This window comes from Schistocerca americana, chromosome 5, assembly GCF_021461395.2.
Source record: "Schistocerca americana isolate TAMUIC-IGC-003095 chromosome 5, iqSchAmer2.1, whole genome shotgun sequence".
NCBI classification, from domain to species: domain Eukaryota; kingdom Metazoa; phylum Arthropoda; class Insecta; order Orthoptera; family Acrididae; genus Schistocerca; species Schistocerca americana.
Genome location: NC_060123.1, coordinates 348,002,323 through 348,074,411, shown reverse-complemented (window position 1 = coordinate 348,074,411; position 72,089 = coordinate 348,002,323).

The following is a 72,089-nucleotide window of genomic DNA, read 5'->3' as shown; positions in this document are numbered from 1 at the left end:
GAGACGCGAAAAAGTCTTACGCTAAAACTTGCAGCTAGTGTGGCACTTTTAGTGTTATCGTAAGATCTATACTGTTCTTCTGAAGGGCTCTATCTTTTAACATGGGCTGGGGGGTGGTCCTAGTGCTCGGCAGGCGATGTGGGTGTCTGTCCCTTATCGTAGGGCCTTCTAGATTAAATCGGTTCTGCTCTCGGAACTGCGTCTGTTTCGTGGTGGGAAGGTATGACATGGATTTAGGCGTTCTGGTGTTAGTCTGTGGTATTCGATTTGCTCACTCGTTGATCATATTACTTTGGTTAATTTAATGTCGGGATTTATTCGGAGCTATGTGACATACTGCCGGATTTGCTTATCATGTCAGGGTTTTCATGGAAGGTGTTGGATTTCCCTGACACCTTACACAGTCCCGAAACCTCAAAGAATATTCCCAATGCGTCATTGCTCTAAGGGCATTGTGCACAGTGTGGGACTTGTTGAAGTGTATAGGGAGACATGTAAGCAGTCATTCTTCCCCTGTGCCATAATGACTGAAACGAGAAGAAACTCAAGCAAATTGTACAGTGGGGATCGCTCTCTGCCATGTAATTAGCCTTGGTCTGCAAAGTATAGATGTAGATGTAGACACCTGACGATGCATAGGCTGTAATTAAGTAATGATTTTGACATTGTTATGTTGGTTCCCATATAAAGGATTGTATCTTGCCACAAGAAATGAATTGCCAAAATAACGAGACCATATATACGAGTGAACAACTGTGGAATCGTAGAGGGATCTCCCTTCTCCCAGGACTGTACGACAACCCATAAAGGAGCAAAATGGTTCAAATGGCTCTGAGCACTATGGGACTCAACTGCTGAGGTCATTAGTCCCCTAGAACTTAGAACTAGTTAAACCTAACTAACCTAAGGACATCACAAACATCCATGCCCGAGGCAGGATTCGAACCTGCGACCGTAGCGGTCTTGCGGTCCCAGACTGCAGCGCCTTTAACCGCACAGCCACTTCGGCCGGCCATAAAGGAGCAGAAAACTACTGGTGATACCAGGGGCCTTTAAAAGACCAGCCTATCCTGCGCCATGCAAATCGTTTAAGTTATAAAGAAAAATAGATTTAAAAAAAAATTACTGGCATCCGCCAAAATCAGAGACTGCAACTCAGAAGTCACTTCTGTTGAGTTTAGGAAGTGTCCGTGCCTTCAGTCCACGAAGTTCCGATGACAGAAGATCATTCATATTCACTCTGCAAACCGTAAATGATACTCGTTACAAAGCAAAATTTTGGGAGGTTTGATGATTTTGAAATGTCAAGGTAACGATCTATCGTCACCCCTTAATGACGCTAATACTGTCAGGTTGCCAATTCGACGGTACTCTGCTTCTTCTTGTTTATCTTACAGAATCGGGCGCTAGATGGTGTTGGCGTGCTGTTTACAGATGCTCTTTGACTCGAGCTACGTGTAGGTCGATAGCTATCGACAATTGAGCATCGTTTCGGTGAAATGTTAGCGATCGATTATTGCGCTTTTGCATCGTATGTTTAGTGACGTCGTGTTTCGCAGTACATGTTTACATTTTGTTATTTCATTCTAAGTTCTTATTTTTGCGGAGTACTGTTATTTATCATTGTTGCTGTGTGTTTTTGTTCACGTTAAGCGTTTACAGTTTGTTTATTTTCTCCGCTTTTTGTGAAAAATGTGACCTACACCAGGCCAGGCATACGGACGAAGAAATTTGTGAACTTTCAGATTGTACTAATGATACATAGTGTTTTAGCGAAAGTAGAAACGGTTCAGATAGTGACAGTGATGTACTTGACGATATTGTGAACGAAGGTGAAGACGAAATGGAAGATGTACAATACACTGAAGTAATTGCGCCTGAAACACTACAGCCATTACCACATCCATTTCAAGAGCTGCCAGGACCAAAATATATGCCACCAGCAGAATCTCCTGTGTTACAATATTTCAGTCAATTCTTTACTACAGCTGCTGCAGCTTATTGCAAATGAAACAAATGGCTCAGCCTAACAGTTTGTAACTAAACATGCTACATTTTCGAAACCATATAAGAAATGGAAGAATGTGACACGTACCTAGGTAAGAGGTTTTATTGCTTACTTACTAAATATGGGACTCAATAAAAGGCCCACAATGCTCTCATACTGGAGCAAAAAACCTTCACATGCATTTCCATGGTTTGGTAAAATGTTTTCTGCCCACCGATGTAGGCATCTTATGAAATTCTTTCATCTTGTGGATAGTGAGAAATGTCCAACACCAGGCCATCCTGATTTTCACCTATGTATCAGGTACCAGCCATTGGTAGAGCATGCTAATAATATATTTAGACATCATTACACACCTCATGAACAACTTAGTATTGATGAGAGTCTAGTTACCACTAAATGTCACACTTACCTATTACATTATTTGCAACTGATGGTCCTTGTGGTTCTCCGGGTTTGAGAAAACTTCCAGAGAAGAAAGAGTCAAGATGCTTTGTGTGACTACTGAGGGGAGGAAAAGAAGGTCAAGAACTGTTTGCAATAGATGTAATGACGTGTTGCATGGTGAATGTTTTCGTATGCTAAGTCATACTGTAGACACGGAAATTCTGTAATGTTCTCTTCAAATAAATAATTGTTATCTCTCTAAATAATAACACAAATTTGATATCCCTCATGTCGTTTTACTCACAAATGTGTGTAGATTCTATGGACTGTAGTTAGCCTTCTTAAACTGAAGCACAATGTTGGATATATGTAATCAAAGTCAAATATACAATATAAAAAAAAAATATATTTTATGTGGACTGTCTCAATCAAATTCATTTGAAACATTATGATAATCTGTGTAAGCCATAATGTTCTACATACGTTTATGGATAAGTGGTAATGTTTCCATATGTTTAAAGTGAATACTGAATGATATATGGCAATTTAAATAGAATGTAGCATAACAGTACAAATACGCATGACATTTTTAGCACACACCACCCCAAAGCGGGTGACTGCAAAAGGGTTAAAGCAGGTCTGACACAAGTTTAAATGCTTTTCCCATTCCTTTTCAAATGCCTTATTGAGGTAATCGTGAGAGAAAAGGAACGAGCCAGTTGAAATTACACAGGTTGTGTTAGTATTATTACACAAGTCAGGTAATGTGCATCGTGTCAAGTAAAGTAATATAACACATGTCATGTCGTATAACATAACGCATTCCATCATATCTGGATTTTGGGCACGGGATCGGGGACTGTTGCGTATAAATTACAAGAATCAGGTGTGCCAACACCTTGCAGCTAAAAGAGCTCAGTACAAGGGGAAGTCGGGTTTTCTCGGAAAGCACGAGTATGTCACGATTTTTTGATTCAGATTTCTTTGAAGCTGCCAGATAAGTCGGAAAGACAGTTTCCTTTTTTTAAATCACTAGCTCTGCCTAGGACATATTCCCTTTTTTGTGCTGTGATACGAGCATTTTTCATTCTGGTTCTCAACTTGTACTCTACCAGAATTTTGACATGAGACCACCTTGGCAACCGATGTAGATTCCTGTTGACTCGAGCAACGACTGATCACGTGTACAGATAGGTTTCCTTATTGTCTGTCGAAATATGTTGCTACATTGCAACAGATAAAGCTTTCCCGAAACAAAAGGACGATCATTAGTTACATGCATTTTTCTAGCTCTACGTGCTACGTTTCGCTCGACAACGGATAAAGATTATTGAATGAAAACTCGTCTTGACTTTATCCATTTATGTACCTTCATGCAATATTTGAATCAATTGGTACAAGTTTGAAGTATCGAAGGACACGCTTCATTATCTCTCACAAAAACGTGTTTTATACATATTTTTGCACGTAAAATGCGAACGGTGCACATGAAAGTGACGCCATTTGCTGATCATTAATTTCAGTCCAATTAAAATGATTTGCAAAAGGAATTAATTGATTCACAAAGTTGCTTTCTTGCTTAATGTACTGTAACGCAGCTCCAGTAAGAACGATGGTCGAATGGGTAAATGGCTGCTGGTCCGAGCTAAGGCCAAAAATTCTTTCCCGGTGTTCCTAGCTCAGCTAAGAACTGAGCACCAAGACCCCCCAAACCGCAATTTTATCTACTTATTACAGCGCGGGATAAAATAAACCTTCGGACGGACATGAGCTATATATTATTTTTTGAACAATAACGTACAGGTTGTCTCTTAAAACCTACTGCTACGAAGAAAGTGCTGTGAAAATGTGTGGTTCGATTTTTTGCTTGCAGTCAGTTTTAATTGCGATAGCTTCGTATTTAAACCGTTATATAAATTATTTTTTCTCTCATACACGGAGTAAATGTCAGTAAAACCCACAAACGGAAGGAACGTATTCCTGATTGGAAATTGAGGAAGAAAGGTCCTATGAACACGTGTCTGGAAATGCATTGCTGCCACGGTACATGAAGCTCAGGCGGTATGTTCTTTGTGTGTTGCAGGACGTGTGATTGACGCAGCGGTCCGAAAGCTGCAGAATGGTTCGGTATTCATGTAGGGAACAAGCCGAGATGGTGATTGTCTATCGCCAAGCAGCTGGGAAGAGCTACACCAAAACAAGTACTCTCATAAACACCAACCACAACATTTCGGGCCCTTTTTGGGTGTTTGTGAGCTCATCGCTTCTTTGAGACAGACGAACGTGCAGGCAGGCATCAGATTGCGCGTACACCAGATTTGGAAGACCAGGTTCATTAGGAATTAAGACGAACTGTAGTACAAGATGCAGGCAAGTGGCAAACGAAAATTATGTGTATCCTGCATGACAACCGCTACTGTCCGTACCGCCTGCAACGAGTGCAAAAATTATCAGCAGTGCATGTCCCTCTACGGGAAGGAGTTTCTCGGTTTTTGAGCCAGATCATCACAATTGTGGGATTTCTGTCACCAGTCTTCTTTACCGACGAAGCAACCTTTACCAGAGCTGAAATAATTAATCTACATAATCACCATCTGTGGGCTACAGACAATCCTCAGGGTATGGTTGAGGTGACTCATCAGCATCGGTTGAGTATCAGTATGTGGGCAGGGATTCTTGGCGACCACGTACTTGGACTGGTTATTATTCCGTAAAGTCTTGAGGGAGGAACATACATCGACTTTCTCCTGAATACTCTGCCTGGGCTGCTTGAGAATATGCCTTTGGAAAAAGCGACAGATTATGTGGTTTCTGCATGATGAAGCGTCATCTCACTTCCACATTACAGTTCACCGACACAGCATCTTCCCCTTACTTTAATTACGACGCGGAGGCGCTGCAACATGGCATATTAAATCACCGTACTTAAATCCCTCGGTTTTTTTACCTCTGGGGGCGTCTGAAAAGATTTTTGCGTGCTGAACCGGTTCATGATATACAGATCCTTCAACAGGCTGTTCACGACGCATGTGACAGTATTCGGAGAGAGGCCGGAACATGCGAAAGAGTGCGGCAATCCGTAATGCGCCGTGTGAACGCGTACATGGGATCCCATGGAGGCCAATTTGAATATCTGCCGTGACAAAGACGTGATTCAACACTGTACTATTTTCCGGGGTGGTTTGTTGTCATTGCACGCACGTCGTCCTTTTCCGGACACATGTTCATAGATCTTTTTTCTTTCATTCGTCGAGCAGGGTAGCGTGTGGTCAGAGGCGTCTTGCCACGGTACGCGTGGCTGACCCCATCTGAGGTTCGAGTCATCCCTCGGGCGAGAGTGTGTGTGTGTTGTCCTCAGCGTAAGTTAGTTTAAGTTAGATCAAGTAGTGTGTAAACTTAGGGACCAATGACCTCAGCAGTTGGTCCCATAGGACCACCTCTTTCATTATTAATTAGGAATCCGTCCGCGAGTTTTGTCGGTTTCATTAATGTTCACCCTGTATATTGTTTCATCACATATACAATTTTAATCAAAAATTGTACACAAAATAATATGCTGTTTTTTCTTCCTTGCAGTCGATTTTAAAATAAAACCTGTGCACTAGGAAATTTGTATTTATGGCTTATTGTCGTATGATTAGAATATTTCGATGCGATCTGAATCAACGAAACTTCGTAATGGTTCCCGTTCGCACACTAAAACTGTGTGAAACAGTGTCACTGAAGCACCCACCCTCACTGACGCAGCAGCTAGACGGCGGTATACAAATGATCTCTGCTGATTTACCCGTTCAGTTTAAGTGAGTCATGATTTCTTTTGCAGGAAAAATACGGAAGGCTCAAGGTCTGACATGCATTTACCACGAGCGGTGTGTTTTTACGGTGGTCAGTTGTACATGTATCTCTGAATCCAAGGCGGCTCCGAATGCGACTCCCCATTTTTCAAAAGGAATTACAGAAAAAATATGTATACACATATACTGAAAATTTAGAAATTGTTACCTTATCACAGGTAACTGAAGGAGACTATAATAATACCGGTAAACAGAAACCATCTAATGCACGTGTTACACAGCACTTCTCAAAGCCTTTCACAGTTGATGCACTGGATATGAGTGTCCAAAAAGGCTGAATCCATTCCGCAATTGGAATATCGAGGGCTTCATCAACTTCCCGGCAGGAATCAGTGCTTAATCACCTTGAAGTAGCTACTGCTGTACTGCTGCTTATTCACCACAACATCTAACATTTGCAGTTGCGCAGTCAATCCTCCTGGAACGACGACAAGATATTCTTTAATGTAAGATTTCTGCTTCCACTGCTAGTGCAAGGGGCCTCTTGAAAGCATAGAGAATCAACATTGCACGATAGTTTAGAAGAACACCTAGCCCCCTGCTTCAGATTGTATTGAGCCAGTCTACAACCAACTCATTGGTCATCCATCTTTTTCCGTTGCGACGAATTATGACACCAAACGGCACCTTTTCCTTCGGCTTTGCGGTTGAGGATGACGCAGAAAGTCATCTTTGTTCCATCGGCAAGTAAACACAATATGACGGCTATTCTCAATTTCTCGTTGGCCTTAGGATAAGTGGGGACAGATTATTGCTTCCCCTGTCTGCGAAACAGCTGCATAAAAATGTACTTACATTCATTGCATGAATGTAGCATTGCATGAAATTATCTGAATTCTTTAACATACGTTAATGTTCTACCCTAAGAAGCAGCTCATATGGAATGTTTGTAGTCGCAGTCTGTCACCGATTCTTCTCTTTGTTAATTTTAACGTTATATAGTGATACTATGACGAAGTCAATCATCGTGATAGATCACGTACAACACTTGTTGCAAGTAACACTGCTGAATAGACACGTTCACATGTAGCTAAAACCTGCGATGAAACGTGTGAACTTAGTGGAAAATATCTGGTTAACATAGTTTGTACGGATTAATTGAAGATATGTATACTATCTAGCCATCCTACAACAAACTTCGACATTTCAGTCTAATGTGGACCTCAGGCTACCTTAGAGATTAGTATGTCACCATATTTAAGGTTTCGTATTTATAGTTGTACACTTTGACAACCGACAACACCACCACCCTTCAACCGAATCTATACCTCGATCTACAGCAGGTAAATCTGTCAATACAACCACATTTCTAAAAATAATACAGACATAGATAAATACTGTCAGTATTCTCTTTTTCTTGTGCACACATATCATCATACGCTACACCTTCATTATCATCATTATGACATAAGGCATCGGTACGTTTAGTGTCGTTCTGATAAGGAGGGACTGCGTTTTTGATCTGAAGAAGTGCAACCTGTTCAGTGTTCTCACAGAATTAGGTTGTAATCCATAAAGTATGATTCTCTAAGTTCTGGAAAAACCCATCTATGGTCACCATACTCCTACATTGTAAATTTTTGTGACGACAAATATTTTTTACTGTGGGTGTAAGCGGAATTCAGAGGGTGTCAAACCGCGAGAAGGAAATAGATAATCCATCAAATCGCTCTTACAGTCATTTAGTTTTTCCACCGCCAAATTATGCTAGAAAGTGCAATGTCTTTATTAAATATGAAATTTTACTCTAGTAATCTTCTTACGAATGTTGTTGCCAACCAGAAACGTTAAGATGACTTTCATTGTAACGCAATATATTGTTTCAACATTTGCATAATAATAAATGAAGTGACCAGTTTCTAACACAAACGTCTGAGGCATATGAAATCGACATCTCATTTTTTTTGGTGAGGGGATGTTGTCTTAGATGCAGTTGATTGGCTAAAGTTGAGTTTCTGAACTAGTTTATCCACAAGACAACGCATAACAAATCGATGCAGAAAATCAGTTAAATCTACGGTGAACCGAAATTTCGCAGAAAATTCTTTCTCAGAAATACTCAAAATTAATATTCCACATTGTTCTTACATTTTTCGTTTGCGATTATAGTTTCGGGATGTCCTTCGCATGACTCATCTTTGAGAAAAGTGGAGCCACATATTACTTGTTCCATTCAATTCTAACAATCGGAAGTAAAGAACCAGAGTCATCGGTAACTTTGGGCATTAAAATGCATAGTAATGAATATTCTGACAGCACAATATTTCAGTTTAATCCTTTGAATGAAGTACATATCATAAATAACTATGTAAAAACACACGAAAGCTGTTTACGTTGTTGCGCAGCAAGTACATTTCATAAATAACTATGTAAAAACACACGAAAGCTGGTTACGTTGTTGCGCAGCAAGTACTAACGAAACAGGAGCAAAGTGCAATTTTTGCCCGTCTGCACCAGATTAGGAACTTTTCAATACACTGCTTTAAGAATAAGATGATGCGCAGTGAAACAGCGTTTTCTGCAGCTGATTGAAACAGTCACTAATCCCACGTGGTGTGACACTCAAACGTGTTGCCTACCATTTTCAGAATATGTTTCTTTTGAATTTTTGAAAGTAAATGAAATGATCATGTGGCACTGATTGCCGGGATGTTCGCCCTCCGAGTTGCAAATACTTCCAGTGGACGCCGTATTATGCTGCTCGCGTCTCCACGATGATTAAATGACGATGGAAACACAACACCCACTCTCTGAGAGGAGAAAATCACGGACGCGGCTGAGGATCGAACCCGGTCCCGCTGCATGGCAGTCAGACGCGCTGACCCTTCAAGTAAGGGGTCGGACTTCGGAAAAGGGAGTGAGTGAGTGTGTCGATACGCCATCTAGTCAAGGACTGTCTGTAAGGGACCATGGCTCGTCTATCAGCTGGTGGCTGTGGGTAGCTATAATGCTCCGCTGACTTCCCATTAATTCCACAGTTTACTTTGTAAATGTTCGCACTGAACATAAATTGCAGTGCGCATCGATCTAAGAGACGGGAGCTGTCAAGATATTCTATTAAGTCTATATAAACTACAAGCATTGTTCTTTAGATTTGCTAAAGCTTCTTACAAGGACTTACCTACCAGTCCTGAATGTGAGTTGCTGTAGAGGAACAGATGTCACAGCCGAAGATGTAACAGCAACAGATTAATTTTGGGACCACTGATGAAACGTGTAATAGTGTGTCGAATGTTGAAGGTGAGCTACATCATTACTGCAACAAAAACGTAAAAATATTTAGAATTGTGCAGCAGTGCCAAGCTGTTGCCAAACACAAAGAACAGAGAAGCCTGTGAACGTACACCTGATTTTATGCTTCAAAGTCTCTCTAATATACGTCACATGATGTGAGAAGACCAGTCTGGCTTTGTACGTGCCGAAGGGCAGCCAACACGAACTGCTGCAACAACTACGCAACACACAGGACGCATGCTCGACGTTTGGGCACAAAGAAAGCCCTGCTACAATCTGAGACCTTTGTGCTCATTACACATGGTATTTAATGAAACATAACTTGTCCCTAATTAATCCACACTGAAGATTAACGTTTCATGCATAGATTACGTATTCCAGGAAATAGTTTCAAATATCCATAATTGTTAATAGTATGATATAAGCTGAATAGCATCCAGATTCTTTTCTTCCAGAGATTAATATTTGTTGCTTTCTCGAGCCTTGCAGTTGAATTGCTGCAATTATTTAATATGAATCAGCCATTAACCATTTTTTTCATTTACCAACAACTTAGGATTTGAACAATACATTTTTGACATCATTCTCTAACGTATCTCAAGAAATGAGAAATCCAAAAAACTATATACCTCAGCGGTGCTCAAGATTATCATATCAGACGTATAGTTACTCTCGCGTTTGCTTTTCCCTTCTCTCTTTTCGTAATATGTGTGATTAACAAGACAACTTTATTAAGTAGCAGTTAGAATATTTTACTATTCTTTTCTTGGAACGCGTGGCGCAGGGTACGTGAGGCCCTTCGGCGGTTAAGGTCCTCCCACCTTTCGCCTATGCTGCGCTCTGAGGGGTGGCTACACCAACAAATGTTGCTGATTATTTTTGTTTTTGTTTCATTCTTTTTGCGTCTTTCCTAAGTTATTCTATCAATTATGTATTATATTTGTAGCTCCACACGCTTCTTCTGGTGTCTGTTAGTATTTTTATCTAAAATGGCCACAGGGACTGCTCATAATCACACATTATAACTAAAACATTTCCTTTTAATAATTTTAAGTTTAACTTTATTACTTTTTGTAATTATTACATTTTTTCACTGGAATAACTTACATAAATGGCAAAACCACTATTAACTTTACCTACTGTGCTCTTCATTTATTACGTTAGTGTGATTTGTAATTGACGAATATGTGTAGACTTACAGCAACGACATCGAACGACGTTACGACACAAGCATATGTTGAGGCTACTATACCGCAGTTTGTTATGAATGCTTGCGCTATTGACACTATGACTCCGTCGGAACTGTGGCCTAGTTTACACTATATTTTAAATATGCACGACGATGCTAGCTAATTTTGTGCATATTTTGTTACGATGCCACTACAGCTTTATTATATTAGGACCTTTCGTAAAGCAGGTGTGCCTCATCATATTTTGAAGTATATTTTTTCTCATCCATTAAAGTATTAAAATTTTCGTTATGGCATATTTTACTGTTTCAAGATGTTATCTACGCAGTAGTGATATTTCATTTCAAATGTTTTGCTGCAGATCTGAAGGCGGCCATTGCTGACCGAAACAAGTTGTCTAACGACCAAGCGTTTTGTAATCATTGACGGAAATAAAAGACATCTACTTGTATTCTACGCTCCTGGATCACTGTGTTAATCCGCGACCATGTCGCAGCTTGTAGTAAAGTTATATACTACCATATCGCAGCTTGTAATGAAGTAAAACATTTCAGTATTCTACACATAACTTTAGAGGAGGTATAAAACGGATCCGTTACTGTTCAAAATTGCAGAACAATCAATTTTGAGAAGCTGATGGCCACTAGAAGCATAGCCTTTGGCTCCGCACTTTCTTTTACTGTTGGTTTTGCTTCAGTGGCTGCTAAATTTCAATGTGTGGGGCACATAAGACCCTTTTGCTAGGAATTTGTGGGAAAGTAGCCCACTGTGAACTTCGCATGTTTGATGTTGTTAGATACCAGTTGAGATAAACTAGGAATCTCACGTAGCAATTTTAATAATCTCATTAATTCATAAAATGAACATTGTTTTAAACATCTCGTTGTTCCACTTACTGTGTTTGTGATACAGGAAATCAAACTCGTTACCAAATATAAGGAAGACATAAAAGAATTGAAGACATTAACTGCTGGTGGACATTGATTTAAATCAATGGGAAATGTTGAAAATTTGTGACAACTTGGGATTCAAACCTGTGTCTCCTGGTTAGTAGGCAGATGCGCTGACCACTGCGCCATACGGACACAGTGGTCATCAAACTGCATGGACTACCCTAGCATGCCTCCCGTCAGACCCAAATTCTGAGTTTACACCACGCACTACTGATGTAGTGCCTCTTGTCCATTTACCTCATTACTCACGGCATTTCGCCCAGTCTCGTAATGGTTGGAGTTTGGTGTGCATCTACACTAAAGGGATTATTGGTCGTCCTCGCTTTAATTATAGTTATGGTATCTGTTCCTTCGGACTTGATTAAATCAGTGCTCCCTGGCAAATCATTTGTTTAATTCTTTTCTGCCCTGATCCATAGTGGGTGAAGAATTAAATAAGGTGTGTGTTCTTTGGGAAAATTTGAAATTACTCTCGACACGCTGCGAGAAGACCACGCCACCACTCGGCTGATTTCCCGAGAAGATTCCATCAATGGAATACACCGAAAAAGCCTGCATCTCATATAAGTCTTACTGATGTTTTCCGCTTTGGCCGCAGCGCACATACAAGGTATCTCAGTCGATATTCATATATATAACAAGAACCACCATTCGAAGCAGAAAACTCTAGTGAACACGGACTCTAAAATGCACACGTTAAGAGTGCCATGAGCACTTCTTCGCCTGTGGTATCGTCAAATAAATATCTTCTATCTGAAGCTCTTTGTTTTCCAAGTTTTAGAAGGAGGTAGTGTGTACAAGAAAATATTGTCTTGTAAACATGGGCTCTAAATGGCATACCTTAACAGATATGAGATGTGTTTAACAGAAGCAAAGATGAACGAGTGTTCATAGTTCTTAAGGTAAGCATTTTGGCGCCAAAGTTTGTTTTGCTTGAGATTATTCGTTCCTGTCATATCGAATAATACTGACCATTCCTCCTGAGACGCCCTGTGCATGCACAAGACACACATTATTCGTGGCTCTCCTGGAACTCATGTTAGGTTGTGGTGGACTGAAGTATTGCAGCCTCAGTTAAGCGATACGAAAGGAAAAACAGTTTACAAGGTGAAAACAAATCTAAAATAAAATGAAAAACGCCAGATGATAACATATGGTAGAGCAAAAAACAAACCTATAATAGTTATTTACACCCACCATGCACATAAATGTACAGAATTTACTTTTCAATAAAGCATTACTAGAGAATTAACAGCAGCTGTTCCGCATAAATTACGATTAATTCAGCTTAACTTCGAGGTTCTGCCGAAGCACTGTTATAGGTGATTTCAGAAAACAATAATTTTTCATATCAAACGAGTCCATAAGTGAGAGGACCTCTGAACTCATCGGCAAGAAGGCACTGTGTCACAACAACAATAGGCGAAGTAAGTCTGACGCGATAACACAGAAACATGTCAACTATAAATACAAGACAGTAATTACATCGTCGTTGCCAGGTTTTCAAAAATTCAAATGGTAATGACAACGTCTTCCCTTCTCTTTCACCACGTAGAGAAAACATCAAGTGTAAAAGTGATGATTGTATCTTAAGGATGATGTACCCAGGAAAAGACGATGTTTACTTGTCGGTGTTTCAATACAGTGATTTAGGAATCGTATGAAGGAATGCGCATTAGAAACCGCCATAATCAGTTTTCCGCCGATTTCTAGTGTTTTTGTTGTTGTGAGTCTTGAGGTTGCGTCTTGTTCAGAGTTTATAAATATTACAAGTTCTAAATATTTGAATGCTGAAGAATATATTAAAGTTTTTTGGTGGATACTGTTAATTCCATATTAACAGAGTTTTATGGTCAGTAAAATCCTAAATTTCTGAATGCCAGTTACCTCCTAGCGTGTGGATGGTTAAACCGTACTTCGTCGATCGTGCCCCATTTTGTACTTTGAAGTGAAAGGAGGCCTTCTCCCATGGGTCACAAGATATTCGAAAATTAACTGAGTTTCTTTAATTTCATAACGAGTTTCTTGAAAATGGACATTTGTGTTAGTCGCCCGTATTCTGATTTTACTTTATTATTGGAGTGCAAAGAGCAATAAAGTAACACAGAGGCTATTAAATACTGTACTGATAAGATTTTCTCTAGTGAAACGCTTCTGAATCCGAAGGGAATATTTGTTCCTAGGTACATGAGCATGCTGTACGCTGGAACACGTTTTCTCATTGGGAAAACCTTACTTTCCCAGAATAATTTTTGTAATTTCAGAAAAAGACTGGAGCGCACTTAAACTGAATGTTATCATAACAGAATGGAAAAAAATGAGAAATGCTTCAAGGTACAACACTCTCCCTGAGCTACAGTAGTATATATATATATATATATATATATATATATATATATATATATATATATATATCTAAAAGAACACCACCTCATATAGCAGGTGTATGAGAAAAGTAATACCGATCTTTAGCTACCAAAACAATTATTTTTTCAAGCACAATATTGCCCCCTTCAGAGTGGTTCCCTTCGGCATTTATACACTAGCGGAATCATTGTTTCCAGTGCTGGTAGCAAATCTGAAGGTCTCCCTGGGCAAGGTTTATCTTCAACGTGGTCTCAGCCTTGCAAAATTGATTTGCGACAGCGAAAATCTTGTGCTCTTGACAAGGAATATTCCCCATAGGCCTGTTTCAATTTTTCAAGGCCCACACTCGCAAACATCCTTAGATTATCACAAAACTTGATGGCTTAACTTTGCCCTAAATTCCGTTGTTCCATTTTAGTAACACACAACAAAACATAAATTCACTGACGGTGCTCTCAAAAATCACGTGACGGCTATACGGATTTAAACTCGGACTGATCATCTGGAAGGCATGAACTCACCGGCATACACAAGTAGAACACAGCGTTACCAAATTGCTGGCAGTGTTGTCAGTCACATTAATTTTCTCACACTCCTCATATATCTTGGAAGTATTTCGTCAATAATGTTTTATTAGCTGTGGCAGTTGCTGGAATTGCAATATGACGTTACTGAAGAAGCAATTAGTATTGACCTTGTTGTTTTTATTGTGTATTGAGACGGAGTTCGTATTAAAAGCTTTGGATGAGCAGCTTAGATCGTAATGTTTACTTTCAAATGATTAACTAAGATCAACACGTATAAATTTACAGTCAAAATGTAAAATAAAAACATGTCAGTCCTTATGAAGTAATTTGACAGAACACTGATGAATAGTTGCCGTTCTTACACCTGTACATATTATAAAGTGCCATGGCGCTATTTTCTGTCTGTCTGCGAAGGATAATCTCAGGAACTACTGTAGGGTTTATGATACGGGTTTCAATAGCAGATAGACTGACTCGTGAGGAAGGTTTGTCTGTATGATTTCACACAAATTATCCGGCAGTAGATACTTAGTGACACCTAAGAGAAGCTGAGGCGGGTCGCTAGTTTCATGTATATAGCTTCAGAAGCTGCAATGCACTCTGCCACCTCATAACAAAATGTGTGCATTGAGGTGCATAGGATTTATACCGATTTTTATTTTATACTGTGACTCCCATGATGTACTTCCCGAATACAAGTAATGATCTGAAAATGAATTTGACTGAATTTTCTCATGTTGCGAAATCAGAAGAAGCCATCTGTTTTACCTGGTAATAACATTCTAAAGCCAAGATCGCATAAATATTCCTTTATTTAAAACAACTGATTTTGAGACACTTCACTCTTATCTTCAAGTCTTAAAAAAAATATTATAAAACGTGTTTGCTTTGAGCTGGAACCTCACGGCAAGTTCTCGTGTCAGTGGACTACAAGCAGCACATTATACAAGGGTTTTTTCCTAAATTATGACGAATCTTTTCATAATGGGCTATATGTTATCCACTAACATGAAAACTTGGCTTGAGGCTCCAACTCAAAATGGAAACGTTTTATAACAAAACTTTTGTAAACCTGAATATCGTATTCAAAATTAGTGAGCACACGATTTGAGGGAGAAAACAACTCCGACTGAAAATAAAAACTATAAAATTGCGGCAATGTTCAAACTGTCTGCGTATGACACTTCAGTTGCTAATATTAATGAAAAATGGATTTCAGATGACGACAGTTCATCACCAGTCATTACCACAAAATGCTTACGTAGGGAATCGCGCAGCTGGGAGTTCATTTGCTGTAAAAATGTGCTGTTTTCTTCGTTCACGTGTGTAACAAATGCAGAAGCTGCGAAATTATTAACTTAGATCTCCAATTAATTATATCTACATCATCATGATTACTCTGCAATTCACAATTAAATGCATTTGTAACTTTCTTGAGCAAATTTTAGTTCTTAAACGTCTGTGAGGGACCCTTTAGGAGACCATGATCTTGTCCCGTCGAGCAAACGTGGAGAACATGGTATTTTTATACCCGTAGAGCATTCTCGTAACCAGCGAGAATAGTTCATAATTTCATGAAATATAAGACTCAGCAGGACACAATTATCTTACCGGTCACAGTTGCGTCTGCTTCTTCAGAAAACTATTAATTTATTTGGAGATGTGTCTCTCTAAGAGTAAACAAAGATACTTTAAAGTATGAATCAAACTAGTAATTGTCTCTATCCGAAACGGATTTCTTCAATTATAAATGAGACACAAGAATTTTGATGCTGAAAATCTAAGTTAAAAGAATGAATGAGGTCTGGATAACAGTGAAACTTATAATTTTTTTCCTTGCAGTGACATCATTAATGAAACAAGTTCCGCAGAAAAGATGCACCCCTAAAAAGAATAATGTTTGTTGTAACAAGTGTACAGACCGTAGCTAGGAAGAAACAGCAGTTGCTACAGGAGCTGATGACTTTACACGGAACAAAACTCTCGCAGATGAAGGTGGCAGAGCACAGTGCATAAGTAACATGGGCTAAACAGCACTAATAATAATTGCGCTACCAATATCCACGAATACAGAAAGTAATTAGACAGTTGCCTCATCACATCCTAGTACACAGAGGCAGACTTTTCGTATTTCTTCTGCAAAGAGAACAAACGCCGTCGTAGACAATGCTCATAAAAATAATATTAGGTGTTATTACGAAAAGGAAGGAAGATTAGAGTTCTAAGTTCGGTCAAATACCTTGTCATTAGGATGTACCTTACGGCAAAAAAGGAAAGAATTCGGCTCTATCCTTTTTAAAGAAATTATCGAGGCCTTCGTCTTTATCTGTTTGGGGAAGAGGTTTGTTCATCTGTTGTGAGCTTATACCTGGGTGTGTGGAGAGGGTTTCAGAGTCGCTCTTTCCCAATGCGAGTCCTTGGGTAAACCACTGACCGCCTCCCTGGTTGCTACTTATGAGAATTAACTGCTCAAATGCGGCTAAACTTCGGTCACCGTCTAGAAACAATGAGACATATGAAGAAAATCAACACGAAATGTTAGATACACCAAAGATGTTCATCGATAAAATTGTTTGCACAACAAAACTAACGGTTGTATGGTTTTCTCTGAGCACTAACTTAAAATATTGTAATAGTAAAATCAGGTACCTGTAACATCAGATATGAAAAAAAATCCAGGAAACTGTAGAATACAAACCTACCTTACAATATGAGCATTATACTTACTAATCTTGTGTTATATTAAGAGAAAATCACGAAGAAGTTGCGTAGAGCATATTCAAACCAAATAGCGTATTCAGCCCAAAGTCGGATAACCTTGGAAGAGTTTTATACCTATCCCATTTTCTCATCTGTATCGTCTTTGCCAATTTACAGTATCCGACTAACCGAAATCAAGAGCACTAATTCCTGCAATAAAGCTGCGATGTAACAAATTCACGGAAGAGCCTCACGCGATAGTGGTACAATCCCGCACGGAAACAAATCGGCAGTGTATCGCTCACTTTCAGTCTGTGCAAATAAAACGAGCGTATTCGATAAGCGCACGCATCAGCAAATTCAACATCGATTAGCTTAGTGCGGAGGTACTGATGCATGTTTGTCCGGCCCTATTACGTTTCCGGCTGATAGCGTGCTAATTCAGGCTTTCCTCCTGTTTGCTGACAATTACTGGCGAATATCGGAACCCAGCTTTGGAGGCGCAGCGTAAATCAGGCCGATCGCAGCAACAGCCGCCGCCGCCGCCGCCGGCGACACACCCGCAACTCTGCCCACCGCAGCCAGCACGGCTGCTGGTAAACAATGCCTAGCCGGCTTGTTTTCGCTACTTTGCAGTTTTGATAACTTCATCAAGCTCACAAATTCCACAACTGTATCCGGATTAACTATTTTACAATTCTTTCTGAGCTTATGGCTGTAGCAAAAACCAAGTTTTACGGACCAATTGAAAATATGATATTGCTCTCTAGCTATCGTCTTCCTTGTGTTGAAGTATATGAGGTTATCCATGTGTAGTGGCACCGTCGATTGGAAAATTTCTCAGACTTGTTATTACGGAAAGGGTAGCTGGAAGAAGGTCTAGGTATACATGATGTTGTGCTCAGGAACCGGGAATTTCATCTGCAGGATGCAACGTAATTACTATCGAAAACTGACACTTGTCAAAGTCTACAACAGCAAAAGTTAAAATGTTCCAGTAGACATGGCTTCACAAGTTTCCGACGTGTAGCTATAGTTAATGCAAATACCAAAAACACAACACATTACCATGCCTAATACGGCGTAGGAAATTCATTGCCATTGAAAACTGTTTCTAGTCATCTCTGAATGGATAAATACAGGTCCTGTTTGTTGTGCAAGGGAATCCTGTACTATTACTCTCGTAAAACAAATTCAAGTTCAGGAAAGGATATTGGAAGTGCATAGCGATCAAGCACCCTTATTTCCAAGGTAGACCGCAAAGGTTGAGTAAGGGTGAGCTCTGGTAAATGTGGTAGCCAGGCGAGGAGCGACAATTAGTCCTAGTGCTGGATGATGCGAACTGTGTGAACAGGAGCCCTGCCATATTAGGAAACGTCGTCACCACTGGGGGAAAAAAACATTATGCCATGGAATGGACGCGATCAGCCCAAATGGTCACACAGTCGTTGACAGCAAAGCAATGTTGCAGACAAAAGGTGGGGCCCATGGAACACCACGCTATGGCAGCCAAAATTATCACCAAACCCCCGCCCTGTTTCACCCTTCAGACGTAACTCCTTCACAAATAGTAAACAGTGTGAGCCAAGATTCATCCTACTAAATGACATTCTTCCATTAATACAGAGTGCAGCTTTTATGGTTTCGGCACCGCTGCTGGTAGTTTTGCAGATCCATCTCGACTACAATTCCCTGCTTATGAAGCTTCCTTCGTGTCAGTTTGGCGACATTCAGTTCTGCAATGCTTTCTGCAGGCGTCGCCGTCTTACATTCCGTCACAGTGCGCTGAAGTTACTGTCTGCCATGATCACTCGACACACACTTTCGTCCGCGGATGACGGTTCTCCGCTTTCCGTGCATGCGATGTAGATCTTGAATATGGTGCCTCTTGAAACTCCAAACACTTCGACTCCCGTGGTTACGGAAGCACCCACCATACGAGCAGCAACAATTTGCCCTCGTTCAAGCTCAGTTAGCTCCGATATAACGCACTCACAAGTACACAGAACATTGATCTGACCACGAGTGACACTTGCAACCTATTGAGGAGACTGCACACGTGCCGTTCGTGGTCCAAGACTACAGCGCATCCTGCAGGTTTTACTTCCATTTGCATTTGCGTTCAAACATCTATTTCCTCTCGGTGTTTAGATATTGCTCTCCAAACCATGTAGCTGCAAATGTATCGTAACGAGCCGCTACTGACTTCTGTATGTAATTTTATGCCAGTTGCTACAAACGTATTTGATATGCATACTTTTCAAACGAATCGCCACTTAACTGGGCTCAAATTTGTCGCTCAGCCTATCTTAACAAGCAAGAAAAACTACTTCAGCACGTTTCAAATTACTGTGCACTTACTCCGTTTAAGAAGCAGCTCCTGGCACTGGCGTGCGTTACTGCTGTCGTCTCTGCAGTGGGATACGAATTCCTTCAAACGTCCGCGTATCAGCTTGTAAATATTGAGCACACAGTACCGTTCGCTGGCTTCAGTTCCAGAACTGTATCAGTGCGACTATTGTACAGTGTGAGGTCCGTGCACTTCACTTGTGAGATCACTTGCCGCGCGGAGTGGCCGCGAAGTTTGATGCGCCATGTCACGGACTGCGTGGCCCCTCCCGCCGGAAGTTCGAACCCTCCGTCGGACACGGGTGTGTTGTTGTTTTTAGCATTAGTTGGTTTAAGTTTTAAGTAATGTGTAAGTCTTGGGACCGATGACCTCAGCAGTTTGGTCTCTCAGGAATGAACACACATTTGAACTTTTTTGAGATGGCTCCAGACAGAAAAATTCTTGAAGCCTGAGATCAGGTGAGTTTTGAGGCGAAGTTATAGAGTCTGCGCGACGTATCCTCCTCGAAATGTATTGACGTGTTAGGTGTCATCGTAGAGTAACAATATACACTCCTGGAAATTGAAATAAGAACACCGTGAATTCATTGTCCCAGGAAGGGGAATCTTTATTGACACATTCCTGGGGTCAGATACGTCACATGATCACACTAACAGAAACACAGGCACATAAACACAGGCAACAGAGCATGCACAATGTCGGCACTAGTACAGTGTATATCCACCTTTCGCAGCAATGCAGGCTGCTATTCTCCCATGGAGACGATCGTAGAGATGCTGGATGTAGTCCTGTGGAACGGCTTGCCATGCCATTTCCACCTGGTGCCTCAGTTGGACCAGCGTTCGTGCTGGACGTGCAGACCGCGTGAGTCCCAAACATGCTCAATGGGGGACAGATCCGGAGATCTTGCTGGCCAGGGTAGTTGACTTACACCTTCTAGAGCACGTTGGGTGGCACGGGATACATGCGGACGTGCATTGTCCTGTTGGAACAACAAGTTCCCTTGCCGGTCTAGGAATGGTAGAACGATGGGTTCGATGACGGTTTGGATGTACCGTGCAGCACTATTCAGTGTCCCCTCGACGATCACCAGTGGTGTACGGCCAGTGTAGGAGATCGCTCCCCACACCATGATGCCGGGTGTTGGCCCTGTGTGCCTCGGTCGTATGCAGTCCTGATTGTGGCGCTCACCTGCACGGCGCCAAACACGCATACGACCATCATTGGCACCAAGGCAGAAGCGACTCTCATCGCTGAAGACGACACGTCTCCATTCGTCCCTCCATTCACGCCTGTCGCGACACCACTGGAGGCGGGCTGCACGATGTTGGGGCGTGAGCGGAAGACGGCCTAACGGTGTGCGGGACCGTAGCCCAGCTTCATGGAGACGGTTGCGAATGGTCCTCGCCGATACCCCAGGAGCAACAGTGTCCCTAATTTGCTGGGAAGTGGCGGTGCGGTCCCCTACGGCACTGCGTAGGATTCTACGGTCTTGGCGTACATCCGTGCGTCGCTGCGGTCCGGTCCCAGGTCGACGGGCACGTGCACCTTCCGCCGACCACTGGCGACAACATCGATGTACTGTGGAGACCTCACGCCCCACGTGTTGAGCAATTCGGCGGTACGTCCACCCGGCCTCCCGCATGCCCACTATACGCCCTCGCTCAAAGTCCGTCAACTGCACATACGGTTCACGTCCACGCTGTCGCGGCATGCTACCAGTGTTAAAGACTGCGATGGAGCTCCGTATGCCACGGCAAACTGGCTGACACTGACGGCGGCGGTGCACAAATGCTGCGCAGCTAGCGCCATTCGACGGCCAACACCGCGGTTCCTGGTGTGTCCGCTGTGCCGTGCGTGTGACCATTGCTTGTACAGCCCTCTCGCAGTGTCCGGAGCAAGTATGGTGGGTCTGACACACCGGTGTCAATGTGTTCTTTTTTCCATTTCCAGGAGTGTATGTGACGGTGCGTCATCGTGCTTCTGCACATTCCCGAACACTGAGGCATGGGTGAAACATGAGCCGAATGAGATGGGTACTTACTAAAAATCTTTTAATGTCGAATACGTTTGAACCAAATACAATAAATATCTCGTACTTAATGCAGTGGTGACTGTCAGCTCCACATTCACACTTATCTCAACCGTCTTCTTTACATACCCAGGTTTTAATGGAAGGATTTTGCTTTTACTATTTATAGTTTCATCCGTGTAACTTTTTCCAATAATTATGATACACTATGTATGAGAATGACAGTCTGAATCAGGAAACGGCATTATACCTTCATATTCCGTTATGACATTTGGATTTTCTTTCTTCAAACTTCATTGGAACAGAGCATTAAATATTGGTTTTAACGATATTATTTCAGAAAATTATTTTTGGCGTTTTCAGTGATCTGCAAAGAAGCAAATGAAAAATTTGGAAGATCCTATGCCAGAGTGACCCGAAAAAAAATTGCATGTTGTGAAATATTCAGCTCTAAAGTGTAATCATAGAAAAAATAACTGTTGACATACTGAGAGCAGAAAATGGCATTCAACAGACTCCTAACCTACTCTCTTTGTCAGAGAATTTCCAGGAAATGTTTCTTTTTTATTTCCTAGTTTGCAATAGTAAAAGGAACAAATTTTGTTTTTATGTTACCTGGTATGTACTCGTATGTTTCGGTCCGTGAAACGAAATTGGCCGTGTTTCTGCTATGCCTGGCAACAAACTCTTTGTGATCTTGGTGTATTAGTTATGTTTGAGACAATGAATACTGGTTCTGAGCAGTGAACATCAAGTTCTGCGTTAAGCTCTGGAAAATCCCTAGTGAAACTTGGACAGTTATTAAGCATGCATATGCAGGCGAGGCACTTTCAACAAGTTGTGTTTTTCGAGTGGCACCAAAGGTTTCGTGAAGGCAGAGATTCATTGCAAGACGATCCCAGAACTGGTCGCCCGTCTACGGCACATAGCGATGCAAACGTGGAGCATGCAGGAGGACTGTCATGTAACTGTGCGTGCTATATCAGAAAAACTTAATTTCAATCCTGATCTGTGTCATAAGATATTACCCGAAGATTTAGGTTCAATATGGCTCTGGCACTTAACTGCTGCGGTCATCAGTCCCCTAGAACTTAGTACTACTTAAACCTAACTAACCTAAGGACATCACAACATCCATGCCCGAGGCAGGATTCGAACCTGCGGTCGTAGCGGTCGCGCGGTTCCAGACTGTAGCGTCTAGAGCCGCTCGGCCACTCCGGCCGGCGAAGATTCTGGAATCGGAAACTTAATGCAGAACTGGTCCCTGATGCACTAACAGAAGAACAGAAAGAGGAAAGGCGAAGATATTTTGTTGAACTAGTGGATAGAACCAGGCGTGATCACACATTTCGGTCGAAGATTATTGCTGGGGATGAATGTTGGTGCTATCAGCACGACGCTCACACGAAGCGTCGAAGTGATGAGTGGCAGAGTCCTGGATCGTCAGCCTCGAAAAAGATAAGTGACAACCTACGAGAACAAAGACAACGTTGACCACGTTATCTGATAGTAAAGGATTTGTGCACCATGAGTATATTCTTGTATGTCGAACAGTGAACCAAACTGTTTAAATTTAAGTCTTAAACGTTTGCGATAAGCAATTCGACGTCGCCGCCCTGATTTATGGATTTTTCAGGACTGGTTCATATTGCATGATAATACAAGACCACATATTGCTTATCTGTTACCGACTATCAGGCCAGACATTGTGTTAATAACATCCCACTTCTGCCATATTCGGCCGACCTCTAGCCTAGCGATTTTTTCTTGTTTCTGCGACAGAAAAGGCGACTGAAACGAAAACTTCATCAAGATATCGCAGACTTCCAACGGGCTGTGAGAAATGAGCTTACAGGAATCACAGTGGAAAATTTCCCTGCTTGCTTCCAAGGTCTCCTGGAAACCTTGGCAACTGTGTATAGATAGCCAAGGCGAGTACGTCGATAAGAGTTAGGATCATTACTCGTTAAGTGCAATTTTCTATTTTTTAAAAATATCTGTCCTGGAACTTTCCCGCACAGGGAGTATATTCGATGCTGTTTGTTGGCTTCTCAGACAAGACACACACACACACACACACACACACACACACACACACACACACACACTACAAGGCTGAAAAAATATGATAATTAGAAGAAAGTGCAATGAAACTAAAAACCTTTACTCTCTCATCAGAAATGTTTCCTGGAAAACAGTCTTACGTCTTTGATTTAAGCAAAAAGGTATATGCTATTAACAGACAATTCCTTGTACAATTTAAGTAGAATGTTGGGGAATCCGCCACCTTCTGTCAACACATCTTCATTGCAATGTCGAGTTTAAAATTTTGGTAAGTTCTTGTAAAAATCATGATGAATAGAGGGAATCTAGCCCAGCCTTGACTCAAGGTCTTTCTTCTTTGCACCCGTAAGTCGTCTCTCTCAGGGATACTTGAAATTCAATGCGATCTTGAGGAGTTCAGCCGGCCGATCTCTACCTCCTTCAGAGAGATCCACTGTATAGTATTCCACATCGTCATTGTGAGTGAGAGGAAACTGTGCTTCTCATGCCTGTTCTGATGTAGCTGATGTTCATTCAATTTACAGTTAGTCGTTAGACTTTGAAACTATTTGTTAAAACTGATGTTAAACTCTCAGAGGTAAAGAAAGTGTCACTCTTCATTCCCGCCATATAAAATTTTTGTTTCTTGGCGCTACATGTTTTGTGTTCCTTGTACTTCACCTTCACTGAGTCACTGACTTCTAAAAAAGATAAAATTTTTCTATATGAAAACCATTTTCCTTGCGTCATCAGTCTTCTCACTGGTTTGATCTGACCGCCACAAATTCCTCTCCTGTGCTTACCTCTTCGTCTCAGAGGAGTACGTGCTTCGTTCCTCCTCAATTATTTGCTGGACGTATTCCAGTCTCTTCCTCTACAGATTTTACCCTTTACAGGTCCGTCTAGTACCATGAAATTTATTCTCTGATGTCATCACGGGTGTCCTATTATCCTGTTCCTTCTTCTTGACAGTGTTTTCCACTGTTCTTTTCCTCTCAGACTCTGTGCAAAATCTCCTCATTCCTTACCTTATCAGTCCACCTAATTTCCAACATCCGTCTGTACCATCACATCTCAAATGCTTGGATTCCCTTCAGTTCCGGTTTTCCCACAGTCCATGTTTGACCTATAAACCTACAGCATACATTTTGTCCATTTGTACGTTCATTTATCAACATAGCATGCAAAGAAAAATAGAACTTGACAACAAAATTAGGTTCAAAACGACGATCTTTCATACATTTCATACGTTAAAGTGAACCAACTACGATGCTTAGGTCACATTGTTCAACGGTTATAGCTGTCGATCAAAAACTTGTCTACCGATGTCTGTTCGTATTCCACAACACAGCTGATACATTCCTCCCTATATGGCAGCACCGCACACCCTCATGTAGTTAGTTCCTTTTCACATATGACCGTAGACTTACATAATTTTACACAACAAGAGACCATTTTACACCTTTTTTAACTATTTTTTTTGTAGTTTTAAGTGTAAAACGTACCTTCGGTACTTGACAGACCTGAGAATGGCACATATCCTTTACTGGAACCACACTAAACATCATAGTCATTTGTCTCATGTGAACATTTATTGACAAGGTGGTCACTATTGGCAATTACAATTCATACACCACGAAGATGACGTGCTACAGACGCGAAATTTAACCGACAGGAAGAAGATGTTGTGATATGCAAATGATTAGCTTTTCAAAGCATTCACACAAGGTTGGCGCCGGTGGCGACACCTACAACGTGCTGACATGAGGAATGTTTCTAACCGATTTCTCATACACAAACAGCAGTTGACCGGCGTTGCATGGTGAAACGTTGTTGTGATGCCTCGTGTAAGGGGGAGAAATGGGTACCATCACGTTTCCGACTCTGACAAAGGTCGGATTGCAGCCTATCGCGATTGCTGTTTACCGTATCGCGACACTGCTGCTCGCGTTGGTCGAGATCCAATAACTGTTAGCAGAATATGGAATCGGTGGGTTCAGGAGGGTAATACGGAACGCCGTGCTGGATCCCAACGGCCTCGTATCACTATCAGTCGAGATGACAGGCATCTTATCCGCATGGCTGTAACGGATCGTGCAGCCACGTCTCAATCCCTGAGTCAAAAAAATGGTTGGCTCTGAGCACTATGGGACTCAACTGCTGAGGTCATTAGTCCCCTAGAACTTAGAACTAGTTAAACCTAACTAACCTAAGGACATCACAAACATCCATGCCCGAGGCAGGATTCGAACCTGCGACCGTAGCGGTCTTGCGGTTCCAGACTGCAGCGCCTTTAACCGCACGGCCACGGCCTCGAGTCAACAGATGGGGACGTTTGCAAGACAAGAACCATCTGCCGGAACAGTTCGACGACGTTTGCAGCAGCATGGACTATCAGCTCGGAGACCATGGCTGCGGTTACCGTTGACGCTGCATCACAGACAGGAGCGACTGCGATTGTGTACTCAACGACGAACCTGGGTGCACGAATGGCAAAACGTCCTTTTTTCGGAAGAATCCAGGTTCTGTTTACACCATCATGATGGTCGCATCCGTGTTTGGCGACATCCCGGTGAACGCACATTGGAAGCGTGTATTCGTCATCGCCATACTGGCGTATCACCCGGCGTGATGGTATGGGGTGCCATTGGTTACACGTCTCGGTCACCTCTTGTTCGCATTGACGGCACTTTGAACAGTGAACGTTACATTTCAGATGTGTTAAGACCCGTGGCTGTACCCTTCATTCGATCCCTGCGAGACCCTACATTTCAGCAGGATAATGCACAACCGCATGTTCCAGGTCCTGTACCGGCCTTTCTGGATAGGGAAAATGTTCGACTTCTGCCCTGGCCACCATATTCTCCAGATCTCTCACCAATTGAAAACGTCTAGTCAATGGTGGCCGAACAACTGGCTCATCACAATGTGCCAGTCTTTGCTCTTGATGAACTGTGGTATCGTGTTGAAGCTGCATGGGCTGCTGTACCTGTACACGCCACCTGTTTGACTCAATGCCCAGGTGTATCAAGGCAGTTATTACCGCCAGAGGTGGTTGTTCTGGGTACTGATTTCTCAGGATCTATGCACCCAAATTGCGTGGAAATGTAATCACGTGTCAGTTCTAATGTAATGTATTTGTCCAATGAATACTCGTTTATCAGCTGCATTTCTTCTTTGTGTTGCAATTTTAATGGCCAGTAGTGAATAAAAATCTAAATCCCTAAGCAGTATGTTGGTGTACCCTTTATACATACCTGTGTTACCCATAGAACCACAGAAATGCCCAGGGTCCCACGTAGTACCCAGCCAATAACCCAGGACATTTAGAAACGAAAGTTAGTTATCCTCTACCAAGTGAACTAACGCAATGTCAAAACTCGGAAATATTGCGATTGGGACTGGGACTGATGATCTTGCTGTTTAGACCCTCAGCCCCCAATCAACCAACGAATCAACCACTATGTACTATACTGCAGTTTACTAGTCGTTCTGTCGTTATTTGAACCTCTACATCTATATCTACAGGACTGAAATTCACAACTTGTTTGCCAGAGAGTTCAGGGAACCATTTTCACACCCTTTCTCTATATTTTTTTTAGGAAAAAAGAGCTCATAAGTCTTTCCATGTAAGCTCGGAGTTCTCTTATTTTATAACGGTGATTATTTCTCCATATGAGCATGGAAGTAAACAAAATATTTCTATGTTCGGACAAGAATGCCGATGATTATAATTTCGTGAGAAGGTTTTTCAGGAACGAAAAACGTCTTTGTTTAATTTTTGACACCCCAGCTCGCTTGCCGTATCCTTGACACTTTCTCTCTTATTTCGTAATAATAGACAACAAGCTCCCTTTCTTCGAACTTTTTCGATGTCCTCCGACAGTTCCTTCTCGTAAGGATCGCCTACAGCACAACAATACCCTAACAAAGAGCGTAGTTTAGGCAGTTTCATTAGTAGAGTTATTGCATCTACTAAATGTTCTGCTAGTAAAACATTTATTAATTGAATGTTCCACCTTAAGTTATTCGTAACTGTAATCCACAGACATTTTGTTCAGTCGACAAGCTTTAAATTTGTGTGACTTATCATGTAACCAGAACTTAACAGAAATTTTTGTGCACTCACGTGAAGGACATTATATTTATTTTTGTTCAGGACTAATTAGGTCAACTGCCACTTGTCACTCCAAGTAGATATCTTCTCTCTCTCAATTTGTAAATAGTTTTGATCTTCAGAGGGGTAGTTGAGGATATACTGCAGCGTCATGTAAGAACAGTATAGGAGAGCTGCTCATATTTACTCCTAAATCGTTGATGTATAAATCAAGAACAACAGAGGACCTGTAGCACTTCTTTGGGAAACCCAAGGTATTAATTCGGTTTCAATTGATGTCTTCCTGTCAATTACTATCTGATCTCTATCCGAATTCTAAGACCTTTACTGCATATTCACCGATACAGGAAATCTTAATCCAGTACAATGACTCAAACGAAACACGATAAATACGCATTTTAATTAGAAACTACTTGTCAGGAACTATGTTAAAATACTTCTAGAAATCTAAAAATACGGAGTCAATTTGTGATACCCTGCCTGCAGGACCGATGACTTAGTGTGAATAAAAAGCCTGTTGTGTTTCACAGGAACGATATTCTCTTTATCCGGTCTGGTTGTGCGAAAATACATAATTTCCTTGGAGATATTTTAGAATATTTGTACACAAAATACGTACCAAAATCATACTAGAAATCTATGTCAGTGATATGCGTCTATAGTTCAGCGAATTACTTCTGTTTCTTTTCTTGTGTGTTGGCCTTTTTGTGGAAATTTCCAGCCTTTTGGTATCGATTTTTCATCGAACGAGCGTTTGCAGAAAATGGAGGTATGATATCAGCATATGACAGTGAAAGGAACCTTACTATAATGCAATCTGGACCATAAGTTGTTTTTACATTAAGTGAATTAAGGTGTGTCGCCACATAGAGGGTATCTACTTCCAAACTACATTAGGCGGCTGATCTAGATCTGAATCCTAAAATATTTACAGAATCTTCTTTGATGAAAGAATTCTGGAAAACCGTGTTTATAATCGGTAGTTTTACCATTGGTATTACGCAGTGATAGTACCGATAGCGTCTTGCTATTACTATACGTTACAGACGACTTGATTTTGAGACAGATTTTATTGAGAAAACTATTTAAAGTATCGCACACTGAAGTGCACACAAAGATTAGAACACAAGTTTCTGCGGACATTTGTAAAGTCCTATTCTAACTAGTATGTCTTAAATATGAATTTTAGCCTGTATTTAATTTTTAAGGGTTTTGTGCCCACGGATTTCAAACTTTTCCTGTCTCGTTGTAATGCTTTCAGTACTTGATGTAGAGAATATTCCCTACCATGTACAGTTCTTCTACCATTACCAGATTTCGTTTTTTAAGCATAAATTTTTCTCAAAGAAAATTCCGCACTGGCTGTATGAATAATTTTTATTACATCTACGACTTGTTTCGCACCACTATCTGTGCGTCAGCAGGCAATATACGCTATTTATAACATAGTAACGTTGAAAATTGCCCTGTAGCCACTCCCCACCATTCTCGTCCAATATACCGTCCGTCATCTGGTGAAAGCGGAGGTTAAAATTTAAACTCTTCTTTAAAAATTTTTTAAATGATGGTAGCGGCAATGATCGTGCAAGTTGAGAGGAGCCGCGCGGAAGCGGACACGGGTAAAAACTGGGAAAAGTGTCGAACAAAACTGTCAAGATAAGGCAGCTCCCTGACTCTCACAGCGATAGCAACATACATTTAATCAATTTCAGAGCGCTTTACCGATTCACGCAAACTCGTGATACTATTCCGTGTTTTAACTTGTTTTGTATAAAGTCGTTGAGTATCACAACTTAATGCACTAAATTTACTCATACACCTACACCCGTTGAATATCGTATGCAGAATTAATGAACAGAATAAACAGAGCTTTTATTTTAAACCATTACCATATCAGTCCTTATCAAAAAGAGTTTTTATAACTGCATCGCGTCGGTTAGGTAACGTGACGTTTGCACGATAATGCACATACGTCCTAGGAGAATGAAATATTGGACTTGTTTGTCAGGAAAGTCAGCGATTTGTCTGAATATTACGTCAGAACGTACTTAATCGATTTACGTCGCTCGTTTTTTCAATCGACGGTACAAAAAGTGGAGAAACGCACTGCCTCAGGGAGCAGGGCCTGCCGTCCAAAGAAACTGAAACGGTTTTGCCCTGCTACTTGCATTATTCATTGACGAGAGATGGAGTCCTGCAGCCGTATTTTCAGCCGTCGTATCGCTCTCTGAAATTTTAATGCGATATGTTCGTACTGTACATCTGGTATTTATTCCAACCGAGTCACTTAAGAATATATCAATTCTTTTTAAAATGCATGAAGGGGCAGTAAGCGTATAAAATTCGTAGATATATTTAGAAATAATGACCATACGTAACATGAACTAGTATCTCCATTTGGGATTACGCTTTAGAAGTTTCTAAAATTAGAAGGCATGGTCCTCAAACGAGTGAACACTGTTTCTGATGTTACTTATGGCCAGGACTTGGAACTGAAACGGCCCTTTTCAAATTTTGGTAGCAGAAAAAGAAATGTTATCTTCAGATTTTGATTCGCAAAAACATCTGATTATCTACCAATGTTCTGAGCTAAGTTACAGGTATTTCGAAATGATATTTACAGCTCTGATCCCGTATATTTCAGAACTGGGGTAGGTAGGAAGGGGTGGTTTGCGGTATAGTGTTCACACACACCTAAAGGTTTGTTTGTTTTTATTTTTTGATTTTTCACTTAATTTAATGACGATAATGACCAGCCCCCAGCAGATGGCACAGTGTGTGGTCTGGTTGATAGAGGCCAATCTGGCACCCAAGTCCAGCGGAATTTCGGGACACGTTACAGAAGTACATCACCATCACGTCTGACCATCATACTACGGTACGTGGGGTTCAAGGAAGCCGCGAGTGTCAACAAGACGAGGAGTTATGCAAATGTGGAGCAGGTCCAGCGGGCATTTATCTGGAGCCCAACAAAATCAATCAGGGGTCTCGACAGTTGCAGATACGATCAATTACGGTAATTACGGTGCTAGACAAGAGGCTGAAGCTTCGTGTCTACAAGCTGCGTGCGCTTCAACCTGATGAGATGCCAAAGCATAAAACATTTGCAACTGGGATTCACTCTGCTTCCACGCTGACCCAGTCACGGACGAAGGTTGCTCTCATGTGTCCGGGAAGGTAAAACGGTACACTGTGAAGGTCAGGGGCTCTAAGATCCCAAACTTTAGCGTTGGAAATTGTGCCCGGCAGTCCAAAACGTGTATGTTGTATTGTCTGCTTCATGGCGGTATGGTGGGACCGTTTATCTCGACATGGCGCATGGTGAAACGGTTTGCACGTCAGAGAACAGCAACCTGCCATCAAGCTGCAGCAGAACGGTGTCGATCGTCACTGGGCCTCTATCATTAGGATGGTTACCAGGTAGCTGAACTGTCAGAGGAGGACCCATTTCCTGTCCCTCAAGGTCTCCAGACATAACCCCATTACATTTTCTTCACGAACTTGGAGCTCACATAGGGAGCAGCAGTTACACACATCAGTGAGGACATGTTAGAGTGGACATGGGTGGAACTGGAACATTGCATTGATATCCAGTGTGCTACAGATGGCACACGTATTGGACTGTTTTTAACGGCTACCAAAACTTACGCCGGACACTGTGGCTGAGCGGTTCTACGCGCTTCAGTCCGGAACTTCGCGACTGATACGGTCGCAGGTTCGAATCCTGCCTCGGGCGTGGATGTATGTTGTGTCCTTAGGTTAGTTAGGTTTAAATAGTTCTAAGTTCTAGGGGACTGATGACGTCAGATGTTAAGCCCCATAGTCCTCAGAGCCAACGAAAACTTAACATGTGTGTCAACTTCATGACCCAAACTGCAGCTTTCTATTCCTGTTTCTGAAATACCCGTGATAAAATTTATAAAGATCATTTGGAACATCCTGTATTTACAGTGTCTCAATAAGTCAAATAAATCACTTAAATAAACGATGTCTTCTCTTGAGTGAAAAACACCTACTTCTACACACCGCAGACAATCTTATGGTGTGAAGTTGAGGGTACTTGTTGCACCACTTTCGCACGCCCCATCTTTCTTGTTCCAGTTTCAAATGATTCATTGGAAGAGTGATCGTTAGTAAGACTTCAATAAGAGTTCGCAGGCTAATGAAAAGTGAGGTATTTCTCATCAAGGAAGATCTTTGTAGCCACAGCTATGATTTCTCGTCCTAGTGATGATTACAAAGCGAGCTGGTTAATCAGACAGAGTGGAATCAAGCTTGTTTCTGTAACCAGAAAAAATGATTTCAACTCCGTTTTTATACATTAGTGTAGACTTGCGTAGGAATCAAATACATCAGTGTGGTATGAAACATCCTACAGATAGGCGTATGTGGAAGTAACGAAATAATGAGTGCATCTTCGCTTAAGAAACGTGAGACTGAACAACTTTGCAAACTATTGTGTATGGAGTAACTGAGAGTAGAACCGGACATAAAGAGTGATGACTGTTGTTAAGGAAAGGCATTCTGGTAGTAATATTTCTGCTGAATGCCCTGTAAGTGACCATCCCCACGCCGCTTTGTAAGAGGATAAGGCTGTGTTTCTACTAGTTTTATTTTTTCATCAATAAATAAAAACCTACAATATCATATTAAAGCTGTAAACTATCAGTAAAAGGAAGAAGTCGAATAAGTACCTAGCCTGGCTCGGCAGGATTTTATACCGACGCTCTCCTAAGGTACTGGCTTCACAATCAGATGTACTATATTACAAATACAATAAATTTATTGACTTACATTTATTTCAGTGGTAACTATGTGTTAATGGCACAAAGTTAGATAATGCGACACAAAAGAAGACTTTAAAAGGAAACGAAATTGAATAGTTAAATGTTAAACTATGGAATTCGAAACTTACTGCAATACTAACGAGAACAACAACAATAATAATGAGATTTTCACTCTGCAGCGGAGTGTGCGCTGATATGAAACTTCCTGGCAGATTAAAACTGTGTGCCCGACCGAGACTCGAACTCGGGACCTTTGCCTTTCGCGGGCAGGTGCTCTGCCAACTGAGCTACCGAAGCACGACTCACGTCCGGTACCCACAGCTTTACTTCTGCCAGTACCTCGTCTCCTACCTTCCAAACTTTACAGAAGCTCTCCTGCGAACCATGCAGAACTAGCACTCCTGAAAGAAAGGATATTGCGGAGACATGGCTTAGCCACAGCCTGGGGGATGTTTCCAGAATGAGATTTTCACTCTGCAGCGGAGTGTGCGCTGATATGAAACTTCCTGGCAGATTAAAACTTTGTGCCCGACCGAGACTCGAACTCGGGACCTTTGCCTTTCGCAGGCAGGTGCTCTACCAACTGAGCTACCGAAGCACGACTCAGGCCCGGTACCCACAGCTTTACTTCTGCCAGTACCTCGTCTCCTACCTTCCAAACTTTACAGAAGCTGCATGGTTCGCAGGAGAGCTTCTGTAAAGTTTGGAAGGTAGGAGACGAGGTACTGGCAGGAGTAAAGCTGTGGGTACCGGGCGTGAGTCGTGCTTCGGTAGCTCAGTTGGTAGAGCACCTGCCCGCGAAAGGCAAAGGTCCCGAGTTCGAGTCTCGGTCGGGCACACAGTTTTAATCTGCCAGGAAGTTTCAACAATAATAATAATAATAATAATAATAATCGCTCAATATAAGAATTTACTTCTGATCTTTTAATGAGCGAGGATCGGGAAAAATACCCATGAAGGACCTTTAATGGAAATCAAGGCAATATTTGCCTGCATTAATTTGCGAAAAACCTTGAAATCCGATATTAAAATAGCTTATGCGACTCTTCCGTTGTCTGTGGAATTGCACAGTTATTCGAATCTACGTTATCCTTGCTAATAACAACATGACATTTCTGGGAGGAAAGTGTTCGGCTTGGGTAGGAGAACCTTTTGTATCTCAACAACAGCCTTCGACTGTTGTAGAAGGCTAATGAAAATCTGTGTTGGATACCACTTTCAAGAGGAGTTAAGGATGTCTTGTAGCATCCGCGCAATGCGCTCGCTGGATGAATAAAGCTCTTTTTTTTGAACAGCTTTACGTCGTCAACTACGAATCATATAAGCGTGAAGATAGGCTGAGATGTGGATGTAAAAATTACTTGAACTTAATAAATCAGCGCAATGCATGTGGCTTCCGCCCGAACTTAGTTGCCCAAACTTCGTATTGAGGAGTGACTATATAAGAAGTATGCGTGGTTCGTGATATGTCTAGGATTGACTGCGCACGATATTTTAATTGTACGGGTAGCTCCATTCAGTTTCTGCACGAGGCGTGAACATGTGTGACAGATGTAGCCCACTAGACAACACACTGAAGATGTTCGGCTTTAAGTGTTCTTCAACGAAGTATTCAACTTCTGACGAAGTATTATAGCTAAGGACAACGAAGGATATCTCGAATAATTTATTTATTTATGTATACAGCCAATTCCTTACTACTAATGGTCATGCAAACAGGCTTTTCCGATCCATGAAATCTATGCTTGTTATCAGGGAAATATGAAAGAATTAGGCGAACTTCTTCAACATAACTGCACATTTTTCGTAATACTTTCACATGCGCAAATAGAAAAATACCACATAGCGCCCAAACTATATAAAATACGAGCTTAAACACCTTTGATTGCATAATAAAGCAATGAAACCGGAGAAATATGAAAGAAAGAGTTACAGAAGGAAATAGTATCCAAGCTTGCACAGACTCATGTTAAATTATTGTTTGGCGACTTAACACAATTTGATAAAGAAAGAAATACTGGTAAACTAGAAATTAACACTTGAGAATACGTCCCGGGCAATATGGCGAAGATTATTCGAATGCTGCTGATTGCAAAGCTCCTAAATCACATTAAGGCATCGTAACATGGACGAATGGAAATAATTGGTTGTTTGACGTCCTTCGTTTTAGATTGGTGAGGTTCATAGCTGAAACTCATTTTATGCATGAAGTTATCATAACATCAAAATCTAACATAAGAAAAATAACTGTGGGTTGCTTAGGAAGTAGACATAAAAACGGAGAATTGGCAACATTTATAATACATCTCACAGAAACACTGCAGGAATATTGCCGCTGGTATTGTGAGCAAAGGAAGTAGCAAATATAATCTGGAACAAAACTAAACGTGGAACATTTACATAAATCAAGAGAGACAGAACAACTTAAATAAAAGAAATTTACCTTAACAAATGAAAACACCTTAACCGCCGGAAATATTTTTTACGCTTAACAATGTTAAGCCCAAATGTCCTAGTGCTACACAAAGATGAAAATATTTGCTAAATCAAGAGACTCAACAACTAAAAAGGAAGAGTTAGAGGTATTAACTGAAAAAATCCTAGTGTCACTACAACTAAACAAGAACTATGTCACTGGAACTACGCTGCAGGTTTGTCAGAAAGGTTAAATACAAGATGAGCAGAAATATCTCATTAGGGATGGTCTTACATTACAAAAAGGAAGCTACACTCATATGAGTAATCACATGGGAATATAAGTAACATGAGTTCCGTATCAAACTACTGAAAACTGACTAGAGTTGATGACACCATGTCCAAAGAATGTTTTTGATGTGCTCCTAACAGTTAAACAGCAGAAAAAATATTGGAACACCCACAGTCCGTAAATCATTAATAATTACTCTAAGGATTGAAAACTGGAGCCAATAACGAATATGAAATCATATTAATCATCAGGGTAGTCGAAGTGACATTAAAATCCTTCTCAGTACAGGAAAAGTCATTTGATTATAGCACAACCATGTCGTTCAAAAGTAACGTAAGTCAGTGGAAAAAAACTGTAAAAATTAAAGAACAGATCAAATTACGCAGAAGCAGATCGACTAAACAGATTGCTCACCTTGTTTTCATTGGCGATATGGCATTTGCAATCAACAATATCACAGCATTTTTAATAGACACAGAAGTTAATTAAGTAAAGAGTTGATGGACACCAAAGAAGTCTACCACGTAAACAAGCAACTACAAACACAGAGAGGCAGCCAGGACATGACCGTCATTATTTTGGTAGCTTTTTGTGTTTCTCAAGCGATAATTATTACTAAAATAGTGTGTTCGAAATCCTTAGGATAAGTGTGGTCTAATGATTCACAGTAACGCAGCTCAATAAATCATAATTTAATTTGTGAAGACTAATGTTTAATAGTGAAGACCGTAAATTAATTAAACTAATAAAAAGATGTCTACAATAGAAGGTGTACCACAGAATACATCCGAAATAGACTTTGTATGCAAATACGCCAATTGTAAGTTGACCAGGAGGAAAGAGAAACTAAGAAGTAGCATGGATTAGTCTCTAATTCAGAGCATTTGGTTTGTGTGGAACTCAATTTCTGTCAGTGATACACAGTTAAATCACGTGAAGCGCGATACCCACAACAACAGTTAAGAATAGTCCATTCTTGTAGCATTCGAAATGAAAAGGTTAAAACAGAGGTAAGAGGCTAACAACGATGGTTGTGACAAACACGTTATATACAATCATATATGTGACACAATACGAAGAATTCGGATCTCTAATTGGGTTTCTGATAGGTCCAAGACCAACTGAGAGACTTCATAATGTCCTCAGCTGGGCTGAATATGTAGTTATTCTGTTCTTGTACCCACCCACAAATTTTCTGAGTAAATCTGTACTGTGAGCAGACGAGTTTACGTTTTGTTGTAGCACCGACTGCCAAACATTGTATTCTTAAGCGACTTCCCCACATTAACTGCTCTCTTCAGTAACGGTGCGCAAGCCTCCGTCATGTGCATCTTACGAAACGTAATATTGCCAGTCGGTAATAGGAGGTCACTTTTAGCGCTTTCGGCAGTTACCCCCGTCAGACAGCGGTTTCTTCGAGCAGTTGCGCGAATGATGGGGAGCAGCGTTCATTACCGCTCCTTGCAAACTGTACACGTACAGTCAGTCAACAGCGCTTTGCCTTTCAATGTCAAGACTTTTTCACTATTTCGACGTTTGTAATTGCACATTTCTGCGATATGGTGGACTATTGTCTGTGGAAAGCCGCTGTCACATTTGTGACTTACCGAGGCACTTTATAATCGGATCTGGTGCAACTATACGCCACACGTCAACACATTCCTCATTCAGTACTTTGTACATTGGTGCGAATTTATTCTCCAAATGTTTGCAGATTTGTACAGCTTGTTACGTTTCTGTCTTTTGTCCATCGTGATACTGATGCTGGATTATGAAGAAGATGAAGTTTTTAAATTGTTGCTGGTGTACAGCAGCCAGCCCCAAATAGGTTTTCGGTTGCTTTATTCAAAAATACAGTCCGCGGCTCGTCGTCTTGTGGTAGCGTTCTCGTGCACGGGGTGCCGTGTTCGATTCCCGGCGGGGTCAGGGATTTTCCCTGCCTCGAGGTGACTGAGTGTTGTGTGTCTTTCATCATCATTTCATCCTCATTCACTCGCAAGTCGCCGTAGTGACGTTAAAGAACTTGTGGAGCGGCGGCCGAACCCGCGAGGTGTCTCCCGGCCACCAATGCCATACGGTCATTATTATTATTATTCAAAAATACAGACAGCCAAAGTTGCAATATTAAGTTCTTTGTATTTAACTGATATCCAGGTTTTCAGTGATCATTGGCAGGACAAACATACTTGTTGAGTGGTACGTTTGTCCTGCCAATGGCCACTGAAATCCTTGATTTGGACAGAAGTATGCTATATTTCTATCGTGGTTTGCGTGTTGTTGTGAAATACACAATTTTCTTCTTTGTTTGGATGATTCAAGAACGTGTTCTGATACCAGAAGCCAGTCATCAGTTAAATAAATTAAAAGAATTGATTTTCGCAACTTCGTCTGTTTTCTGTTTTTCTTCATCAAACTGGCTACACAACTTGCTGTTCTGTTATTGGCTCAGCTAGCAGGAAATCCAAACGCAATTTATTTCACATAACTGTCAAAGTCTCCAACCATGTCTTTATATGACAAAATGGCAGATCAAATATTAATTTATCGTCCATGACGAGACATTTAAGCGTGGTACACAATATCAGATAGGAAACGGGCGTGGAAGTAAGTGCGCTTGAAGCTTCACCGAAGGCGGAGCACGGAGTATTATGCAGTCATAATAGCTAAATCTACATCTATAGTATGCAAACCACTTTGAAGTGCAGGGCAGAACGCACGTCCCATTGTGAAAATTATTAACGTTTCCTCCCGCTCCGTGCACGTACGGACTGCGGGATGAGTGCTTGTTTAAATGCCTCTTTGCGCGCAGTAATTAATCTAAGCTTTTCCTCACGATTGCTGCAAGAACACTACGTAGAGGGTTGTAAAATATTCTTAGTGTTATCATTTAAAACCGGTTCTTGAAATTTTGTAAGTTGTCTCTCGAGGTAGTTTCCGTCTATGTTCAAGAGTCTGCCTGTTCATTTGCTTTATCTCTGTAGCACTCTCGCACGGATTATACAAACCAGTCACCATCCGTGCTACCCTTCTCTTATACCATCAATATCCCCTCTTAGTTCCGTTTGGCAAAGGTCCAACACACTGGAGCAATATTCAAGGATAGGGCGTACGAGTAATTTCTAAGCAATCTCCTTTGTAGACTGATTGCATTTGCCCAGTATTCTACCAATAAACTGAAGTCTGCCACCAATTTTACCCACTATTGAGTCTGTGTGATCATTCCATTTCATACCCTTACAAAGTGTTAGACCCAGCTATTTGTATGAGTTGGACGATTCCACCTGTCACTCACTGATGTTGTAGTCGCAGTATACTACTTTTTTTTCTTTTTGTGAAGTGCACAATTTTATATTTTTGAACGTTTAAAGCAAGTTGCCACTCATGACACCTCTCTGAAACCTTAAATCTGGTTGAACATTTGCACCGCTTCTTTCGGAATGTATTTCGTTGTAGACAACTGCATCATCTGCGAAAAGTCTGAGGTTTCTACAAATATTGTTTGTAAGGTCATTCATTAACATGCAGCATAAGTAGCAAGGGTCACAACGCACTTCCCTTGGGCACACAAAGTAACTTCTACACCTATCGGCGACTCTCCGTCCAAGAAAACTTGCTGCGCCCTCTCTGCCTAAAAATGCTCAGTCTAGCCAAGATTTCCCTTGATACTCCAAATGATCATACTTCTGATAATAAGCGTACAAGTGTTACTGTGTCAAATGCTTTTGGGAAACCAAGAAATGCTAACTCTAACTGCCTGTCTTCATACTATGCTCCCTGTATGTCTTAAGAGAGAAGTCCGAGTTGGAATTCACAAGATCCATGAATAGCACGGTGCTGTCCTCTGTCGAAGGAGAACAACCCTCAAAGTTAACCACATGCCAGGCATACGATATTTCCAGAGTAACCTCCCAACCCCCAACCCCCAACCCCAATTCATATTAATGTAATCATATAACAGAACATGTGAGCAGCCAGTCACACACACACACACACACACTCCCCCCCCACACACACACACATACGCGCGCGCGCGCATTCTTTTTCATCTGTATCTTCGACGTCACAGGATAAAGGATGCTGCGTTTTACACATATCTAGCAAATTATCGGTTTTGCGCTGTTGCACTCACTACTAAGTACACAAAGATACACTCAGCTTTCATATACTTGTCCGGAGCATGTTACCCCGAAAGGAAAAGTAAATCTTCCTTCAAACGATGCTTCCAACCAAGGTTATCGACAGGTTTTCCTGGCTTACTAGTCAAAAGACGCAACTGCTAATTCCTCTCTCATACTTTCCTAATTGGCAACCTTTCTACACCATAAGAAGATCGATGACAATGGACTGAAAACAAACAAGTTCTAAAATGAGTCGTATCTCAAACTGCCCACAATACCTTAGGCACACGAAACAAGCTCGAAAACATATATATATATATATATATATATATATATATATATATATATACAAATATTACTAACAGTTTACATTTTTATGGTGTTTTCATTTTGAGGTAAACCTCATATTGGAACAGCTATTACTGAACTATTTTTTCTTTAATGGTAGATCATCGCACACATCCGGCGGTGAGCTTCATGCTGCTGCTACATGTACAAACACACGATGAATATAAGTACAATAGTTTAAAACCAACTGTAGTTGTTATTTCGACACAATGAACGGAATGAAAAACACTGTAAAATCTACAGCAAGCTAGAAGAAGTTGTGGCTAGAAGTATTTGCTGTGATTGCTGTCCTGTTCCACATGAGTAATGTACTCGTACGGTTTCAGTAACTGAATCTCAGTTTTTAGTTTTCTCTTTATAAGGTATACCTGTTCTTGGTTTTTCCTATGACCTCGGTCTCTCCCATACCTTCCGCCCATAGCTTCATCATTCAATATTCATTATACATCGGCATAGATTCATGAGCATCTAGCTGTTTTTAGTTGCCTTATTTTAATCTCTTTTATTGCCATTACTGTTTATCGTCTGTTTGTCATCTATAGGCTATGTATCACATGTCTACTTGGGCAACTTCAAAAAATAAACGATTATATGAGGTGACTTTCGGGTGAACGCTCCAAATTAAGGAAATAAACAAAAATCTAACATGTGCCTCCCGTAAGAAACGGTACCATCTCTGCTTTGGTATCTTTTCCATTAAGCTACTGGTGTCACAAGAAGTGCGACTACACAATAAATTCACGTACGTATGACATTTCACTATTTGTTGTAGGTAATGGCTAGGTGTTGAAAGTGTATCTTTGATTGGTTGCGGCTATGAATACTGCTAACAGACGAGCTCTACGGGATCATTTATCAATAGATGTCACAACCACCGACCATAATTGATGCTATACGGCAATGACATGGGTATATTGTGAAATAAGGCCGATCTAGCTTTCAAAAGACTTCAATTCATGAGAAAGAAACGACCGGTTCTTTATGATTTGCCACCTGCATAAGTCTTTTGACGCAGGAACTCTATCTTGATATATAGACTGTTTAACTGAAATTGTGCTATCAGGCAAGACTTTCTGGGATCCCATTAGGATATGCTGTTCAGGGGAACGAAATATTAGAAAACAGAATGGAGAATGAAGTTTAGAATGATGGGTATTGTTGCCGATGGATTACTCCTATAGAAGGAGAACAGAAAAGGAAATCAGCTCCATAATAGGTCATTCAGGAGTTTATATCGAATCCTATTGGAAATGTTAACAGAGTGGTCCTGATTTTATGTCTTCGGATGATAGCCAAGTATTTTAACCACCTCGATGTCTGAAGCTAGATATCTGCTCTTAAATATCGATAAGTCCCCATGGGCTCGTTCTGCGAGGGCAAAAATAACATAAAAAACAGAGCCATGTCTTTCAGCGTTGGGCTGGAGATCTTCAACATCAAACTAAATTGAGAGGTTTGGATTGCTCCCTTGCAGATTTAGCTTCATCTTTACTCTAAGTAAATGACTCCCTAGAGGATCATTTAAACATATTAAGTATGTTTGTCGCTGTTGTTTACTAAAAGCATCGTCATTACAAAAATAAGACATTGAAATCGAAGTTCTGTTCTCTTTTATCAGTGTAGAAACAGATACTGCTAACACAAATATTTCCTCAAACGTACAAAATTTATCGCATGCAAGTGATAAACGTGTGAACAAATACCCGTAAAGAAGTATAGCTGAATGTAAATTGAGTTGTAAAACTTGAGTAACTGGTACTGGAATTAAGTAATTTGGGTGCAAATTTTAATATTTCTGTATTTATTTATTTTATAATCCACTCCATCGGGAATCATTCTTGCATCTGTTTGCACCGTTTTACGAAAGAGGTGATTAACAAGTAAAAAACGTCACGATCTGTACATTGTTCTCAAAAATACAACGTCTGCTTGTTGTAACCAGCACCGTGGGGAAGTAGGTGTGAAAATGAGTGAAGTGCCGGCTGCGGTGGTCTAGCGGTCCAGGCGCTCAGTCCGGAACCGCGCGACTGCTACGGTCGCAGGTTCGAATCCTGCCTCGGGCATGGGTGTATGTGATGTCCTTAGGTTGGTTAGGTTTAAGTAGTTCTCAGTTCTAGGGGACTGATGACCAGAGATGTTAAGTCCCATAGTGCTCAGAGCCATTTGAACCTTTTTTTTTGTGTGAAGTGTGACACAGGAAAATTAGAAACATCACATGGTCACGCGGCATACTGGGAAAGGATCTATAGCAAAGTTGGACAAAGTAGAGCACGGTGTGAGCGATTCTATTCGAAGGAGTAGTCTCTGAAGACATCTGCAGTCAACATGAACGGTCTGACCAGATGTGGAGCCTCACTCTTATCTCATAAGTCCAGAGCCTTCCAGTCCAAAACTCTATGTACATGCAGTACTGCAGTATATGCAACATAAATTCTGACCTATCGGGTAGGTAAATGTTTACGTCATTTAACAGAACCTCTGTTAACAGTAATGTTAATGGTCGTACGCCAAACGTGGTGTAGTATTCATTATTCTTATTATTTCTCTTTTGGTGTTTCGGTCGAATAATTTTTTTTTTCAACCCATGTTAAACCAATACTGTGCGTGAAATAAACATCCAAAAAGACGTATGTAATACATGACGAAACGAAATTAGTGAATTTATCGGTATTAATATTTTACAAACTAAGAACATTCTGCTTCTTCCAGTGCCTATTCGTTCGGGACTTTGGTGGCCGTCATAGCTACAAGGGCGTACTGAAAAGTAATGCCCCGAAAATTTTTATTGTGAAACCTCAAAAGCTTCTTAAACAAAACAACATTATTAACATTCTACATATTTGTTTTTCATGTCCATGTATTTATTTCTCAGCGAAGTCACCCTGGCGATGAACACATTCGTCCACCGAGAGACCAGTTTCTTGATAAGGTCACCGTAGAGTGCTTGACATTTTTCACGGAGAAACGACCTCACGTCTGCTTGCATCGCTTCTTTACTATGGAATTGAAGTCCCCGAAGGTGTTCTTTATGTTTTGGAAGACGATGTAAATCGGATGGGGCCAAGTCGGGTCTATATGGTGAATGACCGATGTCTTTGAAACCAAGGCGTTGGACTGTTACAGATGCCGGAGTGCTGGTGTGTGGACTGCCTTTGTCATGCTGCAGAAGGGAGTGCTCCATGTCTGAACGGACTCCTAATTGGAAATCCGATTACAGTACGCTGATTATGACGTACCAACATAGTTACGTGATGCACCGCTATAATTCGGAGTCTTCTAGCGGCAGAGGCTGCAAGTGTGTAGACATGAAGAACAAAGATTAGGAGGTTAATAACGTATGTTTTATTTAAAAACACAGAAGAGTTCCATATAAAAAATTCGGAGACATTATTTTTCCGTACGCTCTCATGTTCGCAAAAGTTCCTCCGTCTTGTGTGAAGTCCGTAGCCTTCTTCTTCTTCTACCACGTCCTGTTTTACCTGATGGATATCCTTCATGGATGTTCTGCTGCAGTTTATACCTGTTTCCATTTATTATTACATGACGGTTTTGCAGGTATCGGCATTTTACTGTTCAGAAATTCTTCATTATGTGGAGAACGATGTTGTTAGTAATCATATCCGTCAGTAACACTCTCAGCATTAATCTGTACATATCAGTACCGATGCAGCCATAAAGAACAATTTCTTTTGAGCCATATAAGCTAAAGGTGGATTACCAATGTTTCAATGCTGACATGCACAGTAAGCTCGATTTTATTTTCCTCAGTTATTTTTCTTCTTTAATCCTACGCAAACGATTGATTAAATGCCGTGGAAGTTTTAGAGCGAAAAGCTTGAACGACATTAGCCGACGTAATCTAGATAAATTCATGCCAGACACAACCTAATATATGCTTCAATCAAAAATAATATAGTAGTAACGATTTCACCTTCTAGAAAGAAAGGGAAACTCGAACGTTGTAGCCTCTACGCCGCTGAAAATATTACCTATTACTTACTAGTGCGTACGTTCAATACACGAGTACAAAAATAGGATAGCAGCGTCCTGCACTTGGGAAATATTGTAGATAACGTTTTCTCTGATTATATGTAGGGTAATTAATTTAAGTTCTGATACGTGAGAGTAGCTGAATTACGCATTACTTCTTCGTTATATGAAGAATACTCGTCGGAACTGCAGGCTAGTATGTTGCAAATTACGAAAGACTTTAGTTATCACATACAATCAAAATGATCCTCGATCTGCCTATAAGAGAGATAGTTCGCTCGAAGGAGGAGGAGGAAATAGCTTAAACTAAGTTTGCCGCTGTTTGACTCCACTTTGTTATTTACTTCTTTTTGCAGTCTATATCAGATCGTTTCACATGTTTGCAAGATCTTTGTGGCCTTGTAGGACATGTCACAAGCATAATTTAGATTCTGAAATGTACTGAACACTAAGACGATAGAGATATCCAGGTATTTAAATGCGATTAAGAACATTTAAAAAGAAGTATAAGTAAAATTTTACAAAGTTTGGCGTTATATGCTGTTTATGGGTGTTTTGAGGTTCTTCACGATGATACGTACAGGAACACAATTAAGGATTACGAAATTGAAAATGTAAATCATAATAAAAGGCTTAAAAATAACGGTCGAACGTTTTAAAAAACTATAGACTTCTGCAACCATAATTCAGTCGGAGATGATATGATTTTTCTAATATAGCGTTTCGTAGTCCCCTTTCATGGCTCAACATGATTAGTGATTTGAATGAAATTACGTCACTTAAATATGTGTTATTACAATCGTATGACTTGTTGAGCATGATTTTCGTTATCCAGTAGCGCCTAGTAGCGTAACTTACTTACTACACAACAATAAGAAATGCGGCGCATTTTCCATCCAAGACTGTTCCCAGTAACAACGAACTTTCTTAACCTTATCAGTATTACATAAAGTTTCATAATGCAGCACTATGTATTACCTCGGCCGGTTCATACAACAGATAATCTGAATTTGGCATTCGCTGCAAACGACGAACTTCTGCCGTGAATCAAAATGTCGTGTAATATATGTGACCCAGTGACTGGATAACGAGAAACCACGAGCTTACAGCAGAATTACTCCTGCAAGAAAATTCCTTCTGAAATCATGTTTTAGCTAACAAGTGACATCCAGTCGACTTTTATAGTCCAGAAGCCACCTTCCGGTGTATGGTGGTTATTACTTCTTACAATACAACGGGGAACATATGAATCTGGAATTTTTTTCTCAGATGTCCACAAAATATTCGTCTTCCAACAAGGACCGATTTTGGACCACCCGAGTATACGAGAATACTCAGTTACATGAATGAAACACTAACTGGCAAATAAATACACAACCTTTTACATCTCTTTTAAACGTTTTTGTCTTCGAAAGGTACAAACTCTGAAAGAGTCTCATTCAAATTTCAGGTCACTCGCTGCAATAAATAACAACATTTATAACGATACATCTGGACATATTAATAAGTAGATTACTTAAGGTGATTAGACTCTTTGCTTACCATAAGCGACGCAGCCTACACTATTAGTATCAGTCTCTTGTAAGAAATGCTGGAGAAATCGGAAAACAGCATATAAAACTAGAATAAGGCAAATAGAAAAATCTACTCTCATTGAAAGTGGAATAGTTGTGTTAACTGTGTAACAGAAATGACATGTAAATAGGAAATAACAAACAAGATACAATGAAAGCTGAGGCTCTCAGTGGGTAGCTTCATCAAGACCTATAGGTATTACAAACTACGCACGATGAAAGGAAATTAAAAAGGACAAAAATCTAAAGGAATCACACCTTCGGCTGACAAGCTTGTGAAATGTGACTTTTATAAAGACATAGGTACAAAAAACGACAGATAACTGCTATTAAGTAGTCAAAGGGAAACATAAAAATCATATTTGTCAGATAAATTAATTACTACAGATAGTCTCTAAGAATATAGTCATTTAAAACAGAAATAGGTTTGATGATGAATAACTGGTAATAAATGTTATCTTTAAGAGAAGAGAAATTTAGAAACTTATAATAAGACGATTTCGAGGAATGATAACTACATCCAGCGTTTTGTAATCTCTTGCGTGCAATGAGAGAAAACTTTGTTCCTCGTTACCCAAAAATTCATTAGTAAGCTTTATTCGGTAGTTACTTAGGACATGAAACAATCTGCAAAATTAGTATTTATTCACCCCTATAAGAGGTTAAAACGTTCAGTATTTTGAGATTAATTTCCTTGTACAAATCAGTCTTACCATCATTCCACCAGTTGTGTGAAAACGGTAACATCAGCTAATGTCACTGTATTTTTAACGAGCCAGTCAGTGACATTTTTTGCGGTTGTGGCTAGTTGAACATGGGCTTACGATTCAAAATTTTAAATCAGTAATAGCTTTACAAGTGAGCTCTTTCAGTTATGTTTATAATTAGTAGCCAATTCGAAAGTCTACAACAAAATTTATGACAACCGAAAGTTAGCATCGGAATACTGTAAAAATCCACTCTAAACAGAGTTGAATGCCGTGCTGACTATTCACGTCTCACCACAGTTACTGAAAAATGACAGATTCGGAATTTGTCAGTTTAGTCAAAATTAAGGTGGAAGTCATAAGCGTGCTGCAGTTATGATTCAGTTACAGCAGAAGAGAGAGCATGCAAGTAAATAACCATTCTGAAACGAAGAGTGGAAAGAGGCGCCAGGTACGCGCACAGTACCTGCGGCGGAGCGGGTCAGCGGCGTGTCGGCGCGCGTGCTCGGCGGGCAGCGGACTGCTGGGGGCGTCGCCTGTGGTGGGCTGCGACGCGTCGCGCACACGTACAGCGGCACGACTGCGCCCACACCGCCGCCGCGGCGCGCCGCCGAGCAGCGGCCGCTCTGCGCATGCGCGACACACCGCGCCTCCCTGGCCTGGCTTCTCCTGTCGCCTCCCGCGCCCGCTTACTACTTTTACTACTACTTTACAACCGGCGCCCCGCTGGCGGTAGTGGCGCCTTCTGATTCATGGCGAAGGGGCCGGACGCGCCAGGTGCAGCTGCACCCAGGTCGCCTGTGCTCGCGCTACGTGTCCACCTCCCTTCTCTCAATCGCAAAGGCCTAGACGCCGTCCGAAACGACGTATCAAGTGACAGACACCTCGCGCAGTGAGATACACGTGTGACTTTAGTCTAGAGTATCAATTTTGATACTACACTGAAGCACCAAAGAAACTGGTATAGGCATGCGTATTCAAATTCAGAGATATGAAAACAGGCAGAACAAGGGGCTGCGGCCGGCGACGCCTATATAAGACAACAAGTGTGTGGCCCAGTTGTTAGATCGGCTACCACTGCTGCAATGGAAGGGTATCAAGTGAATTTGAACGTGGTGTTATAGTCGGTGCACGAGCGATGGGATTTTCCCGTCCGACCATTTCACGAGTGTACTATCAATATCAGGAATCAGACATCGCTGCGGCCGGAAAAGATCTTGCAAGAAAGGGACCAACGATGACTGTGCAACACTTCGGCAGATTGCTGCAGATTTCAATACTGAGCGATCAACAAGTGTCAGCGTGCGAACTATTCAACGAAACATCATCGATATGGTTAATTACTCAAAAACAGCCTTAATCGCATTTATTATTATTATTATACCGCCAACCGGTTTCAATCCGACGTAGGGGTCATCTTCTGGGTGTTTACACCATTGGTCGACTGCTGGTGGTGTCACTCCTGTCTACATAACAATAGTTTCCTGCCGTTATGTATACAGGAGTAACACCACCAGCAGTTGACCAATGGTGTAAACGCCCAGAAGATGACCCCTACGTCGGGTTGAAACCGGTTGGCGGTATAAGAATAATAATAAAAGTGATTAAGACTGTTTTTGAATGATTAATTAATCATACTAATCGCTGCTTCATCTCCTTCGGAGCCGAAGGCCACTCGCATGCCCTTGACGACTGCACAACACAAGACCTTTCGCCTCGCCTGGTCCCGGCAACACCGACATTGAACTATTGATGACTGGATGTTGTATGGTCGGACGTCTCTCGTTTCGAGCCGATGGTCGTGTAGGGATATGGAGATGACCTCATTAATCCCAGGGCCATGCATGTTAGCAGGGGATTCCTCAAGTTGTTGGAGGCTCTGTAATAGTTGTTGGAGTGTTATGGAACCCTTGATACGTGTAGATACGACTGTGACAGGCGACACGTAAGCATCCTGTCTGATCACATGCATCCATTCACGTCCATTGTGCATTCCGACGCACTTGGGCAATTCCAGCAGGACAATGCGACCCCCCCCCCCTCCCCACACACACACACACACAGAATTTCGACAGGGACACTCTTCTGAGTTTAAACACTTTCGCTGGCCACCAAACTCCCCAGACATGAACATTATTGGGCATATCTGGGATGCCTTGCAACGTGCTGTTCAGAAGAGATCTCCACCTCTTGGTACTCTTACGGATTTATGGACAGCCCTGCAGGATTCATGTTGTCAGTTCGCTCCAGCACTACTTCAGACATTAGTCGAGGACATCCACGTCGTGTTGAGGCAGTTCTGCGTGCTCGCTGGGGCCTTACACGATATTAGACAGGTGTACCGTTTTTTTTTTTTTTGGCTCTTCAGTGTACTTGTTACTATGCCTTCCTTGGGCAAAGAAGGTTTTAGCTTCAGTCAGGTATGAGACCATAAAAGTAAAAATTCGTACTAAGAGTGTTACGTACTAGTTGTCAAAATTTACCTTACATGTTTCGGGACCACGTAGTCTGATTATCAAGTACTATAAGACAGGAATGAACCTCAGTAAATCGGAATCGCAGCATATTGGCAATAACGTCAATTTGTCTATATCGCCCTATAGTGCTACATACCCGAAAATTACAGTGTGATTAGGCACTATCATAAGTAAAATTCCAGCAGCCAACATTTATTGTCAAATCTAAAGCTCTTTCTTGAACATCACATGTTGGCGCATGTACTCTCACAAAGCTCGGTTATAGACTAAACGTGGCTGCCTTCACCTATCAAAGATAGTACTCTCCAGTAACGTGTGCATCATAGCTCCAACTGTTCTATTGTCTACTGCCAAATCTTTGAACGGTAAAAGTAAGTTCCTGGGAAATTTTGAAAACCATCACTGCACCAACGTTGCAATGTGCATCCACTGAGAAAAACCAACAGAAGACACTAAAACTACCACTTAGTAGTTGGCGGATGCCTGCCCCCGAGGACATCAGTGCGTATAGAAATGACCCTTAGACGCTTCGTTTTCTTCATTCATCTCGTTGACGCTTTTCTCTCTTAAAGCACAAGAAAATCTCTGCTTCCTCGAAATTTGACAGCGGTCACACGTTTTCTTTAAAGTGCAATCCTCTCATGCTGAGATGCTACACAATGAATGGCATTCGTCGTTGAGGTGCTTAGCCACTGCCCCTAAAGTATTCTCATTATTATTACGCTCTTTAGACCTTATTTTGAAGTGTCTGAAGCGAGAACGCTTGCGTCAACGTGTCAAAATAGAAGACAGATGCGACAAAGAGGCTTTTATTGCCCACTTTAACAATGTTCTCTTTGAGACTCGTCCACCAACTAATTGCACTTAGTCTGAAGTTTTAATGTATTAGGGTTATTCTGTATGGAAGTACACGCAACATAGGTGCAATACTAAATTTTAGAAGTTGCTAGAGGTTAGCATTAAGAGTGCATAGGAGGAAATTCCACTGTTAAAAGTAAAGGAAAGTCCGGACAGGGGAAAGAGTACATTGAAGCGGGAGACTTGCCTCTTGAAGTGTTAGAAGATGAAACTACAATCAATAATAAAGGTGGATCCAGTATTAGACAAAATTTGAGAGAGCTCAAAAACATATGAGATCAAATAAACCAGAAATGATATGTAACATACTGTTGGAATTTCAGAGAACATTGGGATACTTGGCTACCAAAAGAATATTCAAGTTGATGCGCAGAAAGTATGAGACGACGTACCATCAAACTTTCGGAAAAACATCACACACAATTCCGAACATAGCAAATGCAGATAGGTACGAGTAGTATCCGCACAGTCCGCGTAACATCTCATGGGTACAATCTGCTGACAAGAATAACGTATAGAAGAGTGGAAAAGAAAACTGATGATCTGTTAGATGGCGATCAGTTTGACTTTAGGTAAGGTAAAGCCACTAGAGAGGCAGTGCTGACTTGGCGCTTGACAATGGAAGCTCGAATGAAGTAAAATCAAGATGCACTCACAGGTTTGGGCGATCTAGAAAAAAACGCTCGACAATGGGAAATGGTGAAAAATATTCTAAATTTTAAGAAAAGTAGGAGTTAGGTATAAGAAGGGTGATATATCGTAGGTACAAGAATCAGGAGGGAATAATAACACTGGTACAGCAAGAAAGAAACGCTCTGGTTAAAAAGAATGTAAGACGGTTATACCATCCTTCGCTCCTCAAGCAATACATCGAATAAGGAATAACAGAAATAAAATAATGTTTCAAGAGCGGAATTCAAATTTGAGGTGAAACAGTATTAATAATAAGATTCGCTGACGACATTGCTCTCCTCAGTAGAGTGACGAAAAATTACGGGATCTGTTTAGTGGAGTGAACAGTCCAATGAGTACAGAACATGAAAAGACAGTAAAGAGGAAATAAGAATAGAGAGAAAAGTAACATCAAAAGAAGTGATGACGAAGTAAAGAGAGTCTGCCATGACGGTCGAAGCAAGGAGGACATAAGAAGCTGACTAGCACTGTCAAAGAGGGCATTCCTGGCCAAGGAAAGTCTACTGGTATCAAACGTAGGAGTAAAATTATGAGAATGTACGTTTGCAGCACAGTGTTGTGTGGCAGTGAATCATGAAGAGAGGGAAAACCGGAGCAGAAGAAAATCGAGGAGTTTATGAATTGCTGCTAGGAAAAGAACATATGGAAAACACTGACAAGAAGAAGGGACAGGATGAAAGAATACGCTTTAAGTCATCAGGCAGTAGCATCCGTGGTACTAGTGGGAACTACAAAGGTTAAAAATTTTATGGGGAAAGAGGGAGACAGAGACTGGAAAACATCCAGCAAATAATTGAGGACGTAAGGTCCACGTGTTACCCTGAAATAAGGTTCATGCAGGAGAAGAATTCATGGCTCTCCGCATGAAACTGCTCTGAAGACTGATCGTTGTGGCAGTGCTGGACACACATCAAAAAAAGTTTTGAGCACTTCGGTTCCGAGAGTTCCGGAACCTGTACAGAAAATTGGAATAGAGAACAACATAAATATAATTTCCGTCCTTTTTTTGTTGCTCATGAAAACCACACATTGCATGTTGTACCACCAGACAGCGAGACCTTCTGGGTGATGGATCAGACTGCTGTACACATCGGTGCCTCTAATACCCAGTAGCACGTCTTCTTGCATTGATGCATGCCTGTATTCGTCATGGAATACAATCCACAAGTTTATCGAGGCACTGTTGATCCAGATTGTCCCACTCCTCAACGGCGATTCGGCGTAGATCCCTCACAGTAGTTGGTGGGTCGCGTCGTCCATAAAGAGCCCTTTTCAATCTATCCCAGGCATGTTAGACAGGCTTCATGTCTGGAAAACATGAGGGCCATTCTAGTCGAGCGATGTCATTATCCCGCAGGAAATCATCCACAAGATGTGCACGATGGTGGCGGGAATTGTCGTCCATGAAGACGAATGACTCGCCAATATGCTGCCGATATGGTTGCACCATCGGTCGGAGGATAGCATCCACGTATCGTACAGCCACTACGGCGCCTTCCATAGCCACCAGAGGCATACGTCGGCCCCACATAGTGCCACCCCAAAACAGCAGGGAACCTCCACCTTGCTGTTCTCGCTGGACAGTGTGTCTAAAGCGTTCAACCTGACCGGGTTGCCATCAAACCCGTCTCCGACAATTGTCTGGTTGAAGGTATATGCGACACTCATCGGTGAAGAGAACGTGATGTTAATCCTGAGCGGCGTATTCGGCATGTTGTTGGGCCCATCTGTACCGCGCTGCATGGTGCCGTGGTTGCGAAGATGGACCTCGCCATGGACGTCGGGAGTGAAGTTGCGCATCATGCAGCCTATTGCCCACAGTTTGAGTCGTAACATGACGTCCTGTGGCTGTACGAAAAGTATTATTCAACATGGTGGCGTTGCTGTCAGGGTTACTCCGAGCCATAATCCGTAGGTAGCGGTCATCCACTGCAGTAGTAGCTCTTGGGCGGCCTGAGCGAGGCATGTCATCGGCAGTTCCTATCTCTCTGTATCTTCTGCATGTCCGAACAACATCGCATTGGTTCACTCCGAGACGGCTGGACACTTCCCTTGTTGAGAGACCTTCATGTCACAAAGTAACAATGCGGACGCGATCAAAGCGCGGTATTGACCGTCTAGGCATGATTGAACTACAGGCAACACGAGCCGTGTACCTCCTTCCTGCTGGAATTACTGTAGCTGATCGGCTGTCGGACCCCGTCCGTCTAATAGGCGCTTCTCGTGGATGGTTGTTTATATCTTTGGGCGGGTTTAGTGACATCTCTGAACAGTCAAAGGCACTGTATCTGTGATGCAATATCCACAGCCAGCGTCTATCTTCAGGAATTCTGGGAACCTGGGCGATGCAGAACTTTTCTTGGTGTGTGTATATATGTTACATTGAAGTACTATCTCTGGCAGGTAAAGGCAGTCGCCTTTAGGTTATAACTTAGCTTTATGAGAGTGTATGAGCGAACACGAGATTTTCAAGTTTGCTGCTCGCTTTTGACGGGGCTAATGGCATACTGATTTTAAGGCATGTTACACTCTATAGTGTCTAAAAGTTAGTACTGCGACGTAATGATTTGTCTCTCCTTGTTCTATAGCGCTTAATGCTGGGATTATGTGGTCCCGAAACTTGTTGTGGTAAATATATCACTTGTTTTGACAAATGGTTCGTAACATTCTCAGCACAGGTTGATGAGACAGTTGTACAATTCCTGCACCACAGATAATGGAAGACCTGTTAAGATTGGGTTTCTTCAGTAAGCTTAATGGATGTACTCATCAATCTCTAGTGGCACACGCTACAAGAGAAAAATGCAGTTCATCTGAAGTTCTTCTGACGCACTAGGAAAGAGGGGTGGTAATACACGCTCTGTTCTTTTTTACCACCATATTATAGGAGTGCATGTAGATGTACTTGTGTACAGACTTTGGCTGCCGGTTTCCCAGAAAAATGTTGTAGTCTTCCAATAACACATTTGGGAGAAATTCTTGTGTTTTTTGAATTTATCTGTGTGAATCCCTTCCACGTGGATCCAAATAAGACAGACATCCCTTTCACTTCTTGTTAGAGATGTTTGTGCACTAATGAATGCGAGTGGTAATATTTTACCGCGTTTGTGAAGCGGGCGATGCAAGCTTCCCTTCATAGTTCCCGAATGTTAACACGGAATTAAGAGTACAGCAGGTAATAATTTGTCCTCTTCTATTGTTTAGAAAACACTAAAACAAGGAAAATAAAAGCTTGTACAAGACAGGCAGAAGAATGTAAAAAATGTTTCGTAAGGCTGTAACGAATATCGTAAATTTTATCAGATCTCAAAAAGATATAGATCTCTCGGATGTAAAATCGAAGGATGCTGTTCTGCACGATACGTCGAACCGCAGAGGAGCTATGGAGAGTGCTGCTATTGCCCACACGCCACAGCGACCAAGTGTGTGGCTCGCAGCGAGTCACGAGGTTAAGGAACATATGCGTAGCTTGGCATAAAACTTGACATTTCGCTGCTTCACTTCACTTCGACCGCTATGCTATCGATGGACATTCAACTGGATTCCTATACGAGGACCTTCGCAGTTGTTGGATATTCGCTACTGTTACCATTCAATAGGACTGTTTTCCTCTATTCTCCAGTTTGATATCTAACTAAAGGAGTCCAGTACTTTTATTTTATGCAAGTGGTGTCATACAGCTGTTAAACATTTGAAGTCATATTTAATAATTGACTATGCATCCATTTGGCGACTGATTTTGCATGAGAATGCACGTTTACAGCATACCTGGGATATTTTAATAACTCCACCTTAGTTACGTCCCCAGTTATGAGTCCACTATTTTACACCTACAACTTACGAGCTAATTTTTCTTAGTTGTAAATTACTTTCAGTACTGCTCGGAACATAAATTCTTACACAAAACCCTATAGTGCAATTTCTGAACTACGTAATGGCCCGAGAAATAACACCTTTTCATTAATAAAAGAAAGTAAAGGAGCATGTAATAGAATTTCATCTGAATACAAACACATGGGAATTTGGAGTTTCTATATCTGACATGTAACACATATTTTAAACCTTGCTGCTTACTCTTTTGCTCCAGTCGTCTCTTAATTATTCCTTTCTTTTTTCTATATCCTTGTAATTGACATAATGATTAGTATAGTGTAAGACATGTATTAAAATGTTTGTTGTTTCTCGATTTTCGTTGCATAAAAGCACTTTTTTACCCGTTTTGACTTTTGAGGTGTTTCCGCGACGTTAGAGACACTGTAAAGCTTAAAATCTGACTAAGGTACTAAAGGGAAATTTATACGTAAATAAATGTCTTGTCCATATTGTCCCGCTGTTAGGTGGCATAGAAGGTAAAGTTTTTACTTTAGAGGAACATTTAGTTTTATTGTCTGTGCTGCTGTGTTTGAATACATCTTCTTTGTCATCTCTCTTGTAACTAGTTTGATGTGACCCGTCACTAGTTTCTCTCCTGTGCTAATCTATTCATCTAAGGAAGTCATATCTGGGATCCTTAATTATTTATGGTGTACACTTTAAACTCACAACCGAGATCCTAAATCGTTTGTTGTGCACACTTCAAACTCAATGCTCTTCTACAGTTATTGGAATTATGGTGCACCCCACCACCTCTATCTCCTGGCCTTTGCACGTATCCTCACGTGCTCGGCATGTTAATTTGAATTTCACAATGTTAGTAGTATACAAAGTGGCCAAATGTCCTTCTTAACACCATCGCCTCCTCTCCCCCCTCCCCCCTTACACACGTGCGCCAAGACACAAAGGTGTTTCCCAGCTGTTTTGAGTCCAGTGTAATCGATGTGAAAGTGTAAGAATGTTTTTCTTATATTTCCGAATCGTGTAATTGAGGCGGGATGCTGGGTGTCAGTCGGATGTGTGAAACATGGCTCACTCTGCTACCATGTAATATATTATCTGATGTGTTAACACGTATTGTGTCATCCTGTTCCTGTTTCCAGTTATTGTTTTCCGTTAGCTATTAGATAACTTGAACAACATTTCGTGAAATATTTAAATGAAGCTTGAAAAACTTCGTTGTAAGTTAGAGGAACGTCTCTGAATTCAAACGTGCATGTGATGACTGATGATTTGTAGTTCGTTGTTTTAAAAGGAGGGGGAGGGGGGGGGAGAAGGGACCAAACTACATGGCCATCGGTGCCTTCTTTCTATTAAAACCCACGAGGGTATTAATAAAACAAACTATACGTACTGCACAATACCGAGGGTAAGGAAAAACCACGAGAACGACAGAAGAGCAATAAACATTACAAGGAACAAAAGGGGACACGAAAACTACAGACAGACACAAGAAACAGGTAGAAGATATTACAACAAGAGACCAGTCACCATGGCTGTCTGATCACAAGAATTAAAAGGATTAGCCAGCCACTCTGCAAACACATTAAAACTTCCATCCTAAAGGCAGTAGGGGAGAGAAAACACAGGGACAAAGGTCAATCGCTAAAACTTATATAGGAGGATAATGTCTCCCCCCCCCCCCCCCCCACGCATAAAACGTAAAACTAAATCAGTCGATAAGGCGTTATCTGCTAAAATTTACTGTAACGAGTCCGGTAAACGAAGATTATAATGGAGGGCATCGAAAGAAGGACAGCTTAACAGTATTTGAACCACTGTCAATAGGGCGCCGCACCGACACTGAGGGGGGTCTTCATGGCGCAGGAGAGCAGGAGATAGCCGTGGGTTAACCAAGTGTGGCTAATGTGGAGCGGCAGGGAATCACAGATTTCCGGAGAGAGGCCCGCATAGAGGACTTCCGCACATTCGCAGTTTGTTGTGCATACCAAGGTCATGCCATTCCGTCTCCCAAAGCAGAAAAACTAGAGGATTAATACTAGACGCAGGTCAGTTTAAGAGATGCCGATCTCCAGAAGCCGTTTGCCCTTAGCCTGTTTGGGCAGCCTGTCAGCATGTTCGTTGCCTGAGATTCCGACGTGTCTTGGGGATTCACACAAACACCATGGAATGACCGGACCATTCCAGGGCATAGATGGACTCCTGGATGGTCACTACCAAATTATGACGAGGGTGGCACTATTCGATAGGCTTGTAAGCTACTCAGGGAGTCAGCACAGAGAAGAAACGACTCATTAGAGAATCAACGGAAGTACTCATGTGCAAGAGATATGACAATCAGCTCTGCAGTGAATACACTGCAGCCATCAGGCAAGGGATGCTGTTCAGCATGGCCTCTGTGGGCGTAGGGGAAGCTAACAAGACCATCAGTCACCGATCCGTCGGTGTAAATCACTTCAGAGCCCCAGAACACGTCAAGAATCGAGAGGAAGTTACAGTGGAGAGCTGCGGAGTTAACTGGTCCTTAGGACCACGGAGGTGTAAGCGGATGGACCAGGAGGGGAAGTGGTAAAGGAAAGGAATCTAGTTCACGTAGGAGGGATATGGTACGAACTGATATTGTAAGCCCTGAGCTGAGCCACCGATGTGGGAGATGAACTGCCGTGGCTGGAAAAAGGGGATGGTAACTGGGATGCTCAGGAGACATATGAATGTGTGAAACGTAACTGGTGAGTAGTTGTGCACGCCTAATCTTGAATGGAGGAACTCCAGCATCCACCAATACGCTGGGCACTGGACTCGTCCTAAAAGATACGGTCGCCAGCCGAACGCCACAGTGGTGCTCTCGGCCTAGCAACCACAACGCCGAGGGCACCGCTGAGCCACAAACCAGACTCCCACAGTCAAGGTGGGATTGAACAAGGCCTCTGTAGAGTTGCACCAGTATAGAGCGATCTGCACCCTAGTTGGCATTGCTCAGACAGTGGAGGGCGTTGAAGTGCTGCCAGCACTTCCACTTAAGCTGAAGAAGATGAGGAAGTCAACTCAATTGAGCATCGAAAAGCAGTCCTAAGAATCGTTATGTCTCCACTACCGTGAGTGGATTTGACACACACAGTGGTTATGGTTACTACAAGCTACACCACAAATTTGGAAACGGGGTCAAATTTCTAGTACTTTAATGTCGAGTTGAGGTTTTCACACACAAATGTTTTATTCATATCTTACAGAAACTATCAGTAAGCCAATAAACAACCTTTAAAAACACGCCGCTAACGGTAAACAAGTAATTTATAGCAACACAACAGTTTAAAAATTAAAAAAAAAACACAGAAGCTAGCAGTATGGCAATCAACAACCTTTCAAAACTCGCCACTAAAGGCAATAAAATAATTTATTGCAATGTAACAGTTTAAAAATTTCTTTAAAATAAACCACACAGAAGCTAGCAGTACGGCAATAACAGCCTTTCAAAACACACCGCTAACGGCAATCAAGTAATTTATAGCAATACAACAATTTAAAAGATTTAAAGAACATTAGTAAACAGGCTACTAAAGTAAATACAGAACTTTGTTAATAAAGTACGGTGAGGTAGTGAAGCTACGAACACCGCCATTAAAAAAAAAAAATCAAAGGTCTCAGCAAACACACGATTGATGGCAATAAAGGAATAGAGGAATTTAAAAAGGTTTTTAAAGAAAAGTGTCCTGGAATATCATTAGAACATCACAGATATGACGGACCCGTGTAAGGTGGCCACAAATCACACACTCAGGGATGTTCAGGCTAGGCAGAATACTGACCAATTTAAATACGCCAGTAAACACAATTGCCACTCTCAGGCTGGTCACTGCACCGACTTTTAGCCAGCGAAATCTTGTAATAAGATGGCTTAACTTGCTGACAGAATTAGAGCTAACCTCGTGCAAGGAGGAGTCCTGAATGAGCGACCACATATTCCACCAACAAGAAGCATGAATTTACTCACAACACACGACAGAACAGCGAAACAACTTAACTGCCAAAATTACACCTCCCATCGGGCCGTAACGAGAGGAGGAGGAAAGATCACTGTCTTCGATTACACCGGATCCACACATCGGTCCCCCGCACGTGTCGCCAGTGTACCCAACATGCCACGGTCAGGAAACCCGATCGTCGGAGGCCACAAGGCAGAAGAGACACTGGTTACGCAAACTTATTACTTAATGATTAAACTCTCCAATAACTTAACTTGCAATTATGCTCGAACAGGCAGTACACGACCTCCGATGGCAAGGATCCACACATCGGACAGCGCACGCGTCGCTAGGGTACCCAACACGACACGGTCACGCGACAACACGCTCTGTCACCGGAGTTCACGTCTTCTCTGCAACGTTGACGGGTAGTGACCGCTCCTTCATGTTAGGTGTCTCCTTTTTAAACTTCAGAGTTGAAATGGAGGAATTAAAGAAGCTTGTTAACGTCCCACCAAGGTGAAATGAACAGCAACTACTCGTGGGGCGATTCTGTATACAACCAACCCGTGGGGAGCTCTTCCGTCAACTCGCCCCGCTCATTACACACAACCGACATAAATCACTTGGCGACTCGGTACAGCCGACCAAGCCTGCTTCGCGCTGGAGAGCCACACTGACCTCCCGTGTCCACCACACTCTCTGAGCGCACGCCCCTACTTCCGCGCCACCACACGAAGTTATCACCGGTCAAAGATCTCACTTCCTCCATAGCAGTTTGCTGGAAGCAAAAACGCAGATATCGATAGCAGAGAGAAAAGACAACCAAACAGCCACTTAATGGCAGACAACATGTCAAACAAACGTGTCAGGGGAAGAAAAGGAACACCAATGCAAATTAAACACAAGGTGTAGCACGAGTCGATACACGCCTCAGGATTGTCATTAAGCTAGAGTTCTGGTTCCGGATGAATGGTACGTCGCCGACAGAAGTGCATTATACACGACTTCGCGACTGAAAACTGGAAGCCATGGGCTACAGCCCATGACAACGCCTTGTGGATGGCTCCCTGTAGGCGCCGCTCAGCAACAGCAGTACTGGAGGAGCAGTACAAAATGCAGAAGTCGTCTGTATACAGAGAAGGTTAGACCAATGGTCCTATAGCTGCTGCTAGACCGTTAATGGACACTAAAAATAGAGACGCTCAGTACGGAGCCTTGTGGGTCTCCATTGTCCTGGATACAGGGGAGCCCCCGACACGGTAAGTATGGAGCGACAGGAAATTCTGGTTAAAAATCAGGAGCGATCACTGGAGACCCTACTAAAATAGAGTGGTAAGGATATGATGTCAACAGGTTGTGTCGTAAGCTCTCTGAAAATCAAAAAAGACGGCATCCAGGTGTTGGCGTCTGTAAAGGGCTGTTCGAATGGCAGACTCGAGGGATGCAATAGTGTCAGTGGTAGAGCTACCATCGTGGAAACCTCCCTGGCATGGAGCCAGTAGGCCACGTGATTCCAGGACCCAACACAACCGCCGACTCACCATACGTTCTAGCAGCTTACAAAGAGCTTTGGTGAGGGTGACGGGCCGATAGCTATCCACATCAAGCGGGTTTTTACCGTATTTGAGCCACGGAATGATGGTGACTCCCGCCATTGTGATGGAAAGACGCCATCGCACCAGATCCGTTTCAAGATGACGAGGAGATGTCGCTTGTAGTCGGATGAGATACGTTTGATTATCTGTCTGTGGATCCATTCTGGCCCAGAAGCGGTGAACGACAGGGACACCTGTTGAGGTCTGGTACCCAAAAACACTTTTGATTTTCATCCAGACTTGGGAAGGTGACATATGGCACCCAATGGTCCAGACATACCTCTCCCAACACTCCTGTTTTCGTCTTTTTATAAACAGGCGAACTCTGGCACGGAGACCCTTAGAAGCTATTAGGTGCTCCAGGTAAGGGTGCCGCTTACGTCGCTGTAGAGCCTGCTTACGCTCTTTAATGGCCTCAGCAATTTCCGGTGACAAATGAGGTATTGTCTTTCACTGGGGGGGCACCCTAAGGAACAAGGGATCGCGTTTTCCACCGCAAAAACGATCGTCCTGGTCATTCGCTCAACCATCACATCAATGGTAACATATGGCGGCGGGGGATTCCCAGCGGTGACGGCAGATGTGAAAGCTTCCAGTCTGGCTTGTTGAAAGCCCATCTGAGTAGGTGTCCGTGGGCATGACGCTGGTGCAGTGACAGGAACATGGGGAGTTGGTCACTACCACACAAGTCATTGTGGGCTCTCCAGTGGACAGATGGAAGAGGTCCTGGGCTGCAAAGTGATAAATCAAATAAGTATCAAGAGCCACACTGAAATGTGTAGCGGCCGCAGTATTTAAGAGGCAGAGATCGAGCTTAGACAGTAAATTTTCAACAACTCTACCTCGGCCAGTAAGCATGGTGTCACCCCACAAAAAGTTATGGGCATTTAAGTTACCCAAAAGTAGGAAAGGTTTAGGGAGTTGATGAATCAGTGTAGCCAATATGTTCAGTGGTACTGCACCATCTGGAGGAAGATATATACGTTGCAGATGGTTATTTCGTGTGTCGTCCTCATCCTGACAGCCACAGATTCAAGAGGAGTTGGAAGGGGTACAGGTTCACTGCATACTGAGTTCAAGACAGACGCAAACCCTACTTGACACACTATTATATTCACTACAGTTCTTGTATGTCCCATATAGCCACGAAAGGCAGGGGTCTGCATTGCTGGAAACCAGGTTTCTTGGCAGGCAATGCAGAAGGTAGGTGTAAAGCTTAACAGTTGTAGCTCAGCCAGGTGGTGTGAAAAACCGCCGCAGTTCCACTGGAGGATGACGTCGTCGTGGGGCTGGAAAGGCATGAAGCGATAGAGGAGGCCTCATGGTCACCTGCTATCACCGACTTCTTACCTGAGCAGTCTGTATCCTTTGTGCCTGAAGGTCTGGCGAGATCTAGGTCCTCAACGGACGCCAGAATCTCCATCTCATTCTGAGACACATACCTTGTAGGTAGCGGTCGTGTGGGTGCCACCGCAATTTCCTTGTTCTTGGGGTTCTTCTTTATAGATTTCTCTCGCTGCTCCTTGGGTTTTTCTGGCTGGCAGTGATTCACTGATTCAGTCTCTGGGACTAAGGAGGATGCTGAAGGGCTACAAGAGCTACTTTTGGGCACTTCAGCCACTGGGGGGTGTCACCTTTTCCACTAGCAGGAACCTGGGAAGGGAGAGATCCAAGGGGCCCCTTCCTAGCGAGAAGAGCTGAAGAAGACTGACACATCTCCATCTGAGAAGTGAGGACTGATGGTTGGGAGGGCATTGCTACCAAAGTAGGTGGTGCAAGAGTAACAGGAATAGAGTGTCCCCCACCACCAAGGGGGCAGGTGTAGTCTTGCAGCTCTGGGGGCCAACTGTCAATGGCGGAATGGATGGGGCTGGAACAGTAGTTGTAGTGGCAGCAGAAGACGATGTCATACACACAGAATGGTGCCTTTCAAATTTACTCTTAGCCTCAGTGTAGGTCAGTCGGTCCACGGTCTTGTATTCCATGATTTCCAGTTCTTTCTGGAGAATCCTGCAGTCCAGTGAGCAAGGGGAATGTTGTTCGCCGCAGTTGACACAGATGGAAGGCGGGGAACATGAAGTATTGAGATTTGATGGATGTCCACAGTCGATACATACGATACTGGAAGTACAATGGAAAGACATATGCCCAAACTTCCAGCACTTAAAGCATCACATTGGGGGAGGGATATATAGCTTGACATCACACCGGTATACTATCACCTGGGCCTCATCGGGTAATATATCACCTTTGAAGGCTAAGATATAGGCACTGGTAGCTACCTGATTATCCTTTGGACCCATATGCATGCGCTACACCTCATCGCCCTAAGTTAGCGCAGAGCTTGTCATCAGGCTGCAAAAGAAGATCCCTGTGAAATATAATACCCTGGATCTTATTTAAGCTCTTATGGGGCATGATGGAAACACAAACATCCCCCAGTTTGTCATAGGCGGCTGGAAGAGATGACGTACTATGCTTCATGCAGTGTCATCGGCCCTGGTGCCACCCACTCTGACCAGGGGCCCTCCCCATGGGCGCCTCCCAGACAGCTAGTGTCACCTGGCAGGATGGGCATTGCTGGGAATCCCGATGCCCCTGGGTGACTGGCATCTAATCCTTGGCATATGTTTGGAGTTAACGGCACAGGCATCAGCAGAGCAATCCGTCTGTACTCAGGAGGCTACAACAAACAGTGTACGTGTTGGGCCCACCACAGTGCAAAGAAGTCCATGGTCATCGTCGGTGCAGAAAACGACACTGCATAGTGGAGGGAGGAAAACGCACCAAGGAAGGTGTCCTCGCCCAAGAGATGGAGAATGAACAGAATTGCAAAGCCATGATAATAAAGAATGCTGAAGGTCTCAGTGGACGATTGAGACAATGCACCACGCAAGGCGCCCTTCCTCAATTGGCTCGCTCTTTGGGACAATTTGGATAAAATGGAGGTCCAGTCCTACGGGGCACCTTCACATAAAGGCCGAAACCTGTGAGACTCCTTTTAGTCGGCTATTACGACAGGCAGGAAGACCTCGGGCCTATTCTAACCCCCGAACCCGCAGGGGGGAATGATGTGTGATGACATAAGTGTTATTAACTGAACCATTGGGAAACGCATATAATCTACATCTATATGACGACTCTGCAGTTCACACTTAAGTGCCTGGCAGGGGGTTTTTCAGACCATTTTCAGACTATTTCACTACCATTTCACTCACTAACAGCGTGTAGGAAAAATAAACTCCTAGATCTTTCTGTACGAGCTGTGATCCCTCTTATTTTATTATGTTGATCTATTTTCTCTGTAGGTTGGAGAGAATAAAATATTACCACATTCAGAGGAGAAAGCTGTTGATAGAAATTTCGTGAAAAGATCTCGCCGCAAAGAAAACACCTTTATTTTAATAATTGCCATGCAAATTAGCTTATCATATCAGCGACACTCTCTCTCCTATTTCCCGATAACACAAAACGATTTGATTTTCTCTGAAACTTTTTGATGTCCTCCGTCAATCTGATATGGTAAGTATCTCATACAGCACAGTAATATTGTAGCAAAGACGAATAAGCGTATAAGCGTAGTGTTGGTAGTGTCTTTAGTAGACCTGTTGTATTTTTTAAATGTTTTGCCAATAAAACGTAGTCTTCGGTTTGTCGTCTCCACAACATTATCTGTATAATTGTTCCAACGTTATTAATTGAAATTTCTAGATGTTCGATCAAACTGACAACTTTTCGATTTGTGTAATTTATCGTGCACTCGAAACTTAACGGATTTGTTTTTGTTATGTGGGCGACCTCACTCTTCCTTACTAAGAGACAATCGCTAGTTTTCGCTCCATTCAGGACATCGTGTCCAAGTTTTACGAAGCCGTTATGCTATTTCTCCTACTGTTAAAAGTTCCATTCGGTATTTTGGTCAGGCAGTTATCTGCTTAGAAACCATTTGCAGTAAATAGACCGTCTACGTTGGAAAGTTTTCCGTAATTCATGATTTTAACACGATTCTTAAAAGACAGTGTAATTTTGTTACCGTCTGAAATCAAAACGTACCCCAGATTATGAAGAGACTCTAATTCATGACGGAACTCTGGAGTAAATGCTCATCTTCTCCTATATCTGTGGTATAAAATGTCTATTTTATATCATCATCAAGCACATAGCAGATTGTTTAATATTCTAATTTTCCTAGAGCGGTCTGTGTCGATCGAGAACCCTAAGAACAGATTTTTTCGTGTGTACTTCCTTAATAGAACACGACTTTGGCGGTGAAGTTACTGGTTTCCACTTGAAAATTGAACAACGTCTTTAAGGTCAGTGACATCAGCGAGTACTATACTATTAGCTACGTTAACTCAATAAAGGAGAGATTATGACTGGATCTGAAGAAAATGTAAAATAGCTTATGGAGGTTACTAGTATAATACATTCCTGGTATAATACATCCCTCGACGATTACCAGTGGTATACGGCCAGTGTAGGAGATCGCTCCCCACACCATGATGCCGGGTGTTGGCCCTGTGTGCCTCGGTCGCATGCAGTCCTGATTGTGGCGCTCACCTGCACGGCGCCAAACACGCAATCGACCATCATTGGCACCAAGGCAGAAGCGACTCTCATAGCTGAAGACGACACGTCTCCATTCGTCCCTCCATTCACGCCTGTCGCGACACCACTGGAGGCGGGCTGCACGATGTTGGGGCGTGAGCGGAAGACGGCCTAACGGTGTGCGGGACGGTAGCCCAGCTTCATGGAGACGGTTGCGAATGGTCCTCGCCGATACCCCAGGAGCAACAGTGTCCCTAATTTGCTGGGAAGTGGCGGTGCGGTCCCCTACGGCACTGCGTAGGATCCTACGGTCTTGGCGTGCATCCGTGCGTCGCTGCGGTTCGGTCCCAGGTCGACGGGCACGTGCACCTTCCGCCGACCACTGGCGACAACATCGATGTACTGTGGAGACCTCACGCCCCACGTGTTGAGCAATTCAGCGGTACGTCCATCCGGCCTCCCGCATGCCCACTATATGCCCTCGCTCAAAGTCCGTCAACTGCACATACGGTTCACGTCCACGCTGTCGCGGCATGCTACCAGTGTTAAAGACTGCGATGGAGCTCCGTATGCCACGGCAAACTGGCTGACACTGACGGCGGCGGTGCACAAATGCTGCGCAGCTAGCGCCATTCGACGGCCAACACCGCGGTTCCTGGTGTGTCCGCTGTGCCGTGCGTGTGATCATTGCTTGTACAGCCCTCTCGCAGTGTCCGGAGCAAGTATGGTGGGTCTGACACACCGGTGTCAATGTGTTCTTTTTTCCATTTCCAGGAGTGTAGTTACAAGGAGATGTGAGTGAAAGATATTCTGAGGTAAATACGAATGGTAGAAAATCATAGGTCTTTGCTACATCAAAAACCTAAGGTAACTGAGATGTACCTTACACCCGCAAATACGTGTTCGTTGAGTTATATAAACCATGTTTCTGGAAAAGAGGGTGTACTGTAATCGTCACTTTTTGTGCTAATAATTTCTCTCCCTGTTTCAAGGACATCAGTTTTGTATTCACTAAGAAAGGTGAACATTTCATTGGTTGGAAGCGTTTCATATTGCAGGATACTCTCATATTGCACGATACTGCAGATTATCAATTTTGATCATTAGGTACTTGATAATACTTCCATACAGTCTGTAACCATAAGCAGCCACTCGCCTTGCCTCGTTGAGTACACTATTTCCCATCAAATTCTCGAGGATGAACAAAGTAGGGCATGGTCGGTACTTGGATGGATATCCGACCGTGTACGGCGCGCGCTGTTGGCAGCTTTCCCTTTGCCTTTCGTTAAAGGGGAAGGAGGAGTGGTTGCGCTTCTGATCACCAGGCTTTGCGTCGATGTCCTATGGACCGAAGGCGTGTGACACTTTTGGCGGTGATCCATCCGTCGGGGACGGACATTCAGCTTGGTGCCCCCTTGGTGTCACTCGCGAGGAGTAGGCTGTGTGCCAGCATCGGGTTCACCTTCTCCCTTCTAGTATCATCACACAACGCATACATGACAACACGTTACTCACACCCATTACAGTCGCCTACGCGTATCATGTACACTTAACCCACGCCTCTCGCATTTCTAAAAGGAAATATGCCCGTGTGCGCGATGGAAGGGAAAAACATACCAAATTCAACGGCTGAACCTGAGGTTTGGCGCTTTACCGCCAATTAAGCAAAACGATTTTAGTTTTTACTCAAAAAAGAAACACTAATTGGCTGCTGCTGTGATAAAGTAAACCAATTTCACTGATCTCAAACATGCAACAAGTAAATATAACTCAGTGAAATAACTCTGAATAAAAGTTCCTGATGTACTTCTGTTATTGGTGATAAATACTGGAATAAATACAGAACGCTACAATGAGGGCTGCTGGAATAATTTCGTCCAGGGGTCATTAATGGTGGTGGTATTATACTATAAGGCGTTCAGGTTTGGCACTCAGCCAAAGTCATTTACACACTCAGTGTCTTTATAAAATGAACTCAACGTCTGAACAACATCTGCTACCTCTGGAAGGATGTAACGCACATTTCCTCGAATCTGTGGTCGGACACAATGGTGAGAAATAGTTCAGTGGAAAATACATAAATGGTAGACACACCCAATTCTATACACTCACACAGTGATGATGTGAAATTAAGACGATAGTAGTAGCATCTAAAACTGGCACATTAACGAAATCAGCCGATCGTAATGCAGATATCAATGAATGTATGTTCGCTCTGACAGTTAGCCACGAGCACATGTGGAGAACACATTATTTATTATCACACTTACCGATTTCACGGCAAATTTGTTCTTCTACGACTGAATTATGGATGATATGATAACTGATAAACAGCGAAACCTGTCATCAATAAATAAATGTTCTTCCTGTACAACTTGAGACGGTTTTCATAACAGTTATTGTAATGACAAAAAAGTTGTGAATCCATTCTAACCCCAGAATTTTGGAGGTAGGGATAGTATAAGATATAAGGTACAAAAGAAATACGTCCTTCAGTACCCGGGTTTACCAGCATGTTGGTGGTACAGATAGTATAACGTGTAAGGTCTAAAGGAGACACGTCCTTCAGTAGCAGGGTTTTAACATGTTTTGCTGCATTTTTGTTCAACAGAAATAATAAGAATTTCAGATAGAATTTACAAGTCTACAGTTTGTCCAACAATAAGTGAAATTGAAGAAGAATTACAATGTGCAACTTTATGCAGGTGTTTCAATGATACTCGCATTTCTTGTAAAACATTCCATCCCCTCATAACTAGGACACGTTATCGGGAGCAGCAGGATTGAAATCTCTCAACGGCCAAATTGTTGTTGAATGTTTTGGCTGAACATTTTCAAGCGAATACCGTGGTGGTTGATATAATATGGGAATTGCTGACTGCGAGAATTCACTTACCCACCTTAGTCATAGATACATAGTAAATTTTCTCTCCGTAGAACAGAACCCCGTGACTATCTTAATTAGTAGTATGTTACTGTTCTACTTCAGAAATTATCCCTTAATAGCATTATTTTCGGCTATAGACGTATTCCCTGGATAAAACACAGAAAGTGAAGTGCTCTCAAATTACGTGACGAAACTGTTTCGCATTAGCAGTTTCCGGTCGTATTAACATCCGCGGTGATGGGTTTTGCTCACGGCAGGTGGTTCCCTGGACGTCGCACCTAGCTGTAGCTGGTGTGAATAAAATTAAATTGGAAATCATCGAATAGCCACATTAATTGGAAGCCGTTATTTGAAAACGTGACGTGGCTAACGTAATTAAAACAGTTCTGTGAATCCGTAATTGGCAGCGGAATAATTATCGGGGCTGGGCGCTCTCTGTGAAGCGACGAGTGGCGTATCTGCCGGACACGAGGAGCAATTTGAATCGCTGGAGTGGCGAGCAGCGCCGCATCGCACCGAGGAACTCGAGTGCACTCCACCAGGGCTACATCGCGCGTTCCACTGAAAACCGCTTTTTTGTTACACCTGCTTCAATATTACCGTGTTTTGAAGTTTATAATGCCTCGACTACACAAAAAAATTATCCTACAGCCCTTGAGACGTAACAAAAAATATCTGATAATGCCTCCGATGGGAAAGAAACAGACATAAGATAGCGTGAGGCGTTACGACGGAATGTCTTGCCCATCCAAACTGTGCGCTGCTGCAGTCTGGGCAATTACGTGACTCCCCTACCTCATGAGGCCCACCAATATGAAAATTATGGTAGGACATTGTGTGTGTGTGTGTGTGTGTGTGTGTGTGTGTGTGTGTGTGTGTGAGTGTGTGTGTGTGTGTGTGTGTGTGTGTGTGTGTGTCAGTTTTTGGGGAACAGAGTGGGTTGATAAGTGGGAGGGGTAGATCTACGTATAATCCACAATGTTATAAGAACCTCGTTCAGACAACTCATTTGAGAACCTTCTTTACTGATTTATCCGTTGTCTGTAGTACTCAATGTGCCACAGAAAAATGATGTCGATTGATGGTATTAGGCTGTGGTACGGAATTGACCACCACAAATGTGATCGTCTTAATAACTGTATGGAGCCAACAAGGGTAGTGGAGAGAATTATTCCTTTGAACACTTTCCCACTTTCCATATATTCAGCTCGAAATAGCCCTGCAACAGAAGTTTAATATGTCTTTCTTATGCTATTTTTAAGTAATAGCATTGATATGAGCTGCAGTCTTTTTCTGAAATCACTAAAATTACTCTAGAAAACGAAGAACTTTCCAAATGCGAGAAATTGATCCAAGTTACAGCACGGTCAGGTGCACAAAGTCAGAAGCGTTGCAATCAAGAAAATCTCGTCAGTGGTGCATTTAATAGTCTATGTGTTACATTATTATTCCACTACACACCAATCATCAGTATGTGAAATCAAATTAGGAGGAAGCACTATCAAAACCCAGTTACAAGTTAAAAATGTTTTCTAACAGAAGCTGTTAACAGCTAACACAAATTAACGTTTTCAAGACAGCGAAAATTGCTAACACATGAAAGGAACTCTGTTCATTTGCATATAACTCGCGTTCAGTGGTAGAAGACATTCTTCTGTTTTAAGGTACAAAATGATGCACGACCAACGAAATATAGCTTAAACGTCCCCAAATTAGTTAACAAGTTTTAAACACACGAGGCCCGTTAAAAAAAATCCGCAACTTTGTCTACAAAACTTTTCCAGGCTTACCTTTTTCTTATTGTACACGGTGTCTTTCGAAATACTTTCCTGCACAATAGATACACCGTTCCCAATGCCGTTTCCGCTTCTGGAAGCAGCCTTGGTACGCCTCTCGCTAGATCGCGCGAGTATGGGGGATGAAGTAGCACAGTGATTTGGTTTTTCGTGCAATAGTCACGCACCGACAGTAACAACTGTGCGAATGCGTTTTCGTGGTGCAACAGGCATGAATTGTATCGCCACATTTCAGGCCGTATCCTTCCCACATTTTCTCGCAGGCGTCGAATCACTTTCCGATAATACCATGTCCCTGTGGCACGAATTCACGATGAACTAATCCTTCAAAGTCAAAGAAAACTATCAGCAGGGTTTTGACTCTTCACCTTAAGTGACGAGCTATTTCGGCTTGGGAGAACCTATCGCCACCCGTTGCGAACATTGAACCTTGGTGTCAACATTATAAATGTAACCCATGTCTCATTACCAGTTATGATTCTCTTACCGAGCATCACGTTCTCATTTGTACGAGCCTAAAGCTCTTCACGGATTGCGAGGCGAAGGCCTTTCGGGTCTTCACTCATCAGCAGTGGGATGAACGTAGCGGCAACACGATGATTTCCAAGATTTTTTGTCAGGATTTCATGACATGATCCAAGTGAAATGTTACATTCTTCTACAACCTCTCGGACAGTCAGTCTTCGACTGGCACGCACGATTTCATTGGCGTTCCTAACATGAGCTTCATTGGTAGGCATAGAAAGTCGTCCTGGACGAGGGTCACCTTCAACTCTCATCCGGCCACTTTAAATCCGTTTGAAGCATTCGTAACAACGAGTGCGGCTTAAGCACTCATTACCGTAGGCTTCTTGCATCATTTGGCGTGTGTCTGTAAAGGTTTTCTTGAGTTTAACGTAAAATGTAACACAGAAGCGTTGCTCCTGTAACTCTGCCATCTCGAAGTTCGCAGGCTGTGTGACACAACGCTCTACCCAGTAGAGCACTGAACAATAATTAACAGACGTACAACTCACCATAGGCACAAAATTAGGAACGTTCCCGAAGTTTTTGTACAGATTTCGTAACTGAAAGTGTAACAATATCCTCCAGATAGCTGTAACAAATTATACATCACTTAAATTAATGAAACACATAATATTTACAAACGCTGCACAAGACATAACCTCTTATCTCAACGACAAAGGCAATGGAAATTATAGGAATCTGAGCATCGCCGTTTCCAGCGCTCATTCCTCAACGTGACTGTCAAACACTAGATTGAGTCATCGACCAGGAAGCATCATGTGTCCGTAGGTACACTATCGTCCACGTAGAACAGTTCCCTCTACTGAATGAGTGAAACGGAAATGTATTTAGAGGAAAGAATGGTGCTAATGAAGTCGTTACTAATTCTCTGTTGTTTTGTGCTTTTTTGAACGCCAGAGGTGATGTACATACTGCTAGGTCGATGGTGTCATCTTTGTCTATTCATGTATGGGGCTGTAACGTTTTGTAAAAATATTCGCAGCAGTTCAAGAATGCTTATGAAATTCTAGGAACTATACCAAAACGAAAAGATGTCGACTTATTTATTACGCAAGAGATATTAAATGATTAAACTTCCATTAAGATCGGAACTGCTGTCTATCATAGACATCAGTAAGATATGTGATCCTTACGAGCACGAATATACTCCACAATATGTTGTGGTATGCAAGCAAACAGCCCCTGAGTGTGAAAGTGATGAATTTCTTGCCATGTCTGAAACACATCGTCAGGATATGTAAACTGCTGAGTGCACTCCTAGATTAAAGTATACTTCTTCCCATTGCATCCCAGAAATGATTCACAAATCAGGGTACAAAGTCCGCAGCTCGTGGTCGTGCGGTAGCGTTCTCGCTTCCCACGCCCGGGTTCCCGGGATCGATTTCCGGCGGGGTCAGGGATTTTCTCTGCCTCGTGATGACTGGGTGTTGTGTGATGTCCTTAGGTTAGTTAGGTTTAAGTAGTTCTAAGTTCTAGGGGACTGATGACCATAGATGTTAAGTCCCATAGTGCTCAGAGCCATTTGAACCATTTGAACCAGGGTACAAAACAGGCCATTCGAGCGTCTGTCTCCTCCTTAAGCGTTTGTGGTGTGAGTATATATCATTCGCCGCCCTCGTCACGAGGGGACACTATTCGCTTCCATCGTCACGAAGGGACAACAGGATTTCCCACTCTTTGCACAGAGGTGTGCATTCAGCCTCCCTCCAAAAATTAGTAAATCAGTCTAGCTGTCATATCCAACAAGTCTGCCACACCATTAGTTGCAGACATATGAATCTCGCAAATGACTCCTTCCTGTGACCTATCATCAATTCGTATACAGACACATTAACATTCATCTCATCGCCACAACCAGAAGTGAGGCTCATGCTGAACACTACACCACACTACGTCGTCGTTGATTCTGGCGCTACACTATGAACGGCTCTGCCGTCTCTGGCTTGGTTTAAGCCTAAGACGCTGGCAACTAGAGACTATAAACGAGTTGTGACGCGTTTGTCTACCATGCAGCGGTCCCGGGTTCGATTGTGGACTGGGTGTTGTGCTGCCTTCAACATAATTTCATCATCACCGGCGCGAAACTTGCCCAGCGTGGCGTCACCTGAAATAACACCTGCAACCCGACGGCCGAACTCCCTCGGATGGCGCCTCCCGGCCATCAGTGCCATACCATCACCATGTTCCTTCGCTAGCACGGACCCAGAGTCACAAGCGTCCTTCAGCGGCATCCTCACACGCTCTGAATCTCAACACACTAAGTTTCATGCTGCACATGCAAATGTGTAATTCCTGCCATGTCACCTCCATGAGTTCCGTCATATATTTCAAGACGTCAGTCCTACAGTCTGCTCCTGGTATATGCCTTCTGGAAGAATTCGTGTCCACTTTTTGCACCACACAACAGTCCTTCTACAATTATCGCATTACAGGCGACTGTCTGTGAGATCTATCGGTATGATGCTCCTATGATCCTGATGACAGTGATTCGACTTTTCTCAGTGCCCGAAACGTGGTCATAAGGTGCACGGGCATGGCCTCTAGGCATGGTGTGTAGCTTTCTCCAGCCGGAAACTTCTCACGACGTGACATACCTAATAGAGTCATGTACTCATTCCACTGTTCATTTGCAGTATTTATTTTTTTCTGTATTAAAATCACTGAGAGTGAGCACGTATAAATAAGAAATTGTAATCAACATATCCACAGACACGAAAATACTGTCGTATGAGTTTGATAGTATTTCGTCAAGATAATCTTTGTCAGTTTATAATTTTTTATCTCAAGAATGAAAAATCTGTAGAAACACCGTTAACGTAACGTTGAACCGTATAATTTGCTGTACATAAAGGAATTTATCGCCAGGAAAAGAATTATAAAATATATTAAGAGACAGTTGATTCCTCGCCAGTCAT